Source organism: Lactuca sativa, chromosome 2 (genome assembly GCF_002870075.4).
Source record: "Lactuca sativa cultivar Salinas chromosome 2, Lsat_Salinas_v11, whole genome shotgun sequence".
In the NCBI taxonomy this organism is placed as follows: domain Eukaryota; kingdom Viridiplantae; phylum Streptophyta; class Magnoliopsida; order Asterales; family Asteraceae; genus Lactuca; species Lactuca sativa.
Genome location: NC_056624.2, coordinates 113,183,433 through 113,255,521, shown reverse-complemented (window position 1 = coordinate 113,255,521; position 72,089 = coordinate 113,183,433). Strand labels below are relative to the sequence as shown.

The following is a 72,089-nucleotide window of genomic DNA, read 5'->3' as shown; positions in this document are numbered from 1 at the left end:
TCAGGTAAAATATGGAGTCTATAAGTCTAAAAGAACTAATTTTGCTGTATCTAATAACATGTTCCCTATTTTTTCAAGATTCTTGTTCTTTTATTTGTAGCTAGATTTTCATAGAGATTGTAGCTGACTCCACGAACGCCTCTTCCACCATTACTAAAAAAAGTTTATCTTCATTGAACATATCAGATCTTTACTAGATGTCTTTGATGTAGAGGAATGTTGTTCATTTAAAGAGTATTTCTTTTTAATGAACAACATTTCTCTACATCAGATATGTAGTAAAGATTTGTTAGGTTCAATGGAGATAATCTTTCTAAGTAATGGTGGAAGACTTCTTGGAGTCAGCTACAATCTGTATGAAAATTTAGCTAGGAATACGAAGAACAAGAATCATGGAAAATGGGGAACTTGATATTTGAGACTTGTGAAATTGTTTGTTATTGAAGATTTTATCATGTTTGATGTTATTCTATGATGATGAATATTGTTATCTTTAGATTTTTTATTAGCAGTGTTGTATATTTGTTAGGAACAACGTTGCTGTATATGGTTAGATGTTTTTTATGTTTAATCATATTTTTAATCACTTATGATTAAACAAAACATATGAAGTAGTATTACATAATATTTTATGATTTTATAGATGAATATTGTATATGGTTATGTGTAATGATTACATGTATTGAATAATATGTAATCTTAAATGCTTATAGTAACATATAATAAAAGTTTAATCATGAATGAATATATTATCAAATCAAAGAAAGAATTATCAAAGTAGATTAAATCCAGAAGACAAAATCATAGTAAATTCTGTTTTATAAAAAGAGTAAAGTGTACTAAACAAAAAGTATAATATTTTGAAAAAAAAATTATGACTTATTCATTACTGATTAAAGCAGTAAATATCTATGTAGCTTATGATGATTTTATGCTGCAAGTTTGATTAGGCATGTCCGCAAGTTATGAGGAGCCCTTTCTCCACATCCTGAGCAACTTCTTGTTTGCTTGTTTGAATTTTTATACGCTATTTCTGTTGCACTTTGAATTCTACTTTTCTTTCTGCATCCTTTATTGCTTTGAACATTTGGAACATTGATGTCAATGTCTTTTGGAATAGTTATGCCCATAAGCTATCCTACCTCTTCAACATCTGTCCTATTTGTCTGCAATTCATTTGTAGGATCATTTTCATATTCCTTCAACATGCTTTCTGTTTTCTTAACAAACAAATCCATATATTTTTTTTCTTACGTATTCCAAACATGCTTCAAAGTTGTAGTATGCTTGATTGACAGATCTGTTAATTTCACTGTCTCCTATATCATATACATGTCTACCAAAATTATAATGCCTCGATATCACATCCTTTCTCCAACGATTCTCAATGTACTGTTCAGGTATCTCCTTAATTCCATGTTTCATGAGTATGTTGAATGCATGTCTGCACAAAGCCCCAAAGCAGTTGAAGTGTTCACATGTACATTTTACATCATTTGTTGGAAGTTTTATTTCTACCTGTTCAAAATAAAATTAAAGCATTAAGTGTTTTATAATCATAAATGAATATTTTTTTTATATTAGTGTTGATTCAACAAAAATTAAAATAAGAATATATTATCTCAAATTCTATTTTTAGATCACTGTTTTTGTTCAGTTGTTCCACTTTGTATAACTCCCATTCGTTTTTTGTTGCAAGATGTTCATATTGGCAGTTCCAGGAACCTTTATAGATTTCTTTCTGTACTTCATAAAACAATGTACTTTTATAAACTTTTGCAGCATGTTTTTCTATTGGTCGTGGTGAAATAAATTTATTTTCCACCTTCTTTGTTTGATGATCAAGCTCTTGTTGTGTATTTCTTTGTTTTTGAATTGTTGTGTCATAGTTCATCATGAAATGTAAAAGTAAATTTCCAGATTGAGAGTAAGTGTTGAAGAAGGAATTCATGCTTTCTGATCTTGAAGTGGTTTTCATCAATCCTGACATACTTGTGTCACTAAAGTATGCAGGTATCCATTTGTCACGTAATTCAAACATATCATTGAACCATCTTTTATCTTCCAGATTGAATTCATTAATAATCAAATCCCACTTCTTTTCAAATTCATCATGTTTGATATGCATGTTCCAAACAAGCTTGTTAAATCTTTTCTTGAAGTCTTTGTTTTTAAATAAATTCGCCAGTAATCTATGAATGAACACTATTAGAAAAATAGCCTTTTACAACGCTCATTACGCGTCGTAAAAGGCTCATACGACGCGCAAATGTGCGTCAAGAAAGGCCCTGTTATAAAGAGAGACGACGCGCTTTTGCGCATCGTATATAGACGACGCGCATTTACAACACTCATTTACGACAAGCAATTACGACGCGCGTTTACGACACACAATGCATATCAAGGAAGGCCCTGTCATAAAGGAAGACGACACACATTCACGTGTTGTAACCTTACGACGCGCGTGTTAATGACACGCAATGCGTATCAAGAAAGCCCCAGTCAAGAAAGGCCATGTCATAAATGAAGATGACACACATTTTTACGTATCATAATTTTTAATGTTTAAAAAAAATATTATTTATAGATTTACTAATTTTCAAATTAAATTTGTATTTAATGTCTCATAATAGAAAATAAAATATCATATACAAAAAATACAATCCATTGCATAAAATTTAATGTCATACAAATAATCGTTCCATATATAGAAAAATAAAACAAATCAATAGAAGTTGTAACAGAAATTTACAAGCTAATAGTTCTAATAACCTAATGTGTGCCTCACTATAAACAAGATTTGTGCTAATTTTTTTATATGTGTGCCTCACCTGTCTCCACTATTCCTTAATAACACCACTTAAGGACTCTAAACCTATGAACTTGCTCACAATATCTATATTGCTTGCAAAAAAAAAACATAACTACAAAATAAGTGTGAAGTTGGATTATTATAGTGTAAGAGAAGTAAAGAACCTTGAGCTTCCTCCAATGGGACACATGGGTAGTCAGACAAAAGAACACAACATTCATGGCGACACAGCAAATCTGAGTCTTTGGAGTAACTGATCTTTGTTCTTTGGCTTGCTGAAGGAATTGGTTACTATATCAAGCAACACACACTGTCAAATTTATATACTTTTTTATTTTTTTAAAAAGTGTTTGGATGTTGGAATTTTCTCTAAACTTGTGGTAGTGTTTGTTGGTTTTCATGTGACCAAACTGATGAATCAAACCATAAAATCATCACATCACAACATATGTAGACCATACTTGACCTTTGTATTTTATGTTAAAAACGAAAAAGGCATAACATTTGTAGAGCATACCTGACCACAAGCTCCATATGCAAAACTCTCTCTTGCATTTTTCTTTGTATTTCCAACCTACATTAGGATAGATCAAGCAACAACTTATTGAACAAAATTATGTTAAAACTTCATCTTCTTTTTTGTGTCAATAAAGAGAAAAATGCAACTAACTTACTAACCTTCAAAATATTCATTCCACCATTCAAAATTCTAAGCTTCTTATTTAGCAAACCACCAACTTGTTCAAGATCTTTTGGGCTTCATCTTTCCAGAAAAGTTTTTCCTGTAACGAAACATTTCATCCTGCCACCCCACCACATGAACATCAGTCACTAAAACTATATAATATAAATATAAATATTACATAACACGGGTCCCACATGATGAATACAGAGTTACAGGTTAACAACAGATAGCAAAGCATAATTGTTTTTTAGGTACAAATGATTTCTTCACATTTTTGGATATAATGAAATGAATAACTTTTGGAATAGAAAACCATTGTTCCCTCTTTACAGCTTTCTTTAAAGGCTCATGAATAGCAAATATTTCTAAAAATCGTAAGATTACATTTCCATCTTCTACATAGAGAACAGGAAGTGGTGTTGAACTTTTAGCTTCAAGTGGCTCTTCTAACATATCTGTGTCCTCCTGAAAACAGAAGTTATATGTATATCAAAATGTATCTTTAATTCTTTATATAAAGCAAGCTTAAATGATGTCTTTAAATAATGAACACAATAAATGTTATAAACCTTTTGAGGCCCCATAACATCAGGATCTGAGTTTTCTATTTCAACTACAGGACTACCATTAGTTTCAGGATCACCTTTTAGACGCTTTTTCTTCTGCATACATTAACAAACAAGTTAACTTTCAAGAAAAATATTTAGTTTTTAGGCTCATAGTGGTATGCATACAGCTGAGGTGAGAGAAAGGTATACATACAACTAGTAAGACATCCAGACTATCCATAATAGGTTGTTCAAATTTTCATAATCAACTGCATTGTAAGATAACATGAACACAAGAAAGGTAATCAAAGATTAAAATATTACATATTTACATGTTAAAAGTGCAAAGAAAAGAAGATGTGGTTACACAGCTTACCATCAGAATTTAAGAGGTTGCTACTTAATGTGTGTCCTACTTGTGCCATAGAAATCAACTACAATCACCACACACACCGAAAAGGGTCATGTATACAGAAATGGTGGATAGAAGAGAAAGAAGATAAAGCTAAAAAAACTACCTGTATTGCAGTAATAAACTCTTTGAAGCCAAGAAAGCCTTTTCGTCTAGAATCTGCAATTGCCTATACCTTAAGAAGTAGTATGAACAGGCGTAGAGAAATAGTTAGGACAAATTGGGATTAAAAGAGTAGAAAAGCAGAAAGATAATTATAAGCTAACTTATGTGCCCTTATGAGCACACTTAGAAATCAAATTAATGATCAAAACTTGAGGACGTAAAATCCTATCTAAAAAATAAATAATCATTTATTTAGAGAGTTGAATGCAAAAAATAGTAACATACTCTTATTGATTTGTTCTAAAGTCAAGAAATTCCAGTGGTTTTGGTCCTAACAAAGTTGAAATGACTATTTTTCCCTTTTACTTTTAATTAATAAAATATTAAAACAAATATGAAAAACTATAAAAAAAAAATTAAAAGGGCAAAACAGTTATTTCAAATCTTTCAGGGACCAAAACCAATTTTGTAGTTTTGTCAACAAAAAAATAGTAATTTTTATCATTTAAAACTTCAATTCATAAACACTTAACCTCTATTCAGCATCACTTCTAGGTAGAAGGGTAAAATGGTTATTTACTCAATAAATAACCAGTCTATATGTTCATTCGTCACTTTCTAGAGACAGATATCATTTATCCATCTAGAAATTAACATAAAAAAATTAAAAAAAGAAAAAAAAAGGCAAAAAGCTCTTACCTGTTATGCAAAGGACCATACCATTAAGCAACAACCATCCCTCATGGCCATTCCTTAAGAAGAATTGATAGATGTAATGTGGTGATATTGCCTTCAAAATAGAAGGGTAATGATATATGATGTTGTAAATTCCAATAAGAGGAGTAGTCAATGTCCATACACCCATGATAGGTGAGAACAAAAAGCTCACTCTTGCAGTTCCAAATTTTTGAACCAAAAACAGAATAACAAGAACTAATGCATACAGAGCTTCCAGAGCTGAAAAGTAAAAAAAAAAAAACATAAAAAAAGATGACAAGATCTTTATAAATGTAGTTGAATAAACAAAAATCAGAGGAATGATGCACAACATCACACTATAATTCCATTATTTATATAAACCAAAGTCAGTCTAAGCTTTTCAAAGAAAAATTAATGTTGCACTTATCAACATGAAGCACTCAATACTTGGTTTAGTGATGAGATTATTGGAAAAAGAAGTACCTGAGCCTCTACTTGTTTGACCTGCATCCCATCTGTATGCAAAAATCCAAACTTTATATTCAACACAAAATATAATTCCATGTAAAAAGAATTAATTTAATTACGTAACAATCTGGCTTCAAGATTTTTTGAGCAACAAAAGTTTGACCTAATTTACCTGGTGATTGGTTCCTCACCATGTAGGTAGGAAAGAGACTGATGCAATTTCTTGAGTATGACCAAAGACACACACTAAAAACATACACTTAAGGGATAATGCATGCCCTGAATCTACATAACAAATGAGTGTAAGTGTTGTATGTGAAAAGGGGTTTGTTTAACCATTTCATAAGAGATTATTCGATTATCATCTTAAGATCATGCGATTTATTAAAATTTAAAAATAGTTATAGATTAGATGGTCTAACCTTTTCAAAGACACAAATGATTGTGCTTCCACCAAATGAGAAATACCCAAACTGTATATACATAAATAAATAGGAAGACGTGTGAATCTGAATCAGAAAGTGAACGAGGGTAGAAATGGAAATTTACATATATAGTTAAATAAATTTGAACCTTGTTTCCTTTCTGGACATAGTCTCCCTTATTTTTTGTTAATGTTATATTACCCACTATTGTTGCTCCATTTGCCACAAATGCTACCTGAATTTTTTTAACAAAAAAAAAAATATTAAGTCAAAAGAAATAATCATAAAAGAGTGAGATGACAAACTTTTCCAAAATCGACAGTTGATATAATAGAAACAACACGTTTGTTTTCTGTAACTTGCTATTTACAGCAATGGGGTTGACCTACAAATAGAAAAAATCAAAGATATATAAACAAGAATTAAATTTTTAAAAATAAATAAAAAAAAAATAAATGGAACTATATGTATCGTATATAAGCATCCAGATATATCAACAATCTGCTCTATCTTTCCAAAAACTAGGAAATGGAAACGATGATAATCCTTCCGAAATTTGTATAACTTCAATTTTTTTTTTCTTATTAAGGAACTATATGTTGTTATTTCTTACATTTCATTATATAAAAAATAAACAACCCCTAATTCTAGTTAGTAACTATCAATATTAAACACAATACAGATGCATATATAAATTTTGGATGTGAAGATTTTATGTTAAGAGAGTGTACCGTAAAATTAGTCCACCAAGTGTGACTCGAGTTAATCATTTGGCAATTGCTCCATCAGATACGGTTGCCTGCAAAATCAAATAAAACTAATGTGTGTTTTTAACATATAATTACCATCATCATGCATAAATAATTACATCCTACTGGGAAGAACATAAACATATAGTTATTTCAGGAGTGTCACATCACATGGAAATCTACCCAAGAATAGTAAAGTGACTGCATTAGAAGTTCTAGTTGGAACCCTAGAAGTACAGTGGGATTTTTCAGTGAGTGCCGTTTTTTTATTATCTACATCTTATCTTAATTGAAAATATGATTGTATGAAATAGGAAAAAAAAAAGAAGAAAGATGGGATTTTAGACAAATATAAAAAGTCACAAACCAACATCTTTGATGCCAAGAAATATATGATCCACCATAAAGGAGACTATTATACGCCCTGCAACTTCTATTGATTGTTGCCAGAAAAAAAGTTGGTTTTTACAAAACATACGCAGTTTCTAGAGTGATTCATGAACATGTAACTTTTTACTAACCTTTTGAGCATTTGGAGTCACATGTCCTCTGTTAAGACAAACATATAATCCTGAGAAGAAACGAAGAACAACAAATAAATAAAAATTTGGTTTCATCCGTTAAGGCTTCTAAGAGAAAAAGAACAACAATGTATACTAGCAACAGGAAAATTCAACAACAAATAAATGAAAATTTGGTGGATTTTAAGATGTGATCTTCTAAATACAGTCAAGTAAAGTAATAATCTCGAGAACCCCTAATAAAACAACTAAATAACAAAAATTGAACAGAAAATAAGCAAACTAACTAACGGAAGCAGCATAGAATCGAAATTAAAGAGCGATTAAAGACCCTTACCAAAGAATTTCTGCATGAGTACAGTTGAAGAAGGCCTAAAAGAAATCCGAGACCTAAAAGCCCAAAATACCCTCCATCGAGAGCAAAAAAGAGCAGATCCACCAACAGAAAGAGAATTGAGAGATGTGTAAGCGATGAATGCATCAAAATCTTGGAGAAATCATATGATTAAACAGAAACCCATATATGATTTTAGGGGAAAAAAAGGGTAATGGAGAAAAGAAACATATGATGGCATCATTGATTGACTGAATTGATTTATACAAACGAGGAAAGATAGAGAAAGGTTAGGGTTTCTTGATTGAGACAAAGATTAGGATTGATAGAATTTAAGAGAAAGATCTTGTGATAGGAGTTGATAAAGCCTGAGGCTGTGACGATGACCATATGGGATAACAAACGGCTGACTTCGGTGCAGGTGCAATATGCGTGCGTTGATGCTTTTTCTGATTATAGAATGGGGAGGTTCTTGATTGAGAGAACCTAAACTAATTCGAAGTTGACTTCACAGTTTTTGATCTAAGGCACCGTTTCTCAAGAACAAATTAGGGTTCTTAATATTTAGGGATTTATGATTTAGGGTGATTTGGGGAGTCGTAGTAGGCAGGATGTTTAATTTTTTTGGGAATGGAAAATGGTTATGAATGATTTAGGGGACTTAGCAGAGGATTTTAGAAGGACAAGAAGGAGTATCAGGCGGGGTGTTTAATTTTTTTTGGATTTCATTTCCCAAAAAAATACAGAGAACGCGCCTTCTTAAAAAAATATAAAGCGACGCCTTTAGACGACACACTTTTTATGATAGGTGCCCTCCATATTTCTTTTTTTTTTCTTCTTCGACATTAATTTCAAGGCACGGGTAAATGCATGTCCTCTATCCTTTAAATTTTAGAAGAGATGACCTTATTTTTAGGGTGCACGCTTTTATGTATCGTAAATCACTGCACGCCATTGTTTTCGCGTCATTAAATGGTTGTTTTCTAGTAGTGGAACAATGTTGCTTAGATAAGTATAAATTATATACCTATTTTGATATATCATATATGATTAATCATATGTGTTTAATCATATATGATTAATCATATATGATTATTCTAATATAGGATATACAATCTATGATTAATCATATATCATATATGTACTGTAATCATATATGATTATTTAATCATATATCATATATGTAGTGTAATCATATATGCTTAATCATATATGATTATATAATCATATATGATTATCATACATGAGTAATCATATATGATTAATCATATACAATTACTGTAATGTAGGATATATCATCTATGATTAATCATATATCATATATGTATTGTAAAAATATATGTTTAATCATATATGATTATTTATTCATATATGATTAATCATATATCATATATGTACTGTAATCATATATGTTTAATCATATATGATTATTTAATCATATATGATTACTGTAATGTAGGATATATCATGTATGATTAATCATATATCATATATGTATTGTAATCATATATGTTTAATCATATATGATTAATCATATATCATATATGTACCGTAATCATATATGTTTAATCATATATGATTATTTAATCATATATGTTTAATCATATATGATTATATAATCATATATGATTAATCATATATCATATATGAGTAATCATATATGATTAATGTAATGTAGGGTATATCATCTATGATTAATCATATATCATATATGTACTGTAATCATATATGATTAATCATATATCATATATGTACTATAATCATATATGTTTAATCATATATGATTACTGTAATGTAGGATATATCATGTATGATTGATCATATATGATTAATCATATATCATATATGTACTGTAATCATATATGATTAATCATATATGATTATATTGTATCACCATAATCATAGTATGATATATGATAACTTATATTATTATAATCATATATGGTTAATCATATATGATTATATAATCATATTATTTAAATACTTAATTATATATCATTATATCAACCGTGTATGATTAAGTATTTTAATAATATGATTATATACTATATTATCATATTAAATACTATGTAATCATATATGATTATACAGTATGGTATCTGATAATTCATATTATTAGAATAGTTAATCATATATGATTAATCGTATATGGTTATATAGTATGATATCTGATAAGTCATATATGAATCAGCTGTCATAATACTATATAATCATATATGATTATATAATGTATTTTTATTATACCTTTGCTTGTAGTTTTTTCATTATGTGCCACATGCATAGTCTGTGTCTTGAATTTAGTAAGACAGATTCCACTTCTTGTTTTATTGCTGCATCTTGATCAGTTAGAACAATTTTTGGTGCTTTCCCTTCATGAGCTCTAAGAAAAGCTTTAAGCAGCCATTCATACGACTCAATTGTCTCTCTACTCAACAACCCAACACCAACAGTAACTGATTTCTTGTGGTGGTTAACTGCTGTGAATGGAACAAATACCATTTTATACTTATATAAAGAAAATGGGTTTAGTACAATCATATTTGATTAATAGTATGTTTGAATTTATATACATTAAATTACTTGTTTGTTCTAAAAGTTGCATTAAAAGATATAACTTCTCCAAACTCTGCATAAAAATCTGTTTCTCTTTCATCTGCCCAAAACATAGCAGCCAACAGCTCCATCACGTAGGAACCCAAATGAATAATTTGGGTAATGATCTCTACGATCATTCATTTTGTTTATCATTATTTGAACATCCTTGTAACATAAGATTCTATTTACTCCTCTCCTCAAGTTTTTGTAGTCTGTTACTTTCGCCCCTACATATTCATATCCTCCTTTCAAAATTGCTCATATTTTGTGAGCCATTGTGGGACCAATTTTAGCTTTTAAAAAACGTACTACAAACACTTTTTCAGAATATGACATTTTTCTTGCCTTTTTCATATAAGGTCTTTCCTCAATACTTTCCAGTGGGTGGTTGTGCATTTCAAAGAATTTCTTAACTTTGTAATCTGTTGTTCCATAAACATTTTCAAATATAATATTTGCTGTACACCTAGTAATTATCTTGTTTAAATTTGGTTTCCTCTTGACAGAACTTGTAGCCAACGTATCACAAGGTTTTGGTTTATCCTTGCCACCCCTATTGCATATAACATATTTTTGTTTTATTATTTGGCTATTGTATTTTGATTAGCTACTCAGTCTTGTATGAAAACCTGCCATTTCTGCATAATCAATATACATTTTTACTACCAAATTTAGTGATTTGAAAACACTGTTTACAACTGGTACAAATTTTGTAGGGACATCTACTTTATATTTAGATTCTTCAATTATGTTACTGCAATATGATTCATTTGTTGAATTGGAACTTTCACCTGAAAAAAGAAGGGAATGACAAATATGTTATTATATAATTTTATGTTGTAATAATCATATGTGATTAACGATATGTATTTATATTTTAGTATAAAAATCATATATGATTCTAGATATTAATATATTATTAGATGTTAAATCATATTTATTTGTACACTGTATTATATGATTGATCATATAATATACTATGTAATCATAAACGATTATACGTATCAATTTATAAATAATCATACTTGATATTGTTTAATCATGTATGATTAATCATATGTATTTGTAGTTTGTAATATATGATTAATCTTATTTTATGATGTATAATCATATATGATTATTCATGAAAATGTAATATTAATACAGATTTCAATTTGAAAACATATATGATAAATCATAATTACAAACTATAAATACATATCATTAATCATAAATATGAACAGTCATATATGATTATTCATCCTTATATGATTAAATCACATATTGTATTGTATAATCATATATGATTATTCATAATTTATATTATACACTAAAAGAATCAGAATGAAATGTAGAAACTGTCATGTAATATGTAGTATTAAAACGAATTAGTTGTGCCTTCAATACGAATCGTAGTTTGAAGTTCTTCAGAAGTGAAAGAAATTGAATCGATTTGTTCGTCGTTAGGAGATGAATTGATTTCAGCTATAATAGTATCAGTTGCGATCGACTTGTCAATTTCTTTCAGATGCGACATCATTTATGAAAATTGATTTTTATTCGATTTTCGAATGCTTTGTTTACGATTGTGAGATGTTTGTTTCTTTGATTTGAGTTTTGTATCTCGTATTTATGGGGATATGAATTGATGCTCTGTTTCAATTGTTTTTTTGATTTGAAGATTGTGAATAATTTGATGACAGATTCAGTAAAAATAAGATCTTTTTTAGTATATTAAATGAGTTATTGAAGATTGGATGATATGATTACGTGACTGATACTGAAAATCGATGATTTAGCGATATGATGATGTTTAGAGAAGGAAGGTGTCCGCTTTCTCAACATTAATTTGAAGTTTAGTATTATACCCCTTAATCATTTAACAGTTGACGTTAAGTTCCATTGATTGATATTTAATCTCACAATCTTTAATTTTTTATTAATCTCAAGGGAACCATCCCCTATATATATATATATATATATATATATATATATATATATATATATATATAGAGAGAGAGAGAGAGAGAGAGAGAAAGAGAGAGAGAGATGGGTTCAATTGAGAAAATAAAAAAGCTTGAGAATGGGGGAATCATTCTCAGCCACTCATTTTATTCAAGCATAAAAAGACATGGTGGCAAACTTGTAAATATGAGAACAACCTTCAATCTCAAATACGTATCTGTAGTTCAAACCCATTCATCGTTCATCATCCAAATTTCATCTCCAACTTTCAAAAATCATCCAGATTTCTTCAATTAAACCATCATCAACATCATCCAGTGCTAATCAATCATCGATCTTCGTCAATAATCAACACGAGTCAACAATTAACAACAAAAATTCGTTTTTCGTTCTTTTAATTCAACCTTCAATTGTGCTTGAATACGATCAGATCTTCAACATCTATGATTAATTATACTCCCATCGTTATTAGATCAACATCATCGATAATCAACAAAAATCTACTTCATATCATTCATTCAACATCGATTATCAAATAAAACTTGAAAATTGAGGTTAGAAAAATATCAAATCGTCTTTTTTTTTTTGAAAAATTTCATATAATTCAATATCAATCTACTCTTTTCTAAGATTTAAATAGTCAAAATATCATATTTTTAACATTTTTAAAAAAAAGTTAAATTGTATGCACTCCAACTGTTTGATGAAATGCATGAACTAAATTACCACGTTATATTCATATATGAATATGTTTTCTCAGTATATGATTATTAAATCAAAAAATAAATATGCAAGTCTGTATGTTATTCATATGTCAATAACATATAAAACTTATATATATTTGTGAAAATACATTGTAATATTCATATGTGAATATACTGTGTAATATTCATATGTGAATATACTGTGTAATATTAATAAGTGAATATATCATCTAATATTCACAAATGAATATACTATGTAATATTCACATGTGATATACCATGTAATACTATGTACTATTCAGATATGAAAATATTATCTAATATTCATAAGTGAATATACAATCTAATATTCACAAGTGAATATATTATGTAATATTCATAAGTAAATGCATCATCTAATATTTAAATATGAATATACTATGTTTATTATATGCTATATGCATATATGAATGATGGTTAAATTATAAAAAAAATTTAATCGTAGTTTTTATTCATAACTGAATAACGAATGTACTGTAGTGAAAACCTGATTCATTTTTATTCACTTATGAATAAAAATAATTTTTTTATTTTATCTTAAAACTATATCAATATGGATGTCTATTTGTAGAGAATAAAGCATCATGAATTTTGGTATATTTAAAATCATTTTTCGAGAAAAATAGCTTCTTAAAAATTAAAAAAAAAACGAAAAAACTATGTTTATGTATATATTAAGGTAATGATTAGCATAGTTTAAGGAAACACGTTTTGTTGGAAAACATATGTCTATTCCTTTCTCATTTCTACTGGTACGACGGAGGCTTTTGCGGCAAAAATAAATGAGTGGCTGAAAATGATTCCCCCATTATCAACCTTTTTTTTTTCTCAATTGAACCCTACTCTATATATATAGGTGGGTTCAATTGAGAAAATAAAAAAGGTTCAGAATGGGGGAATCATTCTCAGCCACTCATTTTATTCAAGCATAAAAAGACACGGTGACAAACTTGTAAATATGAGAATAACCTTCAATCTCAAATACGTATCTGTAGTTCAAACCCATTCATCGTTCATCATCCAAATTTCTTCTCCAACTTTCAACAATCATCCAGATTTCTTCAATTAAACCATCATCAACATCATCCAGTGCTAATCAATCATCGATCTTCGTCAATAATCAACACGATTCAACTGTTAACAACAAAAATTCGTTTTTCGTTCTTTTAATTCAACCTTCAATTGTGCTTGAATACGATCAGATCTTCAACATCTATGATTAATTATACTCCCAGCGTTATTAGATCAACATCATCGATAATCAACAAAAATCCACTTCATATCATTCATTCAACATCGATTATCAAATAAAACTTGAAAACTGAGGTTAGAAAAATATCAAATCGTTTTTTTTTGTTGAAAAATTTCATATAATTCTCTATCAATCTACTCTTTTGTAAGATTTAAATAGTCAAAATATTATGTTTTTAACATTTTTAAAAAAAATTAAATTGTATGCACTCCATCTGTTTGATGAAATGCATGAACTAAATTACCACGTTATATTCATATACTAGGTTAATACCCGTGGTTTCCACGGATAAAAATAAAAAACACTATTGATAAATTTAAATCATAATTACAAACAAATTTTCAGGGGACATATGATATACACGTTTGCCATGTGTATATCACATACTATTTGTTGGTCTCTACTTTCTACCATATCTACTTTTTTTTTACTATGTGGGTCTTATGAAATAACCAATAATCAAATATGTTGAATCAGATAACATAGGATCTAATTTCATGACAAACTCAAATAAATACAGAAAAGTGATCAACGACGATTATATATGCATAAACCCTTTTTTATTGTTCATTTACATGGTTCAAAGAAATAAACGTGGGACCTAGTAATAAAATAATGACTGAAAGTGTAGTAAGAACATGAAGCTAAAGCCATTAAAGCAACAGCAAGGGAAAGCTCTCTAAGATGTCCAACGGACATCACATAAATGGTCTTCAAAGTGTATTGCAATAAACTCACCACACAAAGTGGCCCTGCTATTTTCAGTTTTTTCAGTTCTATTATCCAATATTGAGATGCAACAATGCTCCATTTTATCGTAACCCATCTACATCTTCTAATTCTTCCCCCTAAGTTGATATGATCACAAGTTCTTGAACTTGGAACAATAAGAGGAACCTCAAGAATATTTCTTGGGTTCACTTCATCTATGGCTATACACTCTTTTTCTTTAGTCCTTTTAAGAAAGTAGTCAGAAATTGCATTTATGGATGCCACGCTAATAGCTTGTCATACGATCAAACACATAATTAGCGTTTAAATCAATACAAAACCAAATAGTTAAGGGGAATCTACTTACTTAAATTGGCAGTTAGACCTTGAAATAACAATTATCTCCATCTGTTTGATCCTATACAACCAACACCTTGTTGCCTCAACTTATTTACGTTTTCAAATTGATTTCTTTTGTAGTTATTCTAATTGATACAACAGCCATATCAAACAGATTAGAACCTGAAAAATAGCAAGGAGAATATGAAATAGATTAGCTTATAAACACAATAATTCGATGGTTTTTTCTAATTATTAGGCATCTGAATTCATTTCTTTTAGGGCTTTAGCCTTTACACGAAGTAAAAATACACATCACAAAATTTATTAAATGTCACAAATCTACCTATAAAATATGATAACTCAATACTAAAAAATGTCATTAAAATAGTAATCCTTAGAAAACAACTATAAAAAATCAAAACACATACCAATACAGGATAATGTTCTTCCATGTATTAGAAAAGTCAATGTGACCACTTGTTTCCTATTAACATAAAAGATCTTCGTGATGGCCCAAAATTTCTAAATGATTTAGAAATCAAAAAATTATCAGATTAACTTAAATAAATATATAAGGCTTATATTCATCTTTTGTAAAACGCCACTAATCTTCCGGAATGTGAAATTATAAAATCCTAGCTCTAGAAGAAGACATGAAATCATTCTTTGACACATTTTGTCGAACACCTATGGTGCATTGTTTTACCAGTCCATGTTAAAAATGAAAAAGTTTTCGTTAATATGAAATAAAAGCCAATCATGCCAACATTTGTTATAAAACTTACACAATCAATACATAAAGATGGTTTTGTTTCTCACCAGTCAAATCACTTGGTGAAAAAAGAATAATAAAACCTATGATATACCTGTAATCATATATCCAATGTTGAAGATGAAATCGTCAACCAATTTCAAACACAAAACACATATATAATTTGAGATAGGGAATGATCTCTGGGTAATCAACATATAAAATCTCGAACTTGAGAAATTCAGAAAGGAATATATGAAAAATCAAAAGAAACTTTCTTCTTCATTTGAAGATGCAAAATCAAAATGGGTTTATCAAAAGAAATGCTGTAAAAACAGATTTTCAAAAAGGAGATTATATTGTTTGTTAATTTATACCGATATGGAATCCAAATTAAAATTGAATGTAGGAAGAATACATTATATTTTGATTTTTAAATACTATAATCATGGTAGGAAACTGTCAATTGTGCATACTTTAAAAATGATATTCTTTCTACATCGAGGCAATTTTCACTTCCCCAAAACACCAACATGCATAATTTTAGACCAATAAACATACCTAATTCCACCGGTGAATGAACCTCCTTTAAGTTCAATTCAGTTTTAACAAAGGGGATAAACATAAAAAGAGGGCACGCCACAACCTTTGAAAATGAAAAATGGAAAATGGTTGAGTTTGAGATATTAACCATGAGTACAAATCGAAGCATTGAGAGAAAATATGAACTGAGGGTTTGAGAACCAAAACTTACCTTCTGATCTGTCGTCGCTCCAAACCAAGCTTCAATTATGGTGTTGCAGAAAAATTAGTCGATCAAACCTAAGCTATATCGCTCCAACTTGAAGAGACATATTTTTGAGTCATGGTGGTAACAACGACGTATGGTGGTGAAGGCTAGATTAAGATTTTCTAAGGTTTAGCAAACTGTGAGAGATTTGAGGAGGTGGAACCGTAATTTGATGCTTGAATTATTGGGATTATGTTGTTTGAATTCAAATTCAGAAGACGAAATGCTGAGGGGTTTATAATAGGTTTCTGGGCAATTTAGGAAATTCACATAGAAATTATGGGTGGGAAAAGTCAATGGGAATGGAGCGAGCAATTGACACGTTGACACGTGGACTCTTAGGTACTGTTTTATTATAATAACGGATTAATGTGTTTTCTCAGTATATGATTATTAAAACAAAAAACAAATATGTAAGTCTGTATGTTATTCAAATGTGAATAACATATAAAAATTATATATATTTGTGAAAATACATTGTAATATTCATATGTAAATATACTGTGTAATATTCATATGTGAATATACTGTGTAATATTAATAAGTGAATATATCATCTAATATTCACAAATGAATATACTATGTAATATTCACATTTGATATACCATGTAATACTATGTAATATTCAGATATGAAAATATTATCTAATATTCATAACTGAATATATCATCTAATATTCACAAGTGAATATATTATGTAATATTCATCAGTGAATGCATCGTCTAATATTTAAATATGAATATACTATGTTTATTATATGCTATATTCATATATAAATGATACATAAATTGTAAAAAAAAAAAAAAAAAAAAAAAAAAAAAGGTCCATAGTTTTTATTCATAACTGAATAACGAATATATTGTAGTAAAAATCTGATTCATTTTTAATCAGTTATGAATAACGATAGCTGAAAATATATTTTTTTTATTTTATCTTAAAACTTTATCAATATGGATGTCTATTAGTAGAGAATAAAACATCATGAATTTTGGTATATTTAAAATCATTTTTCGATAAAAATAGCTTCTTAAAAATTTAAAAAAACGAAAAAACTATGTTTTTGTATATATATTAAGATAATGATTAGCATAGTTTAAGGAAACACGTTTTGTTGGAAAACATATGTCTATTCATTTCCCATTTCTGCTGGTACGACGGAGGCTTTTGCGGCAAAAATAAATGAGTGGCTGAGAATGATTCCCCCATTCTCAACTTTTTTTTTCTCAATTGAACCCTCCTCTCTATATATAGGTAGGTTCAATTGAGAAAATAAAAAAGGTTCAGAATAGGGGAATCATTCTCCGCCACTCATTTTATTCAAGCATAAAAAGACACGGTGGAAAACTTGTAAATATGAGAACAACCTTCAATCTCAAATACGTATCTGTAGTTCAAACTCATTCATCGTTCATCATCCAAATTTCTTCTCCAACTTTCAACAATCATCCAGATTTCTTCAATTAAACCATCATCGACATCATCCAGTGCTAATCAATCATCGATCTTCGTCAATAATCAACACGATTCAACAGTTAATAACAAAAATTCGTTTTTCGTTCTTTTAATTCAACCTTCAGATGTGTTTGAATACGATCAGATCTTCAACATCTATGATTAATTATACTCCCAGCGTTATTAGATCAACATCATCGATAATCAACAAAAATCCACTTCATATCATTCATTCAACATCGATTATCAAATAAAACTTGAAAACTGAGGTTAGAAAAATATCAAATCGTTTTTTTTTATGAAAAATTTCATATAATTCTCTATCAATCTACTCTTTTGTAAGATTTAAATAGTCAAAATATTATGTTTTTAACATTTTTAAAAAAAGTTAAATTGTATGCACTCCAATTGTTTGACAAAATGCATGAACTAAATTACCACGTTATATTCATATATGAATGTGTTTTCTCAGTATATGATTATTAAAAAAAAACAAATATGCAAGTCTGTATGTTATTCATATGTGAATAACATATAAAAATTATATATATTTGTGAAAATACATTGTAATATTCATATGTAAATATACTGTGTAATATTCATATGTGAATATACAGTGTAATATTAATAAGTGAATATATCATCTAATATTCACAAATGAATATACTATGTAATATTCACATTTGATATACCATTTAATACCATGTAATATTCAGATATGAAAATATTATCTAATATTCATAAGTGAATATACCATCTAATATTCACAAGTGAATATATTATGTAATATTAATAAGTGAATGCATCGTCTAATATTTAAATATGAATATACTATGTTTATTATATGCTATATTCATATATAAATGATACTTAAATTGTAAAAAAAAAAAAAAACATAGTTTTTATTCATAACTGAATAACGAATGTACTGTAGTAAAAACCTGATTCATTTTTATTCACTTATAACTAACGATAGCTGAAATTTTTTTTTTTATTTTATCTTAAAACTATATCAATATAGATGTCTATTTGTAGAGAATTAAACGTCATGAATTTTGGTATATTTAAAATCATTTTTCGATAAATATAGCTTCTTAAAAATTAAGAAAAATGAAAAAAGTATGTTTTGTATATATTAAGGTAATGATTAGCAGAGTTTAAGGAAACACGTTTTGTTGGAAAACATATGTCTATTCCTTTCCCATTTCTACTGTTACGACGGAGGCTTTTGCGGCAAAAATAAATGAGTGGCTGAGAATGATTCCCCCATTCTCAACCTTTTTTTTTCTCAATTGAACCCTCCTCTCTATATATAGGTGGGTTCAATTGAGAAAATAAAAAAGGTTGAGAATGGGGGAATCATTCTCAGCCACTAATTTTATTCAAGCATAAAAAGACACGGTGGCAAACTTATAAATATGAGAACAAACTCTCAAATACGTATCTGTAGTTCAAACCCATTCATCGTTCATCATCCAAATTTCTTCTCCAACTTTCAACAATCATCCAGATTTCTTCAATTAAACCATCATCAACATCATCCTGTGCTAATCAATCATCGATCTTCGTCAATAATCAACACGATTCAACAGGTAACAACAAAAATTCGTTTTTCATTCTTTTAATTCAACCTTCAATTTTGCTTGAATACGATCAGATCTTCAACATCTATAATTAATTATACTCCCAACATTATTAGATCAACATCATCGATAATCAACAAAAATCCACTTCATATCATTCATTCAACGTCGATTATCAAATAAAACTTGAAAACTGAGGTTAGAAAAATATCAAATCGTTTTGTTTTTTTGTTGAAAAATTTCATATAATTCTCTATCAATCTACTCTTTTGTAAGATTTAAATAGTCAAAATATCATGTTTTTAACATTTTTAAAAAAATTTAATTGTACGCACTCCAACTGTTTGATGAAATGCATGAACTAAATTACCACGTTATATTCATATATGAATATGTTTTCTCAGTATATATGATTATTAAAACAAAAAACAAATATGCAAGTCTGTATGTTATTCATATGTGAATAACATGTAAAAATTATATATATTTGTGAAAATACATTGTAATATTCATATGTAAATATACTGTGTAATATTCATATGTAAATATACTGTGTAATATTCATATGTGAATATACTGTGTAATACTCATAAGTGAATATATCATCTGATATTCACAAATAAATATACTATGTAATATTCACATTTGATATACCATGTAATACTATGTAATATTCAGATATGAAAATATTATCTAATATTCATAAGTGAATATACAATCTAATATTCACAAGTGAATATATTATGTAATATTTATAAGTGAATGCATCGCCTAATATTTAAATATGAATATACTATGTTTATTATATGCTATATTCATATATAAATGATACTTAAATTGTAAATATAAAAATTAAACATAGTTTTTATTCATAACCGAATAACGAAAGCTGAAAATATAAAAAAAAAAATTAAATTTTTTATTTTATCTTAAAACTATATCAATATGGATGTCTATTTGTAGAGAATAAAAAATCATGAATTTTGGTATATTTAAAATCATTTTTCGACAAAAATAGTTTCTTAAAAATTAAAAAAAAAACGAAAAAACTATGTTTTTGTATATATTAAGGTAATGATTAGCATAGTTTAAGGAAACACGTTTTGTTGGAAAAGACATGTCTATTCCTTTCCCATTTATGCTGGTACGACGGAGGCTTTTGCGACAAAAATAAATGAGTAACTGAGAATGATTCCCCCATTCTCAACCTTTTTTTCTCAATTGAACCCTCCTCTATATATATAGGTGGGTTCAATTGAGAAAATAAAAAGGTTGGGAATTGGGGAATCATTCTCAGCCGCTCATTTTATTCAAGAATAAATAGACACAGTGGCAAACTTGTAAACATAAGAACAACCTTCAATCTCAAATACGTATTTGTAGTTCAAACCCATTCATCGTTCATCATCCAAATTTCTTCTCCAACTTTCAACAATCATCCAAATTTCTTTAATTAAACCCTCATCAACATCATTCAGTGCTAATCAATCATCGATCTTCGTCAATAATCAACACGATTCAACAGTTAACAACAAAAATTCGTTTTTGGTTCTTTTAATTCAACCTTCAATTGTGCTTGAATACGATCAGATCTTCAACATCTATGATTAATTATACTCCCAGCGTTATTAGATCAACATCATCGATAATCAACAAAAATCCACTTGATATCATTCATTCAACATCAATTATCAAATAAAACTTGAAAATTGAGGTTAGAAAAATATCAAATCGTTTTTTTTCTTGAAAAATTTCATATAATTCTCTATCAATCTACTCTTTTGTAAGATTTAAATAGTCAAAATATCATGTTTTTAACATTGTTAAAAAAAGTTAAATTGTATGCACTCCAACTGTTTGATGAAATGCATGAACTAAATTATCACGTTACATTCATATATGAATATGTTTTCTCAGTATATGATAATTAAAACAAAAAACAAACATGCAAGTCTGTATGTTATTCATATGTGAATAACATAAAAAAATTATATATATTTGTGAAAATACATTGTAATATTCATATGTGAATATACTGTGTAATATTCATATGTGAATATACTGTGTAATATTAATAAGTGAATATATCATCTAATATTCACAAATGAATATACTATGTAATATTCACATTTGATATACCATGTAATACTATGTAATATTCAGATATGAAAATGTTATCTAATATTCATAAGTGAATATACCATCTAATATATTCACAAGTGAATATATTATATAATATGCATAAGTGAATGCATCATCTAATATTTAAATATGAATATACTGATGGGTTTTAGCCATAAGAACTTTCCTATGTGCGCATGCAAAACCCTAATGCTCGGATCTAGGCTTTCTAATTAAACATGCTTTAAATCCAAGACTTCTAATAACTATTTAGGCTAAATAACAACATTGAAACAGATCTAGAATCATACCTTTGAATTCCTTGTTGACCTTGTTGTCTTGGAGCTTCTAGAGTCACAAATGTCACTCCTCTAATGGCTTACAAACACCAATAGCAAGAAAGATGATTTAGGAGAGAGGAGAGGGGAGGAATTTCGACCAGAGGTTCCTTACTTTAGGTCAAGATGTCGAATTCCATCAGCCATAGGGTCTATTTATACTTGTAGACTCCTTAAGGGTTACAAACTAAACCCTAATTGGATAATCTTCTCTTAAGGCTATCCAAATCCTTCTTAGATAACTCATATGGACGATTTTAGCTATCCCTAAGCTCTTAGAATCCGTCCACTATATATCTATAAGGATTTATAGTCTAAAGCTTAACTATCAAACAATTGACAGTTTATACCCCTTTATTTAATTAACTTCTTTAAGTCACCAAATTAATTCTAATTAATTCTATGACTTATATTAATCAAATAACAATATATTATTCATTATATTATTCCCATAATATATTAATAATATTTACTCTCTCTTATTAAATCATCCTATCAAGTTGCTATGGTGAAGGCAACCCAAAAGGACCATGCACAACCGGATCAAATACTTGCCTAATATAGTTACAGCCTTAGACACTATTCCAACAGTCTCCCACTTGGATAAGTCTAGTAACTATACAAGTACAATTCGGTTTGCAATCGTAGCTCTCAAAGACGCTGTCAAACTCTGATCTAATCAATCTTGTCCTTTAGATAAGGGATCGTACAGTCCTCTGTTAGATATCATGCTGACAATCCTATGGAATGGTTAGTCAAGCATTTAGGTTTCTCGATCTCTGATTTATTTGACATAGAACTTAATCAAACACATCAATTCAGTTCTGACCGGGCCCGGCACATAAGTCAAATCAAATCATCGAGCGGCCGAGATATCGCTTTTACCTTCTTAGATAAAAGTTACAGATAAACTTCGACTTATATGCATTTACTTATTCATTAATCAACTATACACAACAATGCGTTTTATAACACCGAGTTACTGATGCGTTTTCGCATTATCAATGTACAACCAATTAACAAATAACAAACCATATATCTAGGTTTTAAGACTATATGATATTATCGTCTTGCGATCACCCTTTTATATCTTATTCCATCAGGTGATTCCAACAAGCGCGGGTTTGTTCCAATGCTCAAAACTAGTTCATAAGCACTCATGAACGTTGCAGCAACCCTTTGCTATGTCTAACACCATTTAGACAATCTACATACCAATTCATGACAATCTTCATTCATATCTACTTCCAACATATGAACGATTGTGGACAATTTGAACAATTCTATTATTCCTAATAATTTCAATTATTCTGGAAGTCAAAACATGCAAAGTGAAACAATAGTTAAACAATTAACATAAGACAGTAACATTACTCATAAATAAAACTCCTTTATTTAATCATCAAATGTTAATTACATTTATCTATTACACGTTTCTAATACTATCTAATCTATGCTAATATCATCCTTCAGCCTAATACTCCTAGCATGCTGTAAGTGCTTAACCCTACTCAGTCCCTTCGTAAGTGGATCTACTGGGTTATCTTCTGATGATATCCTCTTCACTACGAGTTGTCCTTCTTCTACACGATGTCTGATGAAGTGATATTTTCTGTCGATATGTCTTGATCTACCATGATCCCTCGGTTCCTTGGTTAAGGCAACCGCGCCTTCGTTATCACAGAAAATCTTCATTGGCTCTTTTATGGCAGGTACAACTCCAAGATCACCGATGAAGTTCTTTAGCCATATTGCCTCCTTCGACTCTTCGCTCGCTGCAATGTACTCTGATTCGCACGTTGAATCAGCTACGGTTTCCTGCTTGGAACTCTTCCATGTCACTGCTCCTCCATTTAGGGTAAAGACCCAGCCCGGCTGCGAACGGTAATTGTCCCTGTCGGTCTGAAAACTGGCGTCACTATACCCTTGCACCTTCAAGTCATCACTCCCTCCGAGGACTAAGAACCATTCCTTCGTCCTCCGAAGGTACTTAAGGATATTCTTCACCGCAATCCAATGTGCTTTGCCAGGATTCCCTTGATATCTGCTAACCATGCTCAAAGCGAAAGCTACATCAGGGCGAGTACAAGTCATAGCGTACATGATTGAGCCAACTGCGGAAGCGTATGGTACTCGGCTCATTTCTGCTATCTCAGCTTCGGTACTCGGACTTTGAGTCTTACTCAACTTGGCATTACTTTGTATTGGTAATTCTCCCTTCTTTGAGTTTTCCATACTAAAACGTTTCAGTACCTTCTCCAAGTAAGTGTTCTGACTAAGTCCAATTAGTCTCTTACTTCTTTCTCTCACTATCCTTATTCCCAAAATGTAAGAAGCCTCTCCGAGGTCCTTCATAGCGAAGCACTTCCCGAGCCAGGACTTAACTTCCTGTAGAGTCGGGATGTCGTTTCCTATGAGTAATATTTACTCTCTCTTATTAAATCATCCTATCAAGTTGCTATGGTGAAGGCAACCCAAAAGGACCATGCACAACCGGATCAAATACTTGCCTAATATAGTTACAGCCTTAGACACTATTCCAACATATACTATGTTTATTATATGCTATATTCATATATGAATGATACTTAAATTATAAAAAAAATTAATCATAGTTTTTATTCATAACTGAATAACGAATGTACTGTAGTGAAAACCTGATTCATTTTTATTCACTTATGAATAACGATATCTGAAAATATAAAAAAAATAAATTCTTTATTTTATCTTAAAACTATATCAATATGGATATCTATTTGTAGAGAATAAAAAATCATGAATTTTGGTATATTTAAAATCATTTTTAGATAAAAATAGCTTCTTAAAAATTAAAAAAAAAAAACACGAAAAAACTATGTTTTTGTTTATATTAAGGTAATGATTAACGTAGTTTAAGGAAACACGTTTTGTTGGAAAACACATGTCTATTTCTTTCTCATTTGTGCTGGTACGACGGAGGTTTTTGCGGCAAAAATAAATGAGTGGCTGAGAATGATTTCTCCATTTTCAACCTTTTTTTTCTCAATTGAACCCTCCTCTCTCTCTCTCTCTCTATCTCTCTCTCTCTCTCTCTCTCTCTCTCTCTATATATATATATATATATATATATATATATATATATATATATATATATATATATATATATATATATACTGGAACGACGGAGGTTTTTGCGGCAAAAATAAATGAGTGGCTGAGAATGATTCCCCCATTTTCAATCTTTTTTTTCTCAATTGAATCCTCCTCTCTCTCTCTCTCTCTCTCTCTCTATATATATATATATATATATATATATATATATATATATATATATATATATATATATATATATATATATATATATATATATATAGATAGATAGATAGATAGATAGATATATGAAAAGTGAATATACCCTTAAGGGTACCTAAGGTTGTGTACCCTGATTATTAAAACTACGTAGTTTTGATTATTGGGTTAATTTTCTAAATAAAACAATTCCTTAAAAAAATAAGTAGGTTTCCTTATGTGATTATATCCCTGATTCGTTCCATATTCAAGAAATCGGATTCAACTAAAATTGACTAGAATCGCAATGCAGAGAGCTGAAAACAAATTACAACGAATTGAAAAAAAAACCAATTGACAAGGAATCGACTACGTGATCACGTTCCTGCTTCCCCTATTTTTTTTTTTTTATATTCAACGACATCAAAAGTATGTGACTTTCCGTGATTCTAATCGTTTGTTTTTTATATCAACTAATTATGATGTTTCAAGGTTTGTATTTTTTGTTATTAGTTGGAATCGTTTGCAATTCATACACATATATGAAGGTTACAAATAGTCCTTAATTTCAACTTTTTGGTCCTGTGTGCGTGAGGTCAGCAATGCTGCGGGTTTTTTTTTTTTTTTTTTTTTTTTTGTTGAAGACATATACCTCATTGATAAACACAGTTTCATTGTTTATAACTTGTTTAGGCAATTCATTATTCTAAAGAGCTAACTTCATGGTGTCATCTAAAGTCTATATTTTGGGGTAACTTGGATGAACTTGATCCAACTTATTGCAAACAATGAAATATTGATAATAAAAAGCAACAAATGAATTGAATATGAAGTCATCGGTTGTAATGTATTTTAACGAATGATTTTTTATGTTCCGAGTTGTAATGTATTTTAATGAATGGTTTTTTTCTGCTCCGATTTCATTGAATACTTTTCTTTTACTTTTTCCGATCATCTACCTGGCGGCCATCCCTCTTCCTTCTACCTGTGACTATGTTTTTCTCTCTATCACACTATATTTATAACTTATGTACAACTACTCATAGGCCCAATACAAAGGTTAATTAATAGATTACGAGAACAATTCTAATGAGAGAAGCATAAGTATTTCAGTGATCTTAAGTGCAATACACCATCTGGACATTTCTTTCGCCCACATAGTACACATATTATTGATTTTTATAAATATTTTTACTATTGTTTAGGAAATACTTTTAAAAATTTTCAAAAAAAGTAAAAGAAATTTGTTCAACCTGAGATAGAAAACAAAAAAAAAACAGAATTTTTTTCAATAAAAAACTAGAAAAGAAAAAAATTGCAAGAAATAACATAGTAAAGATAAATCACAAGCAGCCTGATTTAGATTGAAACATTTGGGAGCTATTATAACATGAAATCATGAATATTGTCATTTACCATTGATGTTAAATAGAGCTCTGTTGTTTAAAATTTACCTCTAGAGTTTGAAACGACTGTTTGAGGTATTCCACTTCTGAATCAAAATTGGAAACAAAGAGCATCACTAAGGCTTTCTGTTTAGGAGAGACACGACAACAGATAACAGAGGAACGATTAACTGCCAGCTGCAAGAAATGGTCTCTTATGTCATCCCCTAAAGCAATTTCGTTTACTAAAAGCTACAAAATGTTGAATCATTACCCTTAAGTCGCATTTTTCTACTAGTAACTTTTCTGTCTAAGATTGAATATATAAACCGACTCAATTCAAGTTCATAAATATTCACCTTTGGTTGATTTTTTGATTCGGCGTCCCTGCTCAAACTCAGATGAAACTGCTTTATATCATGCCTAAGCAAACTACAAGCAAATCTAACCCAAAAATTACAGTCAAGTATTTGGATACTCTAACTGGGTCAGGTTAATCCATCTCCGATTCGGGTCCACGGATGTGGAATTATGGATCTGAACTAGTGCTTTCCTATCACAAAGATTACCGAATTCATCCTTTAAACAAATTGTTGTATGACCAGCAAATGAGACAGTGACCCACTTCTCCAATGTTTCAAAGCCACCTCATCTTCCAGGAATCTTTGAAACAGCTAAAAGATCACCAGAATGGACATCAACCAGATTGATAACGGTCAGCCACGGCTTAGACATCTTCTCAAAAGCCTTGAAAACTACATCCATTGATTCGAGCATTTCATCGAGCACCTTATGTGCACTGTGCACGTCGTATCCTCTTCCCATGTAAGAAAGATGGAATTAGACATCCCTAATTATACATAATGATGATTTGGAGATACATTCTTAAACCAACCCATTATTTCAAACCAATTTAGAAATGATGTAAAGAGTACAGACCCAGTTCACTGAATCAAAAAACTAATCAACTCAACTGATCAGACTATAAATTGAAGATGAATAGAAGAAATAATACATAAAGAATGGGAATTTGAAGATGGCAAAGTGTTTTATTAACCGAGAATATACCAAATTCCCCAAGTTTGTTGTCGATTTGCTGCGTTGTTGCGACGGAGTAGAGGCTGGGGGCTGTCTACCTCATCTCGCCGGGCCTGAACATGCCTTGCATCGCAGGTGAGATAGTCGGCGAACAAGTGAAGGGCTTCAACTTATGTGAATGTCAACGTTAGTGTTGGAAGAGACGAAGATGATGTGAAATCAGAAATGTATTTTTGTGTTGATGATTTCTGTCGATTATGGAAATTGTTTTTTTTTTGTCAGAAAAATTAAACCAAGTGATAAAACTACGTAGTATTGAGGAATGAGTACCTAATCTTATATACCCTTAAGGGTATATTCACTTTTTCATATATATATATATATATATATATATATATATATATATATATATATATATATATATATATATATATATATATATAGGATTAAATATGAACAATAACTATTGTGTGAATGTGTGACAATTTTTTGTCCATTAGATTAAAAAAAGTGAATGGTTATGATATGAGGGTGTATTTTATTAACATGGAACATCATTACTATATAATTACTCTTAATTAATTATAGAATATTTAGTCTATTAACTTATATTTAAAAAAGGAATATCCCTTAATTTATCTCCTAACTTTACTGGATGTATATTTATTACTTATTTATTTTATATTATAAAATATAACAAGGATAATTACATGATTTTGTAGATAAACACTGGTATATATCATCTTACGATGAACAATGATTATCTTTTCATTCTTATAGAATATTACTTTATTCAAGTAATTTTTTCATAATTAACATTCTTAAATAATACACTTGCATATATTATCAAGAATAACAATTTGCTTCAAAAAGTAATCATTTTTATTGCAACACTAACACACTAAAAAAATAACTTGTAAAAAGTAACACAAATATCAATTTCTCAAAGCACAATTTATTTTTTGAGAATATAATCATTCTCACAGAATATATGTAGATGTATTTTAGAATTGTTAATTCTCAAAGAATTGTTAACAATGATAATGAGATAGAATTATAAAAAAGAAACCTATATCTGGAGTAATTCTAAAGGAATACTAGAAAATAAAAACCAAGGAAATAAGAATTACAAATAGAGCACTCTTGATGTACATAAGGTCTACATTTTTTAAGAATCATTTAGTATTTTTGAAAAAAAAAACATTCTCAAAGAATACGACATAAAATTAATAAGAAAAAAATTAATCTACCCTTCCTCTTCCATCCATAGGTTCAATCCTCATCTTTTTGAATAAAGAGTCATTCTTGAAGATACAAATATTCTTGAGGAATAATTTTTTCATTGATGTTGGTTCCACCTTTTTTTATAATTTGGATAATATAACTCAATCATTTTTCCATAATGACTTACATGTTTGATCCTCCTCTCTAGATTGTATTTGTCCTGTTTTGAATCAATCACACCAAACCAGTGTCAGTGTATGGCAACAACAAAAATAAATTTGCACTCCTCTATACGATTGTAGGGTTAAAGGTCAACAACAAACTAAATGAGCATGGACCTGGTCCACTTCAAAAGCAACCGCAAAAAATGTTAACACAGTCAAGAACTCAAGATTGCCCAAATTTATGAAAGAAAAAGTCTACCTTACTTATAAATGTTTATAATCATGATCGAAAAATCCTTCATTTACCAAATAAATCATTTAATTTGTCCAAAAAAACTAGAAGAAAGGTATATACATGATTATTCTAATATAATCAAACACATGTTGTCGTGCAACAACTTCTAAATTCTTATTTTTTAATTTCTTCAAATAGTCCAAACCCACAACCTTATCATATTTTTTTAATCAACAGTAACAAACAATCGTCACTTTGAAAAGGAAAATCAAGAATAAAGTAATATACATCCTAATTCTTAATTAAGGGTTGTCTTATGGGTAAAACAATAAAGATCAAAGGAAAAAATGATGGTTGTCGTAAACTTAAGAATATTAAGATTATAAGGAGAGACAGGAAAGAGCGCATACCAGTCGATCAACTCCTTCATGAATTTTTTGTGTTGCTTATTATTTTCCGGCAAGCGGCACCAATTCACCCAAAGAGAGACTGAACGATAGAGAGACTAGGGAAAAATGAAAGAATATCACATGAATAAGGGATGAAATCTTCAAAAAAAACTAAAGGAACGTGATAGGAGTTATTTCCATAATTACAACATTTTAAATAGAGTAATCTAATTAATTAATTAATGGATATTATAACTATATTATACGATTTGTTTAATTTGTCTATGCATGAGAATGATCAAGAATTAGCCATACATTCACACAATATTTATAATTTATATATGAACTTAACTCTCTCTCTCTATATATATATATATATATATATATATATATATATATATATATATATATATATATATATATATATATATATATATATATATATATATATATATATATATATATATATATATATATATATATATATGAGAGAGTCAATGTCGGCAATTTGTGTAGCTGGAAAGTGAAAAAGCGACGCCACTGTCACCCCCACTTTCAATATCTACCACAATCTCCAAACGCAATAACTCTCAATAATGCCTTTTTATATTTTTAGTCCTTGAACTTGCAAATTTGGAGGCATATTTCAACATATATCTTGATAAGATAAAATACAAAAGATACACGTTCGTTTATAAGATTCTTTAAGCCACGTCAAAAATATAGGTACACGCCTCTAACTTTTTATTATCACCATTACAGAAAACCATGTCTTCGTCGTCCGGGGTAAACCTAGAAGAATGTCAAATTCCACTGGAGGAGATCATTCGGGCGACAAAACACTTCAGTTCAGAAACTCAGGTCGGAGACGGTGGATTTGGTATGGTCTACAAAGGACAATTATCTACAGTGGAAACACCGCTTTGTAGCCATCAAGCGCCTTCATCCTAATAGTTGCCAAGGAGACACCGAGTTCAATAATGAAGTCAAGATGGTTTCAAATTTCAACCATCCAAACATCATCCCATTCATCGGTTACTATAACGATGCAAATGAGAAAATTGTTGTTTACGAGTATGCTACTAACGGAAGCCTTGATCATCACCTCCAAGACCCAAATAAGAAAGCGTTGCCTAACATGGGAAAAACGCTTGAAGATTTGTTTGGGGCAGCAAGAGGAATAGAGTACCTGCATGCACTCTGGTGTTGGGGAGCACATGAGAGTAATTCATAGAGATGTGAAGGGTGCAAATATTTTGCTTGATGATAATATGGAAGCCAAAATATGTGATTTTGGTTTGTCAAGATTTTGTCCAAGAAATCAGCCCAATACCCATGTTCGTACAAGGGCTTATGGTACAAGGTTTTACATTGATCCGATTTATAACGAAAGAGGAATGCTCACTAAAGAGTCAGACATATACTCATTTGGAGTGGTAGTGTTTGAAATGTCAAGTGGGATGATGGCTTATCAAGCAAGGCGATTTGAAGAAACTAAGGATCAACAATATATGATCGACATAGTCCGAAGCTATTACGACGACGACGAACTAAAACATGTTTGTGAACTTGACAAGTTAATAGATACTGATATCAAAGGGAATATTTGTGTGAGTTCTTTTCATAAATTTAATGAAATTGCACATGAGTGCATTCATTTGGACATAAAGAAACGCCCTACGATGGATAGGATCATCAAGGCGATCAAGGAATCACTTCGTATTCAAGTAAGTCTTTTATTCGATATTTTTAAGGAAATATATTTTCATAGCAAGAATGAAAACTATCATGCATGGGATATATAATATGATAAGTTATTCGATGTATAGAATTTTTTAACGACTTCTACTAAAATTTGGCCTCATAAATATTCCATAAACTGAGCTTTCAAATCGACAAGCAGGAGAGCTGGAAAAAGTTTTATATGTTGGATAAACTGAGCATTCAAATTGACAAGCAGGAGAGTGGGAAGTTTTTTTATATGTTAGGGCCAAAGGATATAACCATTGCATGGCAAGAATGTGCTCGATACTGGCAATTGGGATATATACTGCAATCAAGGTCTCTCTTTTTCTCTTTATGGTCACATTGTATGTTGTTATAGTCCATTTGGCATTCATATATACGTTGTTGTTTGTGTAGGTTCCCGGAGGTGTGGATACTTAGAAACGTATGTTGGCTTGAGATCCATGGCAAAATAGAAGTTGTGAAGCTATCAGAAAAGAGTACATATGTCGCATATCTTATCTTTCAAACTACCGAGAATTGCAGGGGACTTGATGTGCCAGCAAATTCAAGCATAACTTTTGGTGGGAAAAAAATGGAGACTGAAAATGTTTATCTTCAAAGACCAAAGGCTAGTAAAACATGCCAAGAAAACTATGTGGTTCCTCATAGGAGAAAGGACAAGTGGATGGAGATTAAGTTGGGAGAATTCGAGTACAAGGAAGGAGATGACGGGGAAATTGACATGGCGTTTCTGGAGGTTACCAATGGAAACCGAAAGAGTGGCCTTATCGTGGAGGGCATCGAGATTCGGCTTAAATAACTTTGCAATTACCTTCTTTTAACCATTATCTTATAATATTTATTCAAATTATAAAATGACAAAACTGCAAAAATGGTCCCTATGGTATGCATTTTTCCTGAGGTTTGGTCCAAACCTCGACTTTTTTGGATTGATGGTCCTTTTGGCCTAGTTTCAATGTGTATTTGGTCCCTTGGTAAATTAAAATGAATGTAATGCCCTTCATGTGTTTATTTTTCATTTTTCTTTCATTTTTTAATTCAATATATATTTATCTATTTTAATAAATAATAAATAAAAGGAGGGCTCTCTCTCTCTCTCTCTCTCTCTCTCTCTCTCCTGGCAGAAACCCAGATCAAAGAACTAGTTTTTGGTTCAAACACTTCTTGCATGATCGATTCATCTTACTGTTCAGCGGCCTCCCTTGTAACCAGTCACAAATTCACCACCATCTACCATTTTCGATGAATTGAAACCACTCATCTCCCTCTATGCCTACCCCTAATCTTCATTTGAAACCGATTCAGGCTTGTAAAGCAAAAATATGAAGAACAACGATTTGAGATTGTAGGTGAGGTTTTAGAGAAAACGAAAATCGTACATACCCTGCTTCCGATTGTCGGATATCAAATCAAAGACCGTCATCGTCTTCCCCTTGATGTTGAAGTTGAGTGCAATCCGAAGAAAACTGAGACCCACAAAAGGGAGAAAATCGAAGCAAGCAGAATTGACCACATGTACACAATAACAATGGTAGGAGTTCGATCAGAACCTTGGTGGGTGGGATGAGAGGCATCGATTTCGGTGTCTGCAATCACCCTCTTCGTCATTTGCCTTAGATTTGACGGTGAAATTCATCACTGTAAATCTAGGTCATAAGATTATGAATCGGCATCTGAACGGTGAAGTTGGCTTCTACTTCTTTTGATTATCAGGTCTGGTAACATAAATTTCTCAAGAACAGGGGTGAAGTTGGCTTCTACTTCTTTTGATTATTAGGTCCGGTGTCTGCAATCACCCTCTTCGTTTGTATCTGTGTCACTACGTGCAAGAAGAAAAATCACAACCCTTGTACTGGCAGCCATAAGGAGTTGGGTTTTGTACTCCGATGACAGCAACCAAATCCTCACGAACACCATTGTTGGTGGTTCTTCTATAATCAAAGAGTCAAAGATTAGGTGATGGTATGTAGTTTTTGTATGGAGAGAGAGAGAGACCTTTCATTTTTTTAATTATTAAAATGAATAAATAATTATTAAAACTTAAAAAAAATGAATTTAGAAATAAAAAATAAATACCCAAGGGCATTAAAGTCATTTCAGTTTACCGAGGGACCAAATTCGCAATGAAACTACCTCAAAGGACCACGAAGCCAAAAAAGTTGGGGTTTGGACTAAAACCCCAAAAAAATGCATACCACAGGGACCATTTTTGCAATTTTGTCTTATAAAATTAATATACTACTTCGTTATCTAATTAATAAAATAGGGAAAAGTTCAACAGAGAACCATTATTATTCAAAGAATCAAGGAACCAATTCAAAGCGTCGGAATTTAAAGCGATCAACGGCAAAAGGAAGGGTTGAAAATTTTTATAATGGATAATGTACCGGATTATAACAAACTCACTACCTTTTTTTCATTTAAATTTTTTTTAGCCCAAGTTTTTTATCGAAAAAAAAATCCGAATATATCGTTGTTCACGATTTTTCGTCCTCTTTCCATAGCGTTCCATGATGATATATAAAAAAGCGAACTTTTTTTTTTCGAAAAAAACCCACTTAATTTTCTTATTTTTTTCAATATTTAAGTTTTTTTTTTATAGAAAAAAACTAATTATACCAAACGTATTAATTTTTTGTACTCTATTAATAAACATCAACACAGATTAAAAAAAAAATCTCGAACAGTGTAGATTCACACCGTGAATCTAAACTGTAAATATTTCAATTTTTAAGATTCACAATATGAAAAATCTCGAACAGTTCAGATTCACATTGTGAATCTAAGAAGGTTCAAAAAAAAAACCTCGATCAGTGTAGATTTACATTATGAATCTAAATTGTAAATATTTCAAATTTTAACATTCACAATGTGAAAAAGCTCCGATCAGTTTAGATTCACACTGTGAATCTGATTTATTATTATACACACTGTGAATCTGAGTAGGTTCACAATGTGAATCTGAACATGATTACAATATGAATCTGAACAAGTTCACAACGTGAATCTGAACTAATATCGTTTTTTTTAGTATGAATATGATTCTATGTTTAAAAAGTACAAAAAATATGAATTTTGATATATTTATTAATTTTTTTCTATAAAAAATAGACCTTAACTTTTTTTATTAAAGAAAATGAAGTGGGGTTTTTTCGAAAAAAAAAAAAAGTTCGTTTTTTATATATTATCATGAATCTCTATGGAAAGAGGATGAAAAATCGTGAACAACGGCATATTTAGTTTTTTATTTTTTTGATAAAAAACATGGCCTAAAAAAAATTTTAAATGAAAAAAAATGGTGGGTTTTTTGTAAAGGGTGGATTTTTTGGTATAATCCTGTGTGTGTGTCCAATTTCAAAGTGTACATCTACTTTCTTGGCGTTGATCGTTATGATTTCCGATGCTCACGATTGCACTACAAGAAAAAGACCCTTTTACGACGCGCAAACCACGACACTCATTGATTTATGTTACGCAAATGAGAGTGACATTTAAAAAGTGTCATCTCTTCAAAAAATTTAAGGATTTAGGTCACGCATTTTTTGCGTGCCCTTAAACTAGTGTCTCATGTAAAAAAATTAAAAACACAGAGGGCGTTTTATCTAAAATGCGCGTCCTCTGTGAATGTCGTTTTATGTTTTTTTTAAGAAAAGCGCGTCTCCTTAGAGGGAAAATGAAATCCCGAAATTTTTGAAACCTCCGCCTTCCAAATCGATCCTCACACTAAATGGTTCGGCAATTGCAACTCCTTTCTATTGTAGCGCCGATCGACAACGACGACTCCACCTTCTCGTCTCTCCTTCTTCACCAGGTTTCTTTTACGCAGGGAAATTTTGTAACTTATATTTTCTTTTACCATTTCTTTTACTTTTTCTGTAATCAACTCACATGACAACCCTCTTCTCTCTCCAACGACGGACATCACCGGAGCTTTGTTTGCGTCGGAAAATATATCTACTATTCCAAAAGTCTTTCAATCGTGGATCTTAATCTCAAGAATAAATGTAAACAATGGATGCACCCGTTCTAGAAGTTCGAACCGAAGGTGAACCTGCTGTTGCGGAGGAATTAGGGCAAAATGTTGATCAGATCATCGTGAAGGTTGATGAGGTACGCTTTTTGTTGCTAAATCTTCTGATTGTATAATTTTCCCAGTTTATATACACTCCATCTTCTTAGGTTACATAAAAATGACGTATGGTTGATAATTGATGACGGTCAGTTCCTCTTCCGATTGTCTCGGAGACCTTGTTTTAAAACAATTATAAATTAGAAACGGCTTTGTCTTTTTCTCCTTAGTACGTGTTCTTTTATGAAAAGACAAACCAATTTATAGCATTGATGCGATATTGACGGATTATCAAACATCATCTGCTTCTCCATGAGTTCGTACGCTACTGGGAGACATGCATAGTGCAATTTGCCCAAAAATGCTGAACTAATGTTTGAATTTAAGACATTTCGAAACCCTAATTTTAGGTCTTGAATGCTTTCCCCCAATTCATGCTCCTGTTCTGGAATCCTAGCTATTGTGAGCATCATCATCCAAAGAGAATACTTTATTTTGTCCTTGATGGAAGCTTTTAAAGCTTTGATGGCTTCTATGCCAGACAATTAGGCTAAGTAACAGACAACTTGGTATCTTCATCAGGAGACATTAATGGTAGATGACATTTGATAGTCCCCGCTTTTTTTTTTGTGATTTCAGACATTAATGGTAGATGATATTTAAATATTTTTATATTTAAACCAACTTTTTTTCATCAAAACCTGGGGTTATAATCGTAATATAAGTAAATGACTCCCACCTGAACACAGATGATTAGTAACAAGACATCTCCTTCGTGTAAATTTTCTCCCTAATAATTTAACTGCCATTGAACAGTGCTTGACATGGCTCCTAAATGAACAGGGACATGAGGGCATTAGCAACTAAACCTCCATCAGGGTAAAAAAGGGCACATGAAAAATCTAATCTTTCTTTTATATTTGTTGAAATTGAAGTTCTTTGTAACGTACGCCCCATTTGTTCAGCTATACCCATGAATCTATGGTTAAAGATAGATAGCTGGACAACATCGGCAACTTTTTCAGACACTTTGACATTGACCGAAGTTGACTCTAGCTCAATCTTTATGTTTCCATATTCGGTGATTATGGATTTGCAGTTGGGTTCAACTATCACAGTGCTGTATCCATTCATGATAATTGCGGGACTCGGAATGACATGGCCAGATCCTAAACTTTCAAGCTTGAACAGAGGCGTATCATGCCATTTATTATATCATGTAGGCTCGACTTAAACAGAAGCATTGTTTCAGCAAGTGCCTGAAAAAGTAGGGCTACAAGAATAAGTAGCTACATCTTCTTATCATAAGTTAATATAAATAAAAAACAACACACATAAACATACTTCCAATCTGCATTCTGTATACCGCATTGCTGCAATTTTATCTCCATCCACTGAACCAAAATTCCCAGCACAACTAAGTGGAGTATTACAATGGAGACTAGAAAGACCTTAAATAATTAATTAAGTTCACTTTGGTTTTTATTTTTGTATCAAAACAAAATAAAACCTAAAATTTTGTTTTCTAATACAAAAAAAAAAAAAAAAAAAAACTAAACTCTTTGTTTTTTCAAATGGCTTGGTTTTTGTTTTTTCTGGTATATTTGATTTATAATGTAAAGGGACTTTGCAGGAAGTGGACTTGTTGCTGAATGATGGAAGCAAGCAGATAAATGATAAATGTTACAAGTCGAAAGGAGTAGGCGTTGTTTGTTGATGACTATGGCTTTAGCCCAAACACCACCATCCACTGGTAAGTTGCACCTTTTTTTTTGCAGAAAGGAAAAAAAATTCCAGTGGTGAACAACAATTAGCAAAGGAAAATAAAGCAGGAGGAAATGGTTCCAAGAGGCGTCTCTCTGAAGATGGAAATAAAGAGAGACCTTTTTTTGCAGAAAGAAACTTGATGGAGGGTGAAATGCATTGCATGGACAGGTAATTTTTTTTCCCATCAAGTATGGATTTTCTCTATTGACATACTGAAATTAGTATATCATTCAAATAGCTCATGGGTTGTTTGGTTTTTCAAGTTAATAAGTTTCAGTTGAGCCTAACATTTGGAAGGTTCACACAGGGGACCAGTAACTTCTGATAGTCATAGGAGTGAAAGAGAAAGAAAAGTAACAAGTCTATTGGTATCTTTATTTTTTTAGTAGAGAGTATCATTATGTTTACGGTATGCTTCTTCTCTATTTATCCATTTTTCTTGAATGAATAACTTTTCTTTCCTGTTAAACTTATTCTAGTATTTTCATTCTTATCGTATCAGTTACTTGATAAGCTTTTCTTTCTAACATTTAATTGATTTTTTTGTTGCAGTAGCAGTGGACAAACTTAGAAGAAGAAATAGTTAGCCTAATACAACAACAAACATCAATCAAATCATCTCAATATGGGAAGTAGTCCCTTTGTTGCTCAAGGAGATGCAATGATAATAGATGTTGCATGCATCTTGTTCAGAGTTTAATAAAGAGTTAAACGTAGAAATTTCATCTGTTAAATTACTATGTTTTAGTTCTTTAAACTCAAATACCATCTAATCATCAACTTGCAAAAATTGAATTGAGGTAAAGGAAGGATGACAAGAATTCTGCTCCTGTTGAAGATGCAACCTCCACAAAAAGAAAACCATGTAGTAAGTTATTCCATTAGCACTTAAGCTTTGTTCTTCTTGCATTAAGTAAAAAAAATGGTCATGAATTTATAGTTTAGTCATTTCTTAGCCTTTAATTTTTTTTTGTTATCGTTAATTGTTTATTGTTGGGAAGTGTTTGTGATTAATTTTCAGTTCAGTATGTGATTGTTGATACAGGTTTGGGAATTTTTTTTTTTTTTTTGAAATCTGATTATGATCATGTTTTTGATTTCAAGGTAAAGAATTTGATGTGGATTCACTCAACAAAATGTTAAGAGATTTTTATTTGGCCAAAGAGCTAGCTATTAAAGGTTCTTTCTCATACCAATATAATATTTGTTTCTTTTTTCACTCTCTTATCTATTTTATAATTCTTATTTGTTGGGTGGTGCTGATGTAGATATTTTCCAGTCATCAGCCTAAATAGAAAGTTGTCATCTGCTGCCAGGTTATAATTTTTACCTGAAACTCTATTCTGTTAGCTTTGTGTTTGGGTAGATTTTTCACTGTTAAAATGTTGTAATCGGAAGAAACGTAAGTACTTAATAGGATGCTGTAATAAACTAATAACTGATAGTACATTTTCACTAACTAGATTTGCTTCTAATATTATGCCATGGTTCCATATGCCATTTACACATCATCTGGACCAATGGAAGCAGGTTTATAGCTGGCTTCTATGGTTCAACACACGAAACATTGTTTAATTTTGTTTTATGAGATAATGTTAAGGTGTGGTGTTCATGATAGATATTATTTGCAGATATTGACAAGTGGTATGATTAGTGGCAAGAGGGATTAGGCAAGACAACACTTTCTTTGAATGTAATCAAGGAAGCTCAAAAGCTTGGAGGTGCGTTCCAATGTTCTTTAATACCACATATAAACAATGCTGGTGTTTCACATTTTATGATGATTAGAAGTTCTTTTTGGTAGGTGGAGAATGCGCTGGACCCACTGCTGCTTGAAACAGTTGGTGTAAATACCAAAAGTCTTCTCATCTTACAGCCAAATTCTGCTGAAAATTTGCTGTGTATTGTTGGCACTCTCACACAGAATGGAGCAGTTGATGTGATTGCCATCGACAGTGTAAGGAAAAATCTTCGCAAAAGACATGAATGCCCTCCTCTTTTCTTCATCAAGCTCACCCCTACAAATCTTTTGTCCAATTGTTTTCTTGGTTTTCTAATTCATTGACTTTATTTTTATAGGTTGCTGCACTCATCCCACAATGTGAAATTACAGGTGTAATAAGTGATAATATCATTGAGACACAATCACGAATAATTACATGAGCACTTCCCAAGATTCATTATTCTTTATGTCTTTCAGATACTCTTATTATATTTATAAATCAGGTTAGTATATTATATATAGTTATAAAATTAGTTTAAATATCTCTTTTTGGACCTGCCATTCCACATGCATATAGATTTTGTTGGTAGGTTCTAGTAACAAAATACAACTACATTTACATATCCAGAAGCTCATCATCAGCAATTAAGTATCTCTTTTTGTTCTATATATTTATGTTACTTTCTAGTTCTTATCATGCTGAGTTTAGTGAGGTCAAAAAGCACAGTGGTTGTTCTTCTTGGAGATATTCATACACTAAAACATTAGAACATTCGTATCAGGGAGGTCAAAGAGCACAGTGGTTGTTCTTCCTGGAGAAATTAATATATCAGAACATTAGAATATTCATCAAACATTAGAATATTGGTTAATTTTCACTTATCCTAACCAAACTTTGTTTCGTACTTATTATACTCTGGTTTTGATTTTATGTGGCATATTATCTAACAATCCAAGAGCTACCCCAGTTTGTTGATGTTTGAATTATATGTTTCTGGATTGCAGGGTCCGCATCTTCTTGCTCCAACAGGGAGTAACCTTGAACGCCATGGGAAAGAGGGTACTGTGTTTGCAGGATGAAATTATGACCATTCATGGAAGAAGTAGATTCCCTAGTCTAAGTATTTGGCAGAAATTTTGAGAAGATAGCATGGGATGCTACAGGGGAGCGTTTGGCTGTGTCATATAAAAATGGAAACGAGGTGTACAAGGGTCTCATCACCATATATGATGTTAAAAGGGATACAATCATAACCCCCTCATTAATGTATGTCACTCATTTTCATTCTTTGCATAATACCTAACTAATAAAAGACTTATCATATCCTGTCAATATAACATATACCTCATCCTCATCATTGAAAGTAGAGCTTTTTTTAATTGATTGATGCAGTGGGTTCATCATAGGGCCTGGAGAGGACCCGAAGCCTTTCATTCCATGACAAGTACAAACAGGGGCCTGTTATCGGTTGTAAGTATTGTATTTCTAGCATCCATTTTATCAATTTAGCCACCCAAACTCAACTGCTATTAAAATAAATCATAAATAACTAATTAATAATGTTTGTAATTATGCAATGCAATGTAGGTATGGAGCACTGGAAGTTGTGTCACCTACCCCCTCCTAATTCGTTCCCATCTCCTTGCTTAGCTTAAGCCCAACCCACCTATTTTCAATTTTCTTCACTTGTACACTTTCTCTCCGGTTTTAATCACGGGCATTTGATTTGTAGAATATTATTAGAAGGAATGGAATCTGTGTCAAAGGATTTGATTATATATATGATGGGCTATTTTGGTATTTTAACAAATAATGGAATTGAGTTGAATGGTCCAGGTATGCAATCATTAATTGTGGACTAATTTCTAAAAGTTTGAGAAATATTTTTTTCCTATATCAGCAATGTGCTTATTTTCTTCTGTTTTTTCCTATTTTTTTTTCCTATATTAGCAATGTGAATGGAATTGAATTGAATGGTTCAAGTATGCAATCATTATTGAGGGAATGCTTAAGGTTTTATATCTCTATACATACATGTTTATATATCTGGTTAGTCATATTCTTCTTGAAATATCTGTTACAACAATGGGATTCATCCAAGTTGATAAGACTACAGATTATCTTTTGGATCCCCTTCAAAGGTGTCTCAAGGTAACATAACATATCTATTTATTGTTGGAGTCTTTATATATTAAGTACATGCAATCAGAATATTGACACCTTTATACGTAGTGTGTATTTAAATAGTGATTTGTATGATCTTGTAGGACCTACATGCATTCACTGCAGCTATTGTTGTGAGTATTGTCTTCTCTTTCATTCCTGCTTCGTTAGTTGTTGCTATTATGAAGGTAGGCCACTCTCCGGTTGTATTTTTCACATAATTGACAAGGAGCTGTTGTATCTATTCAGACTAGCTAGGCTTACAACAATGGTTGCAAGAGATGAGTTCAGAAGAAGAAGAAACAAGGCTGTAATTATAGTTCAGGTACTATGGATGAATTATGTTTGTAAAGTATTTAAGAAAATGATTATAAACAAGGGTGAATTTGTACAGATTAGTTAGCTACTTGCAGGTTGATCTTGAATAAGCAAAGGGGCAATGGATTGTATTTTTTGTATCTAATTCGTTTGTAAATTTTTGTTACAACTTCTATTGATTTGTTTTATCTTTCCATGGAATGATTATTTGTATGACATTAAATTTATGCAATGGATTCTATTTTTTGTATATGATATTTTATTTTCTATTATGAAACATTAAATACAAATTTAATTTGAAAATAAGTAAATCTATAAATAATATTTTTTTTAAACATTTAAAATTATGATACGCAAAAATGTGTGTCATCTTCATTTATGACATGGCCTTTCTTGACAGGGGCTTTCTTGATACGCATTGCGTGTCATTAACACGCGTGTCGTAAGGTTACGACATGCGAATGCGTGTCGTCTTCCTTTATGGCAGGGCCTTCCTTGATACGCATTGTGTGTCGTAAACGTGCGTCGTAATTGCGCATCGTAAATGAGCGTCGTAAATGCGCGTCGTCTCTCTTTATGACAGGGACTTCCTTGACACGCATTTGCGCGTCGTCTGAGCCTTTTACGACGCGCAATGAGCGTCGTAAAATGCTGTTTTTCTTGTAGTGTTGGTTTCTTGGTTCCTTGGTTAATTATGGTTCTCTATTGAACCTCAAAATGTATAACTTAGTAATAAAATTATTTAGTATATAATTTGTAATTTTATTTAGACAAAATTTCAAAAATGGTCCATGTGCTATACATTTTTTCGGGTTTTAGTCTGAAGACCAACTTTTTTTGCTTTGGTCATTTTGACCATGTTTGTTTGTGATTTTGGTGGTTCGATAAACTGAAAAGACTAAAATGCCCTTTCTAATATACTTTTTTTTTTATGTATTTTCATTTTATACTAAATAAAAAAAATAGTTAATTAATTAAGGGCCACATCTCTCTCGGTCACTCAAAAAAACACACACACACTCAATTATTTGTCTATAAAAAAACACACATACATTTCACACAATGGCGGCATTCATCAAAACACAAGACACACATACCATCAATGTTCAAGACCTAAAAAAAATATGGAGAAGGGGACTTGTTCTTAGTCTCGGATTTGAAACAAAACCTTAATCCAAAAGTCAATGGGCATATCTGAAATGAAAACCTATGCAAAAAATCATAATTCGAAGCACATCGCCTGAAACAACGATGAACACCGCCAGGAATGAGACTAACTCCATAGTCACTGCTTTCCTTAAAATCTGAGTTTGTGCTTATTATTTGTATTCAATCGATGGAGGATTCTATTAAATGGCTTCATACAGGTGAAGAAGATGGATCCGAGTTTTGAGTCATGGTTTTTAACATAAGTTTCAATTTTGAATGTGATTGAGTTTTACTGCTTCAATCAGAGGTTGTGGAGGGATAATCTCTGTTAGAGATATTTTCTTCTTTTTAGATGAATCTAGAAGAAGTTCTTAAGGGTTGGATCCAACATCTAGAAACATATGAATGTCATCGCATCGTCCATGGAAGATTGTTGTATCTGTTGGATTAGCTGTCTAAGCCCATAACTATAATTGGTATGTACTTGACCCGATAGTAGCATGGTCCATTCCAGATTGCCTTCACCAGGACAATTTGATAGGATGGATGTTTGAGTAAGAGGTTATTTGTGATATATTAATATATTATAAGTATAGTATATTAATTGAGAAATCATATTATTTAATTAGTATTGATCAAATATTAATTTGGATTTAATTTAGTGATCAAAAGAGAGTAATTAAATTAACGATGACTGATTAAGTCAATCTGTAATATTTATAGTTTGGACTAATGATCCATATTGATTAGGATGGACTAATTTTATGTGGAAGTCCATGAAGAGTTAGTCCATAAGGCCTATCATATAGATTATTGGACTACTTAAGGGCTTAAGTAAATGGGCTAAGGTTTACAAGTTAAACCTTAGTAAGTCCACACTATAAAAGAAACCTACTCTAGCCAAAATCGAACACAAGAGTGACATTCTTAAGATATGGACGATTTTTGTGCTTCATAATCTCTCTCAATATTCTCCACACTACTAGAAAAACAACCTTTTACGACGCTCATTGCGCGTCGTAAAAGGCTCAGACGACGCGCAAATGCGCGTCAAGGACGGACCTGTCATAAAGAGATACGACGCGCTTTTGCGCATCGTCTATAGACGACGCACAATTATGACGCGCGTTTACGACACACAATGCGTATCAAGGAAGGCCTTGTCATAAAGGAAGACGACACGCATTCGTGTGTCGTAACCTTACGACGCGAGTGTTAATGACATGCAATGCGTATCAAGAAAGCGCCTGTCAAGAAAGGCCATGTCATAAATGAAGATGACAAACATCTTTGCGTATCATAATTTAAATGTTTAAAAAAAATATTCTTTATACGTTTACTTATTCTCAAATTAAATTTGTATTTAATGTTTCATAGTAGAAAATAAAATATCCTATACAAAAAATAGAATCCATTGCATAAATTTAATGTCATACAATTCTATTTCTTACAATATATAAATTTGCATCTAATCTACTATGTACATCAAATTCCAACTAAGTAACTTCACTTGCAGGAGGCATCAACTCCATGCTTCAAATCACCAATAGAATAATAAAAAACTGCACCTAGAGTAGACTACCTTCTTTTGGATCCATTAATTCCCAAAGAGATTGACTCCTTCCATAACACCAGATTGTAATTCTTCCTTATCATTGGTATTGGAAATATCACAGAACTAGGTGTATTCCAAGATAATCTGATATCCTTAGTGCTAGGAGATGTTGGTGGGCATTAACCAATCGACCAATGAGAACTGATGGTGTAAGCAACTAATGAACATATTAAAAGCATTAATGTAATAAATAATAATTATTAAATTTAATATGTTTAGGTGTTAAAAAAGACCTTGTTTTGATGTACGCTTAGTGGGGTTCTACTTATAGTATGGAATGTTGCATTCAGAAAGTGGTGCAAGGGATGAGTTTCTAGTTCAAAGTGACAAATCTTCCAAAAGCACTTCTCTTTCCACAACAACTCTTGGTTCACAACAGATCAACTGTTAATGCAGAGGTACTTTAATGGTTACCATTGGGACAAGATTGGTGAAAAGACACTAATGAAGATGCATTCATTGAAATGAAATTTATTATAACTAACCTGACTATATGCAGCTTCAATATATGTCTCAACATAAAAACTAAACCAAATTCCAATAGGATTATGTTTCACTTTCTTCTTCATTTTTTTATAAGTTTTGGGTTCTGTTTGATATGATGGAATGGAATGAGCATAGTAATGGGATTGGACCCATCGATCACTAAGACGAGGAAAAGGTTTTCATATGGTGAAGATACAAAGATTTTTGGGTTTTTAAGTTAGAGTTGAGATGACACAAAAAAAAAGCTGTAGAATTGTGATTAATTTTAATACTCAAAAAATGAAAGAACTTACTTGTATCTTCTGCCAGAGGGGATAAAGAGAAGCAAGATCCTTTCCCAAAATTGGTTTGCGGGAAGACAATCAATAGCCATGTAAGCAAAATAGCCCCAAAGAACTGAAGTTGGTATTAACTTTATAAGTGGCATTGCACATATAGATCCTGCTAAAAGAAGCTACTGCAGTAGATTGCTGACTCTTTGTTCATTAACTCTCACAGATAAGTGTGCATCAATGTGCTCCTCAGAATCAAACTTCCCCTTTCTATTTTCTTCTCCATCTTCTACTTTCATCACTGCTTCATGTAAGTCCTTTAGTTCTTTAACTATCGTAGTTGTCTGTAATGTAAGACAACAAGTTAGAAAAGTATACTTTGAAAATTGCGAAAATGTGTTGCTATTTCTCGTGTTTAACACTTAATATACTGAAGCTTTACAATTGGAGATCTATCAATTTCTATGAAAACAGTTTGCATCTTGTTGTAGATCTCTGAATTGCTAGCTTTCTGCTTTATGCTTTCCTTAGCACTTGCTACCAGCTTCTTTCTAATAAACTGGCAGAACAAAACATGGTATAATGAAGCATGATATGTTGAAAACCCTCTCTTGAATACAGATTTGGGGGAACTTGAGGTAACATGAGCTTGTCTAGTGGCTACTTTTATTAATCCATCAAGTGATACTGCTCGGATATAATCCTAAGATTGTTTTCAGGAGTCACATAATGTTCCTCATATAAAGGATTTGAAGTGTATATGATTCCATTCCAATTATCAAGGGAATAAAGACATAGTGAATCAGAATTCCGTGGTTTAGTTTCGATTACAGTTATCATCTTTCAAGACTTTCTTGGATCTTGTTGGGAATCATTTAACATGGAAGGATTTCACAGAAGCATTTGATCCAAGCTTGTTATCATCTTACCTTATTTTCTATTTCACAGAAGCCTATATAGCTTCTACTCAGCTAGATTCTTAATGTATGACAAAGAATATGTAGGAAATTATATGGCATCTAAGACATTTATGAAGGACTCGATGTAATGGCCCTCCCTAATCGTGTACACCAATGGATGATATAAAACATCATGATGTAACCATGTAACTTCATCTAAATTTTAATTTGATATTTCACTTTAGTGGCTAGTTTCTTACCTTTTTAGCAATTGTAATGTAAACAAATTTTAGGTGAAGAGTTGCATGATGATTGTTGGAGATGTATATAGGGCAGCTGCAATTAACCATATAACTTCATCTAAATTTTTCTTGCTGTGTTGACAATATCAGTAGCCAGATCATTATAACGCCCAGTAATATTCACTGCAACACCTTTTATCAGTTTACCTCTTCTATCCTCTATTAAATATGTCATAGCTCTTTCACCCTCCACAAAAACCTGTCCACTCTCTGATTAAAAAGTATTGTAATAAGAAGAAATGAAAATAGGATGCTGAGAAAAAGAAAACAATAGATACATTCAAGGGGCGCAATGTAACAACCCAAAATTCCATATCACTTCTTGTAACTCAAATTGTAATCCAATTCGATCAACCAAACGCCGTTTCCAAATCTGTTTCCGATTTCTCCGTTTAATTAAGTCATTAACTTGTATTGATCTAAAATGACTTAATGGGTGTCTTAATGCCATTTGGAAATCATTCTAACACCCCATAATAGTTATCGGAATAATTCTAGAATCGACCATATCGAGTTACGGCAATTTGGTCGGGTGCGACCAAAAGCCCCGCCTAACGCCGGTATCGGGTAGAATTCCGCCGTGTCTAATTCCCGAACACTATATAAAGGTCTCAAAGATTCCATTTGAAGCTTTTGGCCATCTTTCCTTATTCACTTTCCAACCTCTCTCCTCATCCATAATCAAGGTCTAAAAACAAAGATTTAAGGCTCCAAATCAAAGAGGTAACATCCCTAACTTGTTATCTAACCTCTTTAGCCTTCGAATTGATGTTTAAACAAGGATTTAGGACCTGGAACAAGTGTTTACAGCCAAGGCACATGCTTGGGCCGTAAACACATAAAAATGGGGTTTTAGAGCCATTTAACCCTTCCAAATCAATGTTGGGACTTAGATACGACTTTGAGGCTTTCAAATCGGGACTTGTAACACTTAAATCATGAATTTTGAGGGGTAAATAGGAGTTTACGGCCAAGGCTTGTTCTTGGGCCGTAAACCCCTCAAACATGGGGAGTAAACACCTTTTAACATGTCAAAATGCCTTGAAACTCAACCAATAGCCTTGTGGTAAATCCTAGAACCATCTAAAAATAGTTTGGGGCCTTAAACATAACAAAATGCATCATACAAGAGTTTATGGCCATGGCACATACTCTTGGGCCGTAAACTCCTAAAAGTGTGTCAAATGATGCCCTTAAATCACCCCAAGGCTTGGAAAAATTACTAGAATCACATGTGATTACTTTAAGTGCCTCAAATCAATTATTCTTGACCATAGGAGAGTTTACGGCCGTAAACTCCAAGTTTACAGCCGTGAACTCCCTTTTAAATGGTATTAATTCATTTAATCTATTCCAAGGCATTTTAGAAAGTCATTCCAGCAATCCCCAAGTCCAAACAAGCCATTAAACCCTCAAAATCACACCCACATGAGTTCACGGCCGTGAACTCATGTATGTGTGTGTTATATGGCCATAAACTCACTTAAATGTTTACTCTTGGGGAGTAAACTCAAATCCCAAGTCCCTAGTACCATATCACGTCCGTAGATGTCACCCGGGTCACTCCAAACGCTCGTTTTGAGGTGTTTAATCTCGTTGGAGTGTAATGTTCCATATAATTAGTGATTGTAAATCTAATTGGATATATATGGACATTATTTCATTTTACATAGGGACATCGTGAGTAATCAAGCCCCGAACCAACGTTTAGTGTCCGAAACCGTCGCATTTCCGAGTATGGTGAGTTCATACGCCTACCCTTTTTCACTGTTTTTAGGGGGAACACAAGCAAAGTACAAGGGTTTCTTGTACTCAAAAACTTATTTTCGTGTGTGTGTTTCACATTTTACATGCTTTTAACATCGATTGATACAACTGATAACCGTTTGAACATGCAGAAAACGCAACATATTATTTGTGAAATGGGTTTTATAAACTATTATGTTTTATATACTTCACAAATGGTTTTCCACATTTTATCAGTTAAAAGCATGACATTAGAACATATGAACATGAAACTTGTACACTGTTTGTCCTCGGTAACACTCCACAGAGATACGCGAGTGGAGGACTATCATATTATTACTAGTAAATTTGTTATTCCTGTATGATTGGAGACACGTCCTCGGCGAACACTCCACAGAAATACGCGAGTGGAGGACTACACCCGTAACCAGAATCTCTGGGATTTAGAGTGTGTGACTTGAGTGTATAGATCTATACGGGGCTGACTACCCCACACCTGGCTGCTAGCTACAGCCGAACCGAAATGGTTCAAGGGTGATGAAAGTCATAAGGTGATGTGGACTACTTATTGCCATATCTAGTCTATCGTATGGTTATGGAACTCGTAATTAGGATAACAGAGATTTACTTATAGTAATAATGAACAACTTTATACACTTCACAAGATAACCAGGTTTCAGTATACATCTTTTACATTGATAACCAACATTCAGGAACGTATAGACTTTCCTGGGGAAACATTGAACATAACCACGTTAACAGTAATACATCTTTTACATTTTTTTCATACGGTAACATACAATTAGGAAGGTATGGGACCTTCCTGGGGAAACATTTACATAACTAGAAAAGTGTAACAAACTAGATAACCTTACATCTTTTACAATTGGTAGTATGCAATCAGGAAAGTATGGGACTTTCCTGGGAATCCATTGGTACATAACCAGAAAAGTATAACAAAACAGATAACCTAAGTGTACATTTTTCACAAGGGTAAACGTGTTTTCAGTGTACAACTTTACTTTACATAATGTGAAACAACAACCAACTTTTTAAGAAAATGTGGGATTTTCTTGGCGTGTGTTACATTTTCAGGAACAGAAAGGAAACATGAACATTTCACAAACAAAAACCGCTTATGAACTCACCAGCGTTATGCTGATTTTCAAAACGCTTGTGTTCTCAGGTCATTGATAGAACAGGAACTCGAAGATCATTTTTGTTCAGGATGGAGTGCTCCGAAGATCCGCTCGTTTTGTTATTTTATACTATGTATCACAACTGTATAACTTTACTTTTGAAACAATGTAAAACTTTTCTATATGTAATGTAATGTTTGTTTCACTTTACTTACTATGTACATTGGATTTGATACTCAACGTGGAGTCAACCCCGGAAATGTTTCCGCCTTCGGTTTTCAGGGTGTGACAGATTGGTATCAGAGCCCTTGTTTTATAGTGAATAAAGTATACCAAACCTTACATGGTATAAAAAACTATAAACACTAAAGGGCCTAAGTGCTCTGAATTAAAAGTATCTTCAAACTATAATTATTTTCAAAAATATATAAGTATACCGAGCCGTCGAGATTCGTAAATACAAGTAGAACAAAACATAAGTAAATGGGTGTTGTATACTGTGGCTAAACCTGGGCAGTTATGTAGTCGTGTCTAGGATCAATATAGTCTGGCTAACTATATTCATTCGAGACACGACCAACATGTGCTTGGGAGTGACTGTGGTATGAGGCATGCCCAAAACTTACCCTAATACCACAAACATCGCGCCAATGTAGTAACGAATCATGAAATACTATGGGAGTATTTATCGAGCCAATTATTTGTAGAAATCCTCGTTCATGTATAGATCCTTGATCATTCCATTAGCGATAGTTTACCTGCTTTGATAACTCTTTCCTGCTTTATCGCTTATTTGGAATAAATATATGGCATATCTCTCGATTCAATTCAGAGGACTTATCATCCTCTCTTTCTTGATCTTATTAGATCAAGATGCCTCCCAGAAAGAGACCCAGCTCAAAGACCAACAACCCTCCGCCACCAGCTCCTCCTGAAATTGATCCCGTGTTATTCCAGACAGCTGTTACCGCCACAGTGGCAGCTGCCATGTCCGAACTGAACACCGGTGGTTCCGGTGGTTCAGGAGGTAGCAATCAAAATCAAGAAAGTAATCAGGAACACCGAAAGGAGGGTTCCTACAAGGATTTCATGAACGCGAAGCCTTCATCCTTCGATGGCACTGGTGGTGTCATTTCCTTATCCCGATGGTTCGAGAAAATTGAATCCATATTCGAAATCTGTGCCTGTGCTGAGTCCGATAAAGTCAAATTTGCAGCCTGTACCTTCAGTGATAAAGCCTTGACTTGGTGGAACGGCCGAGTCAAATCCTTGACCCTACCTGTAGCCAACACCATGGGCTGGGAAGCCATGAAGGAACTCCTCCTTGCCGAATACTGTCCCCGTGGTGAAATGTAGAAACTAGAGCACGAGCTCTGGAATCTGAAGATGAAAGGTTCCGACATTGCTGCATACACTTCCCAATTCGATGATCTCGCACTTCTCTGCCCGGGACTAGTCACCCCTGAAAGTAAAAAGATTGAGAGGTTCATTTGGGGGTTAACTCAACCAACAAAGGGTCATGTCTTAGCTGCTCGTCCAGATACCTATGATAGTGCCAAGACTTTAGCCCAAACCCTAATTGATCATAGCGATGATGTCGAGGAAACCACCGCCGCTCCTGAGTCGACTAAAATCAGTGGTGAGAAGAGAAAGTTCTGGAAGAAGAAGAAGGGTCAATCTTCCCAAGGATCCTCCAAAAGACAACAAACAGTAGCAGTCCATGCTGCTACTACCCCCGTTGCTGCTGCTTCTGTTGTGGGATCCACAGCTCCAACTACTACCAGCCGGTATGCTGGTAATCTTCCCCTCTGTGACAAGTGCAAGTATCACCACAACCCTGGCCCCTGCCGAGAACTGTCGTGTACCAATTGTGGTAAGAAGGGGCACACCGTTCGATTCTGCAAAGCTCCGGCCCAATCGGCCAATCAATCTTCGGGAGCAGGCGTTGGTCAAGCCTACTACAACTGTGGTGAAGCTGGGCACTTTAAAAGGAACTGCCCCAAGAAGTCTACAGCCAATAACACCGGAAGAGTCCTAGCCATAGGACAGGAGGAAGCGGTCGCTGATCCCACTGTTGTATCGGGTACGTTCCTTCTGGACAACTTATATGCTAATATTCTTTTCGATTCGGGTGCTGAGAGGAGCTTTATTAGTCATGCATTCAAACATAACCTAAAACATAATTCCCAACCTTTAACCGAAACGTTTACCGTCGAGATGGCGAACGGTGAGAAAGAACATATGAACATGAAACTTGTACCTTTAACCGAAACGTTTACCGTCGAGATGGGTTTTATAAACTGTTATGTTTTATATACTTCACAAACAGTTTTCCACATTTTATCAGTTAAAAGCATGACATTAGAACATATGAACATGAAACTTGTACACTGTTTGTCCTCGGTAACACTCCACAGAGATACGCGAGTGGAGGACTATCATATTATTACTAGTAAATTTGTTATTCATGTATGATTGGAGACACGTCCTCGGCGAACACTCCACAGAGATACACGAGTGTAGGACTACACCCGTAACCAGAATCTCTGGGATTTAGAGAGTGTGACTTGAGTGTATAGATCTATACGGGGCTGACTACCCCACACCTGGCTGCTAGCTACAGCCGAACCGAAATGGTTCAAGGGTGACGAAAGTCATAAGGTGATGTGGACTACTTATTGCCATATCTAGTCTATCGTATGGTTATGGAACTCGTAATTAGGATAACAGAGATTTACTTATAGTAATAATGAACAACTTTATACACTTCACAAGATAACCAGGTTTCAGTATACATCTTTTACATTGATAACCAACATTCAGGAACGTATGAGACTTTCCTGCGGAAACATTGAACATAACCACGTTAACAGGAATACATCTTTTACATCTTTTTCATATGGTAACATACAATTAGGAAGGTATGGGACCTTCCTGGGGAAACATTTACATAACTAGAAAAGTGTAACAAACTGGATAACCTTAGATCTTTTACAATTGGTAGTATGCAATCAGGAAAGTATGGGACTTTCCTAGGAATCCATTGGTACATAACCAGAACAGTATAACAAAACAAATAACCTAAATGTACATTTTTCACAAGGGTAAATGTGTTTTCAGTGTACAACTTTACTTTACATAATGTGAAACAACAACCAACTTTTTAAGAAAATGTGGGATTTTCTTGGCGTGTGTTACATTTTCAGGAACAGAAAGGAAACATGAACATTTCACAAACAAAAACCACTTATGAAATCACCAACGTTATGCTGATTTTTAAACTGCTTGTGTTCTCAGGTCATTGATAGAACAGGTACCCGAAGATCATTTTTGTTCAGGATGGAGTGCTCCGAAGTTACGCTCGTTTTGTTATTTTATACTATGTATCACAACTGTATAACTTTACTTTTGAAACAATGTAAAACTTTTCTATATGTAATGTAATGTTTGTTTCACTTTACTTACTATGTACATTGGATTTGATACTCAACGTGGAGTCAACCCCGGAAATGTTTCCACCTTCGGTTTTCGGGGTGTGACACGCAACACCCCCGAGTCATAATGGGAATGTCTCACAGGAGGTGGTTTTTTGGTCATTCTGTAAGCAGCAACTATCCCGTGTAGTTGTTTCAGTTCCTGTAATTATGTATCAAAGAATGTTTTTTTATTAGCGATGAATGATGTTGCAAAAAAAAAGTTTTTTAAAAAAATGTACCTCATTTGACTTTCCAACTAATGTTTCAATGATTGAATCAATGACAGAAGGGAAAAGATCTTTAAGAGATTGTCCCCCTTGTAAGATGCTATTTTTAACAATGTCAACAACTTGGGTAGAGCATGAATTCAGAATATTTAACATGTGTTCGATGTAGTTCCCACAAACCTCTGTGGCTAGATGATCTAAATCATGAATTATCGGCAAAACACAACAAAACAATAAGTCCTTAACTGAATAAAGTTTAATTTTATAAAATAATAATTTTTTTTCTTTATCTGCCAATTTATATCCATTTACTTATCTAACTGTACATAACAAAAAACATGTTTGAACGTCTCATTCCATTTTATCAATCAATCCAAACATGATACTGGAATGTAACAATCTATTCCATTACTATGCTCATTCCATTCCATCATATCAAATAGAACCCAAAACTTATAAAAAAAATGAAGAAGAAAGGGAAACATAATAAAAAGAAAATTATTAGTTAAGTACTGAAACTAAAATAAAAAAACACAATCAGACAAAAAGAAAAAGGAAATGACCTCACTGAAATGCAGGTGAGAATCTTACAGGTTGCATTATTTCTCTGCACACAACATAATGCTTCTATTTAGTACTTTTATAAATAATTGAATGAACTTTGTCTTTATTTTTTATAGGCCCTGTTTAGGATATTTAATGGGCCCATGGACCCATGGAATGTATGGGATCTTTTTTCATTGAATCAAAATCTATGGCCCAATGATTAATGTTTATGTTCATTTCAAAAGATAGTTTAAATAATCAAAGTATTAAGACTAGTTTAATGACTATTTATGCTTATACAAAGGTAGGAGTAGTTTGAATTTTAAAGTCAATTGACCATATCTTCAAAACAGTTGGCCTGCGTTATTATTGAAGCCCGTGTATACACATTTTGGCAATCACAATCCTTTAAGTGCGGGTTATTCAAAATAGTTGGCCTAAGTAGAAATGTATTAAATTGTTGGAGTCCAACAAACCAAGGGCAATATTGGAAGACTTTTTTAACCGATTTGGATCCGGTGAAGTTGCTGCTATGTGTTAATGAAGCTACTGAGGCTTTTGAGGATCTGGTGAAGCTGCCCTTGATGGGTTTAGTTGTACAAGAAGCTGAACCGGTGTTTTCAGGGGCTCGTGAAGGGGTTTGTTTGTGTAATTCAAGGCTAATTTTGCCTGTGTGGGAGCTTCCTTTTATGGTTTCTGATGGAAGTATAGATGGGATTGTTGGCTGTAGGCTTTCTGTTGATGCAATGGGAATTTTAGAAGATAAACTTAGAAGTGTTGAGAAGTTTTAAAGGTCTAGAAGGAATCATACCTGCCTATACACAAATTATCAGACACACACACACACACACACACACACATATATATATATATATATATATATATATATATATATATATATATATATATATATATATAATATTATAACAATTAACACAAACAAATTCGTAATTACCATTGAGTTGCTAGTCTTAGGAGGTGGTTTGTGTTCATTGATTTTCTTTTTCCAGCTGTTGCGAAATGCATGGCTAACACTTGGCATAAGGACACTATTTGAGTGCTTCTTGGCATAAGGACACTGTTTGAGTGCTTCATGTGTCAACTCGTCTAGATTCACTGATAACACCTGTGTGTGGAGTGTGGAGTCAACTTCATTGTAAATATTTGGTATATAATTGATGTTGTAAGTTGAGAAATTAAGAAACAAGGGCTTAATTTTGATATGTGAACCCCAAGGCTTCTATGTGCTCGTGAACACTTGATGCATATAAATGCTCCAAAACTTACAGATCTGGACACCAAAACATGGAGTTTATGAAGAAATAGGACAGGGTTTATTTTAAATGTCGAACTACAAGAATGCATCTGAAAATTAGGACTTACAGCCATTTTAGATCTGGAGTTCCACAATCTGCACAACACATATTACCCGATTCAGAGATAAATTCTGCCAGCTTTTGTTTCGCACCTAATCAGTGAAAATCAAATTGCATCAGGAACAATCAACTAGTTAATTAATAAAAAATCTCATCATCATTATATATAACTTAAAATAAACCACAAGACATGTAATTAATATGTCATTTACAACAAAAAGGCATAAGCATGAGATTTAGTTTTCTACCTATTACATAAAAGATTGTATATTTCTCAAGATATGATAACAATTTGGTAGATGGAAACAGTTAGTTATGGTGCAATAAAATTGACTGATTTTTTATGAAGGAAATCACACATACTGTCATAACGAGTTTATCCAAACAAGCAGCTCCACTTTTCTCTATTTTCTAAACATAAGAGGTCATAGAAACAAATGGTTGTGAGATGCATATCCCAGAAGATAGAGATAGCTACTTGTAAAGAAAAGAATTTGGTATCCAAGCTCTGTCATCGGATCTTTGGATGATGGTTTCACTACATGATTTGTAGCTATTTGTGTATCCTCCTCTTAAGGAAGTTGTAGCTGATTCTGAACTAACATCTGGTGACACACAACCAGTGCGAACCCCACCCGGGGGGGGGGGGGGGTATAGATGAAGAAGATGAACATACTGACTCTCTTAACAAATAACCAATTCACACTACAATCTACACGAGACGCTTTCTCTGAGTAACTAAAAGATGGGACCCCCCTGTTTCTAGAAGACAATGAATCTTCACATAAGTCACAAAACCATGGACCTGTAGAATCTTTCATACTACGATAACAATCTATGTGAACTGCAACCTGTTACGAAAAAAAAATATTAAAATACAGTTAGGAGGATAAAAAAAGAGATTAGAACTATTCATTTCCATTATTGATGGTTAAGCTAACCTTGCAACTAGAACATATAATAACCGGATTCAAAACTGTTTCCTCCTGTCTGCAAACGTCACAAACCCTAGAATGCCCTTTGTAATCTAAAGTTGATGGTGAAGAATCAATGAACTGCAGATCTCCCTCCAAAAGCTTTTATCTTCAACTTATTCTGAACACAAAATAAGAATCAATATAACTTCATTTCATTATGAAAACAGATCAATGAAAGTATGTTGCTACTTCTTGCATCTAATTCTACTATTTTTTTAATAGAATGAGAGTCAACTACCTCATAGTGAGCGGATTCTTCAAGTGTATCTTTCCTGAAAGATGAAATCCTGGAAGAAGCTGCAGCAGCAGCAGTTGAAGCTGCAAGAACACCCTGAGCTTCCTTGTTCCTTCTCTCTTTTTTCCCTTGTTTTTTTGACTTCTCTTAGATCAGAAAGATATTGGCTCACCAACACAGCATCCCATTTTGGTTTTCTTAGTGTCTCAGTCTCTTGTGGAAGAACCTTGATCACCTTTGAAATCAAATAATCTACACAATAAAAAAAACATCATCACAAAGTTAACGAATTTGGCACTGCAAGATGAAGATATCAAATCCCTAAATGCAGAGGATAAAGAAAAGTGACCACTTAGTGATATAGATTTGACCCCTGTATTAACAGTATTTACAGCAGTAAGAGTCTTTGTTGACCTTCAATCCCAACATTTTATCTTTTTGTCCCACCCTGCAGTCACAACTTGACCTGTTGAACCAAAAAAATGATAAATTTTTGGAACATGAAATATAAAAATGTAACAATGTTAAAAGCACAATTTTCTCTAGAAAAAGTCACTAAAAGAGGAAGATGATCTTTTATTTGTAGAGGAAAAGTATTCATGAACCGAATATGGTTGACAAAGATGTCATTGGTTGTGAAGATTATGGTTAACCAATGCAATTTGATTACTCAATGAAAAGCAAAAAGGAATATGTTTTCACTTTGTTCACAGGAATCTACAAAAGGGTAAATACATAAAAAAAAGTGTATTGTTTGCTGAATTCGATTATTCTATTTTACACAAAATAATAGCGAGAAATACATGTTGCAGATGATACTTTTGTTGATATCATAGTCTTGTACTGTTTGCTGAATTCGAATCAATTGCATCTGTAGATGTCACAAAATCATGAAATTTATGAGTAATCTTCTTCATACTACTCATTTTAATCAATTATTACAAGAGTAAATATAGAGACCAGAATCTGTTATGAATCAATCGAATTTAGCAACTTAACTTCTCAATTTACTGATAGGAAAAAAAGGTAATGCTCTAAAACGAACCCTAGGAACAAAAACATGAAACTCAACAAATCATGGAAACTGTAACAAAATCAAAAAGAGAAATCACCATAGCGACAATCGCAGTGAGGCTATAGAGAAGAGCGAGAAGGTAGAATATTCAATCTTGCCAAATAGGAGAGACATTTAATATACTCCACCATTTAGAAGCGTCTTTAATAGTGAACATCATTATCAGCACAGAATCAGACGGGCCTACCAAGGCCCTATACATTTCCGGAGATCCAATTAGTATTGTTGTTGAGGAGTGTCGAGGTCATGATAGAGTAGGGCTTGTAAACCAATATTTAGCTTTATCTAATCTAGGGTTTGTAAACTTGAGCAATCGTTGCAGTCTCTGGTGAGGTGAAGTGAGCCCGAGGTCGCCGGTGGAAAGAGATGAGCCGAGGTCACAGGTGAGCTGAGGTAGAGTACTCCTTGAAAAAGCCATAGATAATGATACTTGCACGTCAGCAAGGATGTGAATCTGAAGCGGGCCCTTAATTTTTAACTCCACGCCGGAGTACTTGATCTGAGATATGAGCTTGGTTGTGTTATTCCTTTAGGATAAACAAAAGGGATTCGGTAGTGGTGGAGGCGGATTAGGGTTTACAGAGAAAAGGAGAAGGACAGAGTGAAGGTTGTTGGCTGGTGGCGTGTTGCCTTGATCGACGTCAACGACCAGGAAGTGTGAGGGAAGAAGTAGGCGGCAGTCAATGTGGCGAGGGGGAAGGAAGGAGTGTTGATAATTAGGGCAAGAGGGAAAGGAAGAAAAAGGAAGGTGGGGTTTTTAATTTTTTAGGATTTCATTTTACCATAACTATTAAAGGAGGGAACGCGCGTTTCTATTAAAATTTATAAAGCGACGTCCTCAGACGACACACATTTTATTATAGGCGCCTTCCGTGTTTTCTTTTTAGACACTAATTTAAGGGCACGCAAAAATGCGCGCCCTAGATCCTTAAAATTTATAGAGAGATGACATTATTTTTAGGTTACACACTTTTGCGTATCGTAAATCAAAGCGTATCATAAATTGCACGTCGTAAAAGGCTGTTTTTCTAGTAGTGCCAATTGTTCATGATGTTTAAGGCACAACACTTGGGGTGCTAAGCTCTTGAAAGGCCAATGTCTACAAGCTACAACAAAGAGGTATTCTTCTTACTAGCTTTATGTTTTAATTACCAATATTGTATGCTAGTTGTAGGTTTTAAGCTTTGGAAATTTTTATTGCATGTATAACTAGTGAAAACTTAGATCCAAAGCTATTAGGGTTGTATGTGCACCATAGGAGTGTTATAGTACCTAATACCCAATAGTGGTATCAGAGCAATGCATAGTTTTCTGTTATATAGATGCATAGCTAATCGTCGGGTCCACACTCATAAGTGATGAACTAGTCGCTTCCAGTATCTGACTCGATGAGTTGGGTAATCAGTTGCCAGTTTTTCGGGTTTTTTTGGCATGTTTTGGATTAGGATCATTACCAAAAAATGTTTTGGTTCATATAATTTGACTTTGTTGATATGATAGTGATTATCGTCATCTAATAAAATGATGATTGCCAAATATTAAGATAATCCCTTGATTTTATGAAAAACTAGTTATTTGTAAAATTTGAGTCATTTTGCTACAAAAGTTTAATTAGGTCAATTCATTAAAAGATAAAATGATATGATTAATTTTATTATTTTTAAAAGTTTGATCTAAATGTTTTAAGGAGTTACAAGTTTTGTCATAAAATTTTGGAACTCAAAATTCTTTTTAAAAGTTAAGATCTTAGAAGTTTTGAAACTCCCATAAGTTATGGATGTGAAAAGTCTCATTCATTAACTCTTTAATTTATGAAAACCAAGAGTCATCAAAGGTTATAAGATTTGTTTTAAATGGATTTGAAGAGTTTCATTACTTGTCCTCAAGTTATGGAACTTGGAAAGTCTCTTTTATGGAATTCTAAAAGTTCCAGAGTTACAAAACTTTCCCTCAAGTTTTGGAATTTGAAATTTTTTTAGACATTGAATTCTAAAACTAAAGTTAATTGGAATGTTTTCAAAAGTTTAACTCATGGGTTCAAAACTTAATAATAAATTAAATAGTTTTAATTTTATTTACAACCTTGATGTTTTGAATAATTCATATTACATCTTTATGGAGTTTATTAATAGTTAATTAAAGTGATTAATTTAAAGAGTATTAATAAATCCATAATTATATGGTTTGGGTTTAATTAAATTGAAAGTCTAGTTTAGTTAATAAATCAAACCACCAAGTGTTTTAAATGTTTAAAATATACCCTTATACTATATAAATGTAAAAGTTTAATATATTATACATGTATAATTTTAAAAAGTCAGTCTTACCATTAGTAGGCCTTATTCACGAAGTTGGTCTATAAAGGGGGGGGGGGGGGGGGTTATGAGGTTACTGCCAATAAAATAGTGGTTTAATGGGTGTCCACTCTCATCCACCACTTCCTTGATTGGTGGAGGTTTGTTAGCCGAACGGGTAATATAGGACTCAAAGTCCCACTAAAAGTAACTAAACACTTATACATTCGCAATCTTAGTTACTTTAGGAAAAATGTGAATTTATGGTAACCCATGAAATTTCACTTTGCACCTTGTTAAGTCATTAGTGGAGCGTGCGTGGATAACCGGCACACTAATTTGCGACTAGCAATCTGTGGCAAAGGGTAACTTGGTGTTAATCATTGATCAATGGAGTGTGTGTGGTTAACGGCACATTGATTAGGTGATTTGTAACATTGAGTGTATCATGCAAATCTACATAGTTATTCACACCATGTTTGTGATCCTTAGTATCCCAGTCACAAAATTGAAGGGCATAATCGAGATTAAACATGCCCTTGAAAAGTTAAATGAATCTCAAAGAATCTAGGAATTTCAATTTATTTACAACCTAAAATTCATTTTTGTTTTTCATGGTGGAAATTGGTAAATCGTCATTTACCTACCTTCAAATATTATGCAATTAGATTACGGAATCCCTCTTCCGAATTGTAGAATATTGTGTTGGGTCTTAGCCTTAATATTTCGTTTTGGGTGTTATATTAAGGACTTAAATCAACTTACATGGATTTTCCCCCTATATATGTCTAGTTCTGACAACTATGGTCTTCCAGAATCTTTTAGAAATAACTTTCCTCATGAAGATGATGTCCCACGAGTGGATCGTGCAAATGGCAATGATACTTCACTACCTCCACCTCCTCCAATAATTCTGCCAAACCCACATGTTCGTCGACTTGAAAAGTTCAAGGTCACTCAGACCCTATTGGCAAGAAAACACCAAGATGGAAGGTTTGTGTGTGCACATGTCTTGGAGATGAAGTCACACATTGATAGGCTGGGAATGTTAAGAGTCGTTGTGTCGAGAAAGTTCGCTATTGACTTGATTCTTCAGTCACTTCTCAAGTTGTATAGTAAGTTTGTTAAAGACTACTATATGATAGACTACGACAGGTCCATTATCAATCTTACATATTTGCTTATTGCTGCTGAATCAGCAATGATTTGGCACACTGGTAAAGCAAATTTGATTGGAAGATCTACTTCCCAAACTTCCAAGGACATTGACAATGGTAACATGGGAAGTCCAGAGAAGTCTTCACTTCCCAATGGAAAGGGATCAGACATGGTCAATTAGTTTCACCAAATGGTAAAGAGAGAGGCTAGGTCTGAGATTGTTTCATGTACCATTCCAAAAGAGTCCGTTTGCTTCTACTGCCAAGAAAAGGGGCATTGGATGTGAAGTTTTCGTATCTACCTGAAGGACCATAAGGATGGTAAAGTCAAAAAGTTTGACTCTGCTTCAGGTAAGTCCACTATCTAACTCTATTAAGTTCCTATTTGGAGATTCTTAATACATGATGTAATGAAATTACATTTTGATGTTTTGTTGGAGCGATTAAAAGAAAGGAACATTAAAAGAAGAGCAAGCTGAGTCTGGTCGCTGATCGGATTTTTTTAGCTGTTGCTTGGGAGTTATGATAGATTGCTTAGAAATATTTAGTAACATAGTTTTCATTTGTAATTTCATTGTAAGGAAAAGTTTTTCCGCACATTTTATAAATAAAAATTTGATTTTACCTTATTTTATATTTCCTTGCAATGACATTTGTGAAAATTGGTGTTTATATATATTTTAGCAATATTGGGATTAGATTACTTCGTTTGTGGTAGTGTCTAAATTTACAAAATAAGAAAAGATTCTCATCACCCAAGTTTCAATCGGAAAAAAATTTGGAATCATGCAACTTGTATTGTATGATGAATGAGAGCTTTTGTCTTTGGGAAATTAAAACTAACTCCTAGTTCACATGTATATGTGAGTTAAGTGAAGGACTAGAGGATCAGGTACACTTGGTTGTGAACTGGTCAGGTCCACCACAAAGAATGATAAGACTATTCGTTATGGTTTACTAAAAGTTGAGTAAATATGGTTATACTTACAATATTAAGTGTAATTCTGAACCATTGAAAAAGTTTCAATGTATAGTAGAACAAATAAGAAGAATCAAATTGGGAAAAAAGATAACAGTTTCTCCAATCTGAAAGGAAATGAGAATACTTTAGTATCGTGTTTTATGATCATTCTAATGACTATGAAAACCATATCACAATTGCTCCTCTGAGTACACCTTAGTACACTTGTATGGCTAAGAAGAGGAATCGGGAATTGTTGAAATGGTTAAATCAATTAAGGTAAATCATACTTCATTCCAAAATCGAGTCTTAGAGTTATTCTCCAAGATTATGACTTGAGTGACATATCTTAAGTAGGTTTACAACACATTCAATTTGGTAGTTGTGATGTTGTGGATAAAACAAAGACCAACTAAATCAATTGTGTGAAGTGTTACTGTTGATAAGGATCTACACTAACTCTTGAATATTTGTTTGTCAAGGAATGTTTCTTGACAAGAGAATCTTATATGTCAAGAGGTCAGTGGAGTCTTAATGATCTTGAATAGTTTCAAGAACTAATCAAGAATAATCCTATTTTCACTAGCACACGACATGAGGTTTGTACCCTATTATGTTGACATATTTGAAGGTTTTGAGCATTCTAATACTCCTATGGTGTACATGCAACCCTAGATGCTTTGGATCTATGTTTTTTCTAATATACATGCAAACTTTCAAAGTTTCCAAACCATCATCCTAACTAGCATACTATGAAGTATATATACTACAAAAAAACTAGTTACATAACATACCTGTTGGTGTAGTTGAAACCTTGAAGCTTTAATAGCCTAGCACCAATAATGTGAATGCCTTAAATGGAACCACAAATCACCACCAACAATTAGAAGAACTTGAGAGGAGATAGTATGCACTCAAAATCGGCTAGCACTCTTTCAAGAACTCTAGGTGCCAATTTCATGAACCAAAGGGTTTCTTATATATTGTGGCTACATTAGGGTTACACCATGCAAACCCTAATATGCATGACTTTACACATTCCTCATGCTCCGTGGGTTTTAACCTCCATGTAGTATCTATGGGCCACCACATGGGTTTAGCCCAACATAAGGAATCATTGATCATTAGCCCACTTTATAAGAATGAATGATTTACACAACCAATCCCCATATATTTAATTAGTCTCTTTTGATCACAAAATTAATTCCAAATTAATTCTTGGCCAGTACTAATTAAATAATATGATTTCATATTAATATATTAGATATTATAGTATATTAATAAATCATAAATAAGCTCTTCTCAAAATTCCATCCTTAAAAATTGTTCCGGTGAAATGCAACCTAAATGGACTATGCTACTCTCGGGTCAAGTACATAGCAAATATAGTGATGGACTTAGATACCTTATCTAACAGTCTCCCACTTGGATAAGTCTAATAACTATAGTTGTAAGTATAACTTCAGGATCCGACTAGCAATCGTGGCTCTTAAATGCCTTTGTCGAACTTAGACGTACCATTTTAGATAAGTGATCATAGAATCCTCTGTTCTCAAAAGATCAGTCATACAAACACACAGAACACAGTTAAGCTTATTGTCTAACAGTTTGTTTCCCGATTTCTGATTCGTTTGACATAGAACTTAATCGAACACATGAGTTTAGTTCTGATCGGGCCCTGTCCATAAGTAAAAAAAATCATCGAGGGGCCGAAGATATCCCTTTTAATTCTATAAGGACTAAAAGGAACCAATAAACTTCGACAATATATCCTTGTACTAACTATTCATTAAACTATACACAACAACACATTTTATAACATCGAGTTACCAATGCATTTTCGTACTGTCAATGTACGACCAACTCATAGTCAACAACTCATATATCTAGGTTTGATGATTATATGATATTATCATCTCACGATCACTCGAGATAAATTCCATGAAGTGATACAAGTAAGCGAAGGTTGAATCCAATACTCAGACCTTATGAGCATCATGAATGTCATAGCAATGTCTAACCATTTATGAAAATCTACAAGCCAAATTTATGACAGTATTGCTTCAATACCTACTTCCAATGTATGATCGACTGTGGATGGTTTGAATAATCCAATTATTCTGGAAGTCAAAACATGCAAAATGAAACAATTGTAAAGAACCAACGTGAGACCATACCATACTAGTAAATAAAAAGCACCTTTTATTTAATCCTCAAATGTCAATTACATTTTATCTATTACAACTTTCGAAATAGCTATCTAATCATTAAAACTAATATCATCCCTCAGCCCAATGCGCCTCGCATACTGTAAATGCTTAACTGTACTCATTCCCTTCGTGAGGGGATCTGCTGGGTTCTCATCTGATGATATCCTCTTTACCACGAGGAGTACTTCTTCTATCTTGTGTCTTATGCAGTGATATTTCCTCTCGATGTGTCTAGACCTACCATGATCCCTTGGTTCCTTGTCTACGGAAACCACACTATCACTATCATAGAAAATCCCACAGGCGCCTTTATAGCTAGTACAACTCCAAGGTCTCCGATGAAGTTCTTCAGCCATATCCCCTCCTTCTTCACTTCGCTTCCTTATATGTACTCTGATTCGCATGTTGAATCAGCTGCAGTCTCCTTCTTGGAACTTTTCCAAGTAATTGCTCCTCCATTCACGGTAAACACCCAGCCTGATTGAGAGCAAAACTTATCTCTATCGGTTTTAAAGTTGGCGTCACTATACCCCACCACTCTCAATTCATCACTCCTACCAAGGGTAAGGACCCAATCCTTAGTCCTCTGCAGGTACTTGATAATGTTTTTCACCACAATCCAGTGAGCCTTTCCAGGATTCCCTTGATATCTGCTGACCATGCTCAAAGAAAATGCCACATCAGGGCGAGGACAAGTCATAGGATACATGATCGAGCCAACAGCGAAAGCATATGGTAATCGACTCATTTCATTCATCTCAGCCTCCGTAGTCGGACTCTGAGTTTTACTCAGTTTGGCATTGCTCTGGATCGGTAAGTCACCTCTCTTGGAATTATGCATGTTGAACCTATTCAACACTTTGTCCAAGTAGGTAGTTTGACTAAGTCCAATTAGTCTCTTACTACTGTCACTCAATATCCTTATCCCAAGAATATAGGCAGCTTCCCCAAGGTCCTTCGTAGCAAAACACTTCCCAAGCCAGGACTTAACCTCCTGTAAGGTTGGGATGTCATTTCCTATGAGTAGTATGTTATCCACATACAACACCAAAAATTTAAATATACTCCCACTAGCTTTGACATATACACAGGACTCATCCTCACTTCTCGAAAAACCAAACTCTTTAACTTTCTCATCCAAAAAAAGATTCCATTCGTGAGATGCTTGTTTCAGTCATAAATGGATTTCTCAAGATTACACACTCTATTAGGGTACTTAGCATCGACAAAAACCTATGGCTGACTCATGTAAACATCCTCAACCAACTTTTCATTAAGGAAAGCAGTATTGACATCCATTTTACATATTTCATAGTCATGAAATGTAGCAACGGCTACCATAACCCTAATAGTTTTAATCTTTGCTACTGGTAAGCAGGTCTCGTCATAATCAACATCTGGAGTTTGAGTAAAGCCCTTCGCAACCAGTCGTGCCTTATATGTGTGTACTTTCCCATCCATGTCGGTCTTCTTCTTAAAGATCCATTTGCACCCGATTGTCTTACGACTCGGTACATTTTCAACCAAGTTCCAAACATGATTGTCATAAATAGACTAAATCTCGCTGTCCATAGCCTCTTTCCATTAGCAGACTCGGGGCCTGCCATGGCTTCCTTGTAGTTGTTAGGTTCATCCAAATTTACCATTGTGCTATCACTGACAAATGTATCACCTTTTATAGTAATATGGAAACCATAAAACTCAGGTGGAACTCTAACTCTACCAGAACGCCTCAGAGGCACAGACTCGTCAACCGGCTCAACAGGAGTTTCCTTCTCAGGTTGACCGCTAGTGTTTGAGGTTCCCTCACCGCTTAAATCTTGAAGTTCTTCAAGGTCAATTTGCCTCCCACTGTCCCCTTGGAATATAAGTTCTCTCTCACGAAAGACTCCTCTCCTTACAACGAAGACACATTGTCACTCGGTCTGTAGAAAAGATATCCAAAAGACTTCTGCAGGTAGCCGATGAAAATACACCGCTCACTTTGAGGTTCGAGCTTATCGTGAGTCCTGCGCCTCACGAAAGCCTCGCAACCCCAAACATTGATGTGTGCTAATGAGGGAGCTTTCCCTATCAACATCTTGTTAGGTGTTTTGGCAACCTTTTTAGTTGGAAATAAATTAAGGATATGGGCGGGAGTCTCTAAGGCATACCCCCAGAATGAAATTGGTAACGAAGCTCGACTCATCATGGAACGAACCATGTCCAAAAAGGTTCGTTTTTGCCTCTCAGCCACACCATTTGGTGTCCTAGGTGGCGTCAACTATGAAACAATTCCACACTCCTTAAGATAGTCTTGGAACTCGATACTAAAATACTCACCACCCTAATCGGATCGGAGCATCGTTATCTTCCTGCCTAGCTAATTCTCCACTTCTTGTTTGAAATCTTTGAATTTCTCAAAGGTTTCTGACTTATGCTTGATTATGTAGACATAGCCATTTCTACTGTAATCATCAGTAAAAGTCACATAAAAGCGGTTAGCATCCCTTGTGGCAGTTCTGAAGGGCCCACACACATCAGTGTTTATGAGATCCAACAAACGCTTACCCCTCTCGTAAGTACCAGTGAAGGGTGATTTAGTCATCTTTCCAAGTAAACAAGATTTGAAAGTGTCATCCGACCTTACGTCGAATGACTCCAAAACTCTAGCCTTCTGGAGTTGGCCTATACGCTTCTTGTTGACATGTCCAATACGACAATGCCACAAGGATTCCTTATCCAAATCATTAGAAGAATCGATATGCAACACATTATTTCCTAATTTGTATACAACAATCATAGTTTCATATACACCATTACAAGGTAATGCTCTAAAATTAAAATAAACACCATTATAATAAGAATTTATTGCACCAATTTCATTATCAAACGAAAATGTGAAACCTTGTTTTTACAACGCATGAAAGAAAATAATATTTTTCGCCATATCAGACAAGCAGCAACAATTATTCAAATCTATTTCTAACCTAATACTAAGCAATAAAGAGTAAACTCCAATATTGGTGACAGGTGAAACCTTCATATTCCCCATGATCAAGTTTATCTTCCCGTGCTCCACATCCTTACTTCTCTTTAGTCCCTGCACATAAGAACAAATGTGAAATCTACAACATGTATCCAGGACCCAAGAGTTAGTATGTGATGAGTTTTTAGACATAATAATGTATATACCTGCATGGGTGGGTTTGACCTTCCCATCCTTAACATCCTGCAAGTACTTGTGGTAGCTTTGCTTCCAGTGCCCTTTTTCATGGCTACAGGAACACTCTTCCTCTTTTGGGATGGTCGAGGGAGTGGTGGAACCTCCTTTGCTTCCACTTGAAGAGGATCCATCAAGAGACTTTCCCTTATGGATTTTGGAAGGACCCTTCCTCTTCTTCCCCTTACCTTGCCTAATTGCCAGAATAGAGGCATTAGCAGTAGGAGTAGTTGCAACAGATTTACCTTTGAGACCACTTTCAGCGATCCTCAAAAGGCTCTGAAGCTTGCTTATAGTGTCTTCCTCCTTGTTCATATGATAAGTTAACTGATCATAACATGAAGCCAAGGAGTGTAGAATAATATCTATAGCCAGCTCCTCATCAAATTTCACATTCAATTTGAGCAGACGGTCCATAAACCATTGCATTTTCTGCAATTGGCCCGTGATGGGTTCACCATCCTTCATTTTTGTTGTAATCATGGTGCATATGATTTCATACTGCTCTTGACGAGCACTCTTTTGGTATCATTCCATCAGGTCCTGGTGCATCTCAAAAGGGTAGAAGTCCTCATAGGACTTTTGGAGTTGAGGAGACATAGTGGTAAGCATGATACAAGCTACCTTGCTGTCATCTTTCCCATGTGCCCTAAAATCAGCAATTTTCTTAGGAGTAGCAGCAAACTCATCGATTTGCTTAAGGTCCTTGTCGAGGACATATTCCTTGTCCTTGTAGCGAGTGACCATCCTAATGTTTCTAATCTAATCATTAAAATTAGTCCCATCAAAGATGATTCTCCTACAAAAGTTCATGAGAGAGAAGGAGCAGGTAGTGTTTGAGTCAAAAGATGCATTGGAAGACATCCAAAAAGAAAGAAAGACAAAGTTTAGATTAGATAAAGAGTCCTTAATATAACACCCAAAATGAAATATTAAGGCTAGGACACAACAAAATATTTTACAAATTGGAAGACGGATGTTGTAATCCAACTTGCAAAATATTTGAAGGTAGGTAATTAACGTTTACCAATTTCCATCATGAAAAACGAAATTAGTTAATTAAGTTTTAATTGGATTTGAAACTCCTAGTTCCTTTGAGATTCATTGAACTTTTCAATGGCATGTTTAAATCTCGATTATGCCCTTCAGGTTTAGGACTGAGATACCGAGGATCACAATCAAGGTGTGAATAACCATGCAAATGTATTTGGTACTCTCAATGTCAATTATCACGTTAAGCAATGTGTCGGTTAACCACACACGCTCCATTGACCATATGATAAACATTAAACTACCCTTTGCCACCCTTACTAGTCCAAGTTAATGTGCCGGTTAATCACAAATGCTCCATCAACGACTTGGTAAGGTGAAAAGTGTAATTTCATGGATTAGCATCAATTTAACATTTTCCTAAAGTAACTAAGGTTGGGAATTTATAAAAGTTTAGTTAATTTATAGTTATTGTTATACTTTAAATGAGAATTATAGTCTTTGTCCTACTTGTTCGGCTAACGACCCTCCACCAGTCAAGGAAGTGGTGGGGTGAGAGTGGACACCAATTAAACCACCATTTTATAGGCAGTAACCTTATACCCCCCTTATAGACCGACTTCGTGAATGAGGCCTACTAACGGTAAAACTGAGTTGTCTTATACATATATATATATATATATATATATATATATATATATATATATATTAAACCTATAACATTATAATAGTATAAGGATTGAATTTTAACTTTTAAAACTCTAAGGTTTGGAATTAAAGTATCATTTAGTGAGACTTTACGAATTCCAAAACTTGAGGCCAAGTTTTGAAACTTGTCAAAACTCTTCAAGTCCATAACATATGAGTTTAATGACATCTTTAATAGAAAAATCTTTCATATTTCATAACATCCATAACCCGAGGACAAGTTATGGAGTCCATTAAAAGCATTTAAATCATATTCAACTAATACAATAATCAAATAATTCATAGAAGATACAATTAACCTCATATGAAGAAGACAATTCAAATCAAACAAATTTCATGTAATTAGCCTAACCAAATAAACTAATACAAAACATGAAACTTTGATAATTATCTTTTAAGTTGGATTAGCATGATCATTACCACGTCAAAAACAGGTTAATAAGTTAAAAAACAGTTTAGGTAAATGATCCTAGTCCAATTCTAGCCTTAAAACTTGAAAATCTGCACTCCGGAGCACCAACTCGTCGACTACATGAACTGACTCGGTGAGTTTGTCAGATTTGTGAGGGGAATCAGAGAGTTCCCCAGTGGACTTAGTGAGTCCACTGTCTAGAAAGCATAAAATCGATTTTCAAAGCATTTCTAAGCAAGCAGCATCAAGTATATATGAAAACAACCCTAGGCTCTGATACAACTGAAGGTTCTGAGCATTCTAACACACCTATGGTGTACATGCAACCCTAGATGCTTTGGATCTTTGTTTTCTCTAATATACATGCAAACTTTCAAAGTTTCCAAAGCATCATATAACTAGCATACTATGGAGTATCTATACTACAAAAAACTAGTTAGATGGCATACATTATTGTGTAGTTGAAACCTTGAAGCTTTAAGAGCCTAGCACTATGACATCCCCATTTTCACGGCCAGAAAAGATCGATTTGTTTACGCTTTATTGTTGAAAATTAGAGTAACCTTTTAAAGAAAAGTGCTGCAGAATTTTTTTCCAAGAAAAACATGATAAATATGTTATCAAAGCATTTCCAAAGAAATGTATTTTATTCATTTTAAAACATTGGGATGTCATCGTCAATACAGAAACATAAACATAAACAGAACTTACATTCATTATCACTAGTGATTTATATCTCCTTAGTCTATCAGTGTAATGTAACTTCATATCGACACATGTGATACAAATGAATTGAGCAGGTCAGGTTGGGAAACCTAGTGAGTACATAAGGTTTTCAACCCACAATAATATAATTATTATGCTTAATCATCAAAGAGTTAACCCAATTACCTATCCCCATTATCTTCTATACCCTTAAGGATCTACCCTAAGAATTAGCTATTCCTCGTTAATTTATTCATAAGGATTATCCAAAGGAATAGGCACGAAGTCAATCGTCACCAGGGTTTAGACACTAAGTCCGCATAGTCGCCAGGGTCTCTACTACAAGCACTCAGTCCATAGTCACCAGGGTTTAGGCACTAAGTCTGCATAGTCTCCAGTGTTTATACAACATACATGCGGTTCAAAACATTTGTTGAACACTTAGTTCAAAAGATCTGGTGGACACTTAGTTCAAAAATACCCATTGAATACGTAGTTTAAAAATATTTACAATTTACGAGCCTGCTAGCATTCCACTAGACTGTCTATAATAGTCTGTGGTCGTTATGTATACTCCGCTAGATGGCTAGATCATCTTAAACATTGAGGCCTCCCATCATTTACCATACATCAACATTTCATCTATCCATGTTTTACCCAACATTGTTGTAGATGTAAAATACATATACATTTTAAATAATTTAAAACATGTATAAATACTTTATCCATAATATATATCAAGAACACATATAATATGCACACATAGCACAAAATTTATATTAAATACTTCTATCTATATGTAAGATGAAAGTGCCTATGCACTCACTTGTTAAAGTGACGACTCAAAATTTAAGCAGTGCTTCGCTTCTTAACAATATGATTTCCTTCGACGAAACCTAGTATTATTACCACTAGATTTTAGTCTACTATATATTGCGATTAATTATTAGTCTAGATTCATCATTAACTCAAAGACTACTTTCATGATCTATCAAGTAAGAATCAGCCATGAAGGACAATTGGGAGGAAGGACCATTTCGGCATACAACTTCTCTGAAATCCAATAACCAAACCCAACGTGACCATTCTAGACACCTCTCACGTAAGTAGTTCAATCAGTATAACGAAATTGAATCACTGATAAATTCTATTTATCGGTTCATAATGATGATATTATATTTAAATATAAGCTATATTTAAAGTAGGGTAGGCGTATCTCACATTCAGCGGGTTTTGCTAAAACCGGGTTCATCTAGAATAGAGCTTCTAAGCCAAAAAACTCTTTTTCTCGAAGCCTTCAGGAGCTCCGGGTCTTTCCTATTGAAACTTGAGGTTACTACGGATTTAGAGGGGCTTTGGGAGTCTAGATAGAAGTTAGAGATAGAAATAAAGGCTTATGGTGTGAAGAAAATATGGTTCATCTCTTCTTTATAGGGGTTTTATCATAGAGTAGGCCCTGAGTTTCGTTTGCATCTTCCGTGTATGGGCTCCGTTGTATATGTTCTTTATATCCACACGTTGGTATTTATGATTACTACAACTTTCAATTAAAACATGTCAGCTAATTCTCATTTTATCTCATATTTACAAAACTATATTCGAATTCGCCGCGCTTGAAGAGTTGGGACTAAGTTTCGTCCATATCTTTTGCATATGAGCTCCAATTTCGATTGTATTTTTATTTTTTTAACTCCGATTAATGATATCTTCATTTCTCATTTAGATTATTTTGTCTAAAAATCGACCGATCTAAAATTCGAATTTCCGGGCGGTGCACTATTATGCTAACTCTTATAAAAATCATAACTTCCTCATACGAAGTCAAATTTGGACTTTTTTTATGCACACTCTTGGTTAGCCATATAATATGACTTTCATGTAGATCGCTAAAGCTGGAAAGTATTTTATCAACAAATTACTTTTTACGACTCCCGTGCAAGTTTTACCGTAAAACATCGACAGGTCATAACTTCTTCGTTATAACTTGGATTCAGCATTATTTATATGTATGGAACCTTTGTGAAATATACTATAACTTGGTTACGATTATTTATTCTA

At 32.9% G+C, this 72,089-nt stretch overlaps 2 protein-coding genes and 3 long non-coding RNA genes across 10 annotated transcripts; 3 read left to right on the top strand and 2 right to left on the bottom strand.

The window, feature by feature from the left end:
- Positions 1-27,231: 27,231 nt before the first annotated feature.
- On the bottom strand, positions 27,232-28,312 carry LOC128132041 (uncharacterized). The gene is made up of 2 exons (XR_008229970.1): positions 27,392-28,312; positions 27,232-27,284 (listed from the first exon to the last, which is right to left on the bottom strand). It is a non-coding gene; the product is annotated as an uncharacterized LOC128132041 (long non-coding RNA).
- Positions 28,313-30,727: 2,415 nt separating this feature from the next.
- On the top strand, positions 30,728-32,849 carry LOC111882093 (F-box protein PP2-B15). The gene is made up of 3 exons (XM_023878455.3): positions 30,728-31,809; positions 31,986-32,143; positions 32,225-32,849. The coding sequence occupies exons 1-3, from the start codon at positions 31,276-31,278 to the stop codon at positions 32,628-32,630; spliced, it is 1,098 nt and encodes a 365-aa protein (XP_023734223.1). The 5' UTR covers positions 30,728-31,275; the 3' UTR covers positions 32,631-32,849.
- A 5,454-nt stretch (positions 32,850-38,303) lies between these two features.
- LOC128132040 (uncharacterized) lies at positions 38,304-38,983 on the top strand. Its single transcript, XR_008229969.1, has 3 exons — positions 38,304-38,535; positions 38,772-38,846; positions 38,936-38,983. It is a non-coding gene; the product is annotated as an uncharacterized LOC128132040 (long non-coding RNA).
- A 1,421-nt stretch (positions 38,984-40,404) lies between these two features.
- On the top strand, positions 40,405-41,204 carry LOC122196720 (uncharacterized). The gene is made up of 3 exons (XR_006188750.2): positions 40,405-40,657; positions 40,784-40,861; positions 40,979-41,204. It is a non-coding gene; the product is annotated as an uncharacterized LOC122196720 (long non-coding RNA).
- An 11,353-nt stretch (positions 41,205-52,557) lies between these two features.
- Positions 52,558-58,129, bottom strand: LOC111882092 (conserved oligomeric Golgi complex subunit 2-like). 6 transcript variants are annotated; one of them, XR_006188063.2, is made up of 12 exons: positions 57,430-58,129; positions 57,121-57,188; positions 56,667-56,783; positions 56,321-56,569; positions 56,047-56,200; positions 55,469-55,956; positions 55,113-55,197; positions 54,685-55,020; positions 53,747-53,790; positions 53,196-53,380; positions 52,946-53,116; positions 52,558-52,859 (listed from the first exon to the last, which is right to left on the bottom strand). XR_006188063.2 is itself a non-coding variant. In XM_042899149.2 (2 exons), the coding sequence occupies exons 1-2, from the start codon at positions 53,337-53,339 to the stop codon at positions 52,967-52,969; spliced, it is 294 nt and encodes a 97-aa protein (XP_042755083.1). In that variant the 5' UTR covers positions 53,340-53,726; the 3' UTR covers positions 52,558-52,966. The 6 variants fall into 6 exon arrangements, 1 of the variants encoding a protein (XP_042755083.1); XR_002847042.3 differs by having other exon boundaries at positions 52,558-53,116; XR_002847046.3 differs by having other exon boundaries at positions 52,558-53,116; positions 56,732-56,783.
- Between the last annotated feature and the right edge of the window lie 13,960 nt (positions 58,130-72,089).

What these genes read in the sequence shown, in the direction of transcription:
- LOC111882093 (XM_023878455.3), top strand. Translation starts at nt 31,276, where the DNA reads ATGCACTCTGGTGTTGGGGAGCACATGAGAGTAATTCATAGAGATGTG. An exon ending in AGGAATCACTTCGTATTCAA is followed by an intron (nt 31,810 to 31,985) that starts GTAAGTCTTTTA and finishes ATCGACAAGCAG; the next exon opens with GAGAGCTGGAAAAAGTTTTA. An exon ending in GGATATATACTGCAATCAAG is followed by an intron (nt 32,144 to 32,224) that starts GTCTCTCTTTTT and finishes TTGTTTGTGTAG; the next exon opens with GTTCCCGGAGGTGTGGATAC.
- LOC111882092 (XM_042899149.2), bottom strand. Translation starts at nt 53,339, where the DNA reads ATGTTAAATATTCTGAATTCATGCTCTACCCAAGTTGTTGACATTGTT. An exon ending in TAGTTGGAAAGTCAAATGAG is followed by an intron (nt 53,117 to 53,195) that starts GTACATTTTTTT and finishes ACATAATTACAG; the next exon opens with GAACTGAAACAACTACACGG.